Source organism: Cupressus sempervirens, chromosome 9 (assembly GCF_028749045.1).
Source record: "Cupressus sempervirens isolate cs-2001-9-10 chromosome 9, ASM2874904v1, whole genome shotgun sequence".
Classification (NCBI taxonomy): Eukaryota; Viridiplantae; Streptophyta; class Pinopsida; order Cupressales; family Cupressaceae; genus Cupressus; species Cupressus sempervirens.
Window position 1 is genome coordinate 813,680,633 of NC_143126.1, and position 72,089 is coordinate 813,752,721.

The window sequence follows — 72,089 nt, forward strand, 5'->3', positions numbered from 1 at the left end:
ACCTTGAAATCTTGATAACAACTATCTACACAAGGTAAAGCCTGAGAATGCTTGGTAGACACTGTAAACCTTCTTTGCTAACCTTCTAAGCTTGGTGGACTCTGTCTTTTTCCTTGCTGACCAACTGAGCTTAGTAGACTCTATCTGATGATTGATATGACATTTGTGTAACATCAAAGACAACACACAATTGAACAATTTTATCCAATAATCTCCCTCTTTGGCATTGATGGCAACACAACATGTCATAGCAGAATGAAATTTGAGAACTAGTTTTTTCTGACAAAATGCTTCTTACATTTCAGTACAGTAATCTCCCTCTTTCATATTAATCTCTCCCTCTTACATAAACTCTTTTTTCCTTCCAAATTTCAAAAAGATATGAAAATAAACTCTCCCTCTTTGACAACACATGCCAAAGACAACACAACTTCAAACTTAAATGAAATTCAATGTACCTTAAGTACTGATTCATATGCAATGTCTTCATTACTTTTCAACATCAACTGATAGATCTTCAATTCTCTTCCTATTGATGCATCGCTAAAATTATATTTTAGTGAGCTTCAGATAGGGGAATGAACCCTAACTTACCTCTTAGATATAAGAATGAATCCTTAGGTAAAGGCTTTGTGAATATGTTAGCAATTTGTTCCTTTGTATGGACATATTCCAATTTCATTTCCTTATCCTGCACCAATTCTCTGACAAAGTGATAATTTATAGCAGTATGCTTGGTTTTTGAATGCATCATTAGATTCTTGGATATCTTGATTGCACTTGTATTGTCACAAAACATAACAACAGATTTTTTGATCGCTTGCTTCATACCTTCCAATAATTATTTGAACCACAGAATGTTTGAACAGTTTACTGCTACTACAACATATTCAGCCTCTGTTGTGGATTAGGGTGTACAGTTCTACTTTTTACTTGTTCAAGAAACAAACCTCTTTCCAAGAAAGAAAACTCCTCCACTTGTACTCTTTCTATCATCAACATTCCCTGCCCAATCTACATCAATGAATACTTTTAAATCTAACTTTCCTCCAAATTTATACCATAATCCATAATATTCAATTCCTTTCAAATATCTCACGATCCTTTTGATTTCCATCATGTGATTTTCTTTTGGTTTTGTTGAGAATCTTGCTACAATTCCTACTATAAGGGAAGTGTCTGGTCTTGTGTGCACTAGATACTGCAACTTTCCAATCATAGATCTATACAATATCTAATCCACTTCCTTTGATTGATCATCCTTAGTAAGTTTCAATCCAATATACATAGGAGTCCCAACTAGTTTGTAGTCTTCCATGCCAAACTTCTTTAGTATCTCCTTGATGTATTTAGATTGAGTGATCTAGCTACCATTCTTACTCTGATGAATTTGAAGACCAACAAAGATTTTGATCTCACTAAACATTCACATTTCAAATTACTTGTTCATTTGTTCTAAAAATTCTTTGCAAAGATCATCATTTCCAGTGAACAAAGTATCATATACAAATATTTCTGCCAAAACAATCTTATTATCTAGTCCTTCCTTGATGTACAAGCTATTATTATCATTAGTTCTTTGAAAACCAATATGAATAAGATAGTTATGCAATCTTTCATACCATGCTCTAGGGGCTTGTTTCAGACCACACAATGCTTTATGTAATTTGTAGACCATGTCCTTCTTGTTTGGATCAACAAAACCTTCAGGTTGTTTAATGTAAACCTCTTCATCCAGTATACCATTGAGAAATGTTGGCTTGACATTCATTTGATAAACTTTGAATCCTTTGTATGCAGCATATGCAAGTAAGGTTTTGACACCTTCCAATCCTACAATAGGAGCAAAAGTCTCTCCATAGCCTACACCTTCTTCTTGAGAGTATCCTTTTCATACCAGTCTAGCTTTGTTCCTTGACACCTTACCATCTTCATTTCAGTTTTTTCTAAATACCCACTTAGTTCCAATCACATTTTTGTCTTTAGGCCTAGGTACAAGAGTCCATGTTTTATTTTTCTCTATCTATTCTTTCTCTTCATTTATAACTTCAATCCAAATTTCATTTTCTAATGTATCTTTGAGATTTATAGATTCAAAATCAGAAAGTAAACAAGTATCTTTCAACTTACTTCTTGTCATTGTTCCTTCAAATTTATCTCCAATAATTTGATCTAGTACATGATGCTTTCTAACATACTTGGCTAGCATAGGCTCCTTGTCTTTTGAATGACTTGCATTGTTATCCTTTTATGCTTCAACTTCTGGTCTTGGTTCTAGTTGCTCAAGCTCAGTAGATATTGATTCGATAGCTTCTATTTGCAGCTCAGGTCCTTGCAACTTGCTAGGCATTAGCTTGGTTTGAACTTCCTGCAACTCAGTTACAGAAGATTCTAGAGTAGAAGATTTTTGATTGACAAGTGTGCCTGGCACTATATCAGGTTCAATGAAAAAAAATCTTCTATAGTCTTCAGGTTAGCTTTTTCTTTTTTCTTTAGTTCTTTCTGCAAACTCATCAACTTTTACATATGCACTTTCTATGACTTTGTGAGTAGACAAATTCAAACATCTATATGCTTTAGTTTTGTAAGAATATCCCAAAAATATTCTTTCATCACCCTTCACATCAAATTTACCTTTTTTAGATTCTTTCAAAATGTAACATTTTCTTCCAAATACTTTTAGGTAACATACATTGGGTTTGTAGCCATACCATAATGCATAGGGGGTTTTGAATGAGTCCTTCTTCACTTGTACTTAGTTCAAGGTATGAATTGCAATGCTGATAGCTTCCTTCTAGTATTTGATAGCAATGCTCTTTTCAATCATTAAGGTTCTTGCATAGTCCATGATGGATCTGTTCCTTATTTCAGCTATTCCATTTTTTTTTAAGAGTTCTATGTCTTGAAACCTATCTTTTGATTCCCCTTTCAATGCAAAAGTTATTGAACTCATGTGAAATGAATTCACCACCTCTGTCTGACCTCAAACATTTTAGTCTTTTGCTTGTTTCCTTTTCTACTCTAGCTAAATACCATTTGAACTTTTCAAATGCTTTTGATTTCTCTCTTAGGTGCATGACAATCATCATTCTTGAGTAACCATCAACAAAAAGAATGAAAAACTTTTCACCAATATAACTTTCAATTCCAATAGGTCCACATAAATTAGTATGTAGAATTTCTAAAATTTCTTCAAACTGGTAGTTTTTGCTTTTAAAACTAGTCTTTCCCATCTTACAAATTTGACAATTCTTGCATAGACCAACCTCAGGTTTCTTTATGTTAGGAATGCCTCTTACTTTCCTAAATTTACTTATTTTTACCAATTTATCAAAGTTCACATGACATAACCTCCTATTCCATAATCAACTTTCTTCAACTTGAGTAATAAAATATGAACATTCACCAAGTTCAAGATAAAATAAGTTACCTTTTGTTTGAGTGCACGATCCAATCAACTTTCCTTTGCCATCCAAAAATTTTTCTTTTCCATGCATGAATTCCACTTTGAATCCATTATTGAGTAGTTGTGCCACACTCAACAGATTGTATTTTAGTCCTTCTACCCAATATGCATTATCACATACAAGTTCTTTGGTTAGTGAGATTCTTCCTTTTCCTTTTATGCAACAAGGTTCATTATTACCAAATCTCACACTGCCACCATCATAGTCTTCAAAATGTTCAAACTTAGTTTTATCACCAGTCATGTGATGAGAACAACCATTATCTATAATCCATGTATCATTTTTGCTTACATGAGAAATGAGTTTCATTTCCTCATCATTATCAGATTCATCCTTTACAACAATCTAAACAATTTCTTCTTCTTCTTCACCATTAGAATCATTAGAATCTTTAGCCATGAAACATGTTTTCTTACCTTTATCCTTGAATGATTTGAAGTCTTTCTTTCCATTGCACTTGTGACCTTTCTTCTCATCCTTGTTCTTCTTATTTGGGCACCTAGTAGCAATATGTCCAATTTCTTCACAAGAAAAACATATTAGAGGAACCTTACTTTTGTATTTCCCTTTGCCTCTTGAATATTTTCTTGCTAGTAGAGCTTCAACCACCTCAAGATCACTACCAGAACTATGTTCTGATTCTTCATTACTATCTAAATGAGGATCCTTTATCTTCTTACCTTTTTCCTTGAGTGAAAGCTTGGCCTCAAATGTTGATGCAATGTTCTTGGTAGCTAGAACATAATTATCATAGTTCTCTAGCTCGAATGTAGTCAATCTTCCATCTATGGCCTCTAAATTTATCTTATGATTTGCTTCACATCTTCTTTCTTGAATTTTAGAAACTCTGATTGCATAAATAGGAAGTAGAGTTCTGAAAACTTAATTTATAACTATCTCCTCCTTGATATCTCCTCCAGATGCTTTGATTATACTAACACTTGCTTTAACTCTTTCAACATATTTTTCAATGTTTTCATCCTCTCAAACTTTCTGCCTTGGTTCTTCTCACATTATCATCACCTCCATAGATCTCTTTCAGTTTGTTCCATATTTCAAAAGCAAGTTTGCAATCCTTGATTATATCAAATTTATTATAACTTAGAGCAGATGCAATATCTATCATCATGTTGTTGTGAGTCTTCTTTTCATCAATATCATTGATAGATAATGTACTAGAAAGTTTTGCATATTTTTCATTAAGGTACTTCAGCCCTAAATCACCAGTAAAAGCCAGATGAAGTCTCATCAATCCCTGCTAAGAAGTTGTCCCTATTAAGTCTTGAAATTTCCCTCTTGTAAGAAATCTTGATCTTTAGCTTAGATCCTTGAAATCTTTTCCTACAAGCACCAAGAGCTCTGATACCAATTGTTGGAATTATAGATGAAGTAACTGAGAGTAGAGGTGAATCAGTTACCACAAAAAAAAATCCTGATCCCTTAGATGTCTTAAATAAGTAGTTACTGTTATCACTTAGTAAATACATCACAAAAATGCTATAACTCAGTAGATTAACTTATTACTAAACTTTAAGCATTCATAATTATTAGCATGCATGCAAAAGTAAATAACATGAACACAAGAGACACTAGATTTAACATGGAAACCCAATATGGGAAAAACCACCAAGTAACTAGCTACCAATTTTCACTTGTTTGAAGTGAGCCTTGTTAGGAGCCAACCATGTTAAAATTTATAGTACACACTATTAGGTGTGACCCTGTTAGAGGATTTAATCATCCTATTAGAAGTGGCCTTGCTAGAGGTCTTTAGAACAATTCAACTAAATTTTCACCTTGTTAGAGGATTTACAAAATGGTTGTTAAACCAACTCAATTAAAAAAAATTTAAATCATGACTACAATGGTTAGAAAGTAACAATGAATTGACCTGAATATGATGCAACTAAATTTGCTGATTACAGATCTCTATTCTGCACCATTAGATCCTCAATGATCTCTGATCATCCTTCAAAATTCATTTTCACAACAATTAGTCCTCCTTCTAATTCATATCACATAAAATCCATCACACACACTTAGAATTTGTAACTTGACCTCTTATATATACCATTCAGATTGTCAAGTTAACTCATTCACATGTTATATTTACCAATAAACCATACATCAGTCGGCTACAAATATTACATTAAGCGAATAAATTTATTCCACAAAAAAATGAAATATTTCATTGGTTGACCCTTCTCGGCAAGCACTACTTCCAAACACAATTTCTTGAGGTAACCATCTCAACTCGGTTAATACTACAAAATTTGCAAAATCTGCAAAATCCATTGGTTTTTGAGTTAACTCAGTAAGAACTGAATTTCCTTTGTTGTCCATGAGAGATTGGTAAGAACTATTTTCTGCCCTTTGATGACTGAGTGAGTTTAGTAACAACTAAATTTTCTTTGCTAACCTTGAAAGCTTGGTAACAACTATCTGCACAAGGTAAAGCCTAAGAACACTTGGTAGACACTATAAACATTCTTTGGTAACCTTCTAAGCTTAGTGGACTCTATTTTTTTCCTTGTTGACCAATTGAGCTTGATAAACTCTATCTGATGACTGATATGACATTTGTGTAACATCAAAGACAACACACAATTGAACAATTGTATCCAACAGAGAGCAACCACTATCTATGATCCATGTATCATTTTTTCTCACATGAGAAATAAGTTCCATCTTATCTTCCTCATCATTATCAAATTCATCCTTTACAACAATGTAAACAATCTCATCTTCACTATTGTTAGAATCTTTAGAGTCTTTAGCCATGAAAAATGTTTTCTTACATTTGTCCTTGAATTATTTGAATTCTTTCTTGCCATTGCACTTGTGACCTTTCTTCTCATCCTTTTTTTTCTTCTTTGGGCACTTAGCATCAATATGAACAATTTCTTCACATGAAAAATAGATCAAAAGAACTTTACCTTTGTATTTCCCTTTGCTTCTAGAATATTTCTTTGCTAGTAGAGCTTCAACCACCTCAAGATCACTGTCAGAACTTTGTTCTAATTCTTTCTCACTTTCTAATTGAGATTACTTTATCTTCTTTCCCTTTTCTCTGAGTGAAAGCTTAGCTTAAAACACTAATTCAATATTCTTGGAAGCTAGAACATAGTTTTCATAGTTATCTAGCTCAAATGTAGTCAATCTTCCTACTATGGCCTCTAAATTTATCTTATGATTTTCTTCACATATTCTTTCCTTAATTGTAGAAACTCTAATTGCATAAATGGGAAGCAATGTTGTAAGAACTTTACTTACAATTTTTTCCTCCTTGATATCTCCTCCAAAAGCTTTGATTGCACTAACGCTTGCTTTGACTCTTTCAACACACTTGGCAATGTTCTCATCCTCATCTGATCAAATTGTCCTCTTAGAATTTCTACTTTGGCTCTTCTCACATTATCATCACCTCCATAGATATCTTTCAGCTTTTTCCACATAGCAAAGGTAGTTTTGTAGTCCTTGATATCATCAAATTCTTCATAGCTTAGGGCAGATACAATGTCTGTCATCATGGTATTATGAGTCTTCTTCTCAGCAATGTCATTAATAGATAATGTACCAAAAGGAGTCACATATTTTTCATCAAGATATTTCAATCCTATATCTCTAATGGAAGCTAGATAAAGTCTCATGAGACCTTTCCATGTTGAAAAGTTATCCATGTTAAGCCTCAAAATTCCCCTCTTGTAAGACATCTTTATCTTTAGATTAGATCCTTGAAATTCTTCCTGCAAGCACCAAAAGCTCTGACACCAATTGTTGGAAATATAGATGGATTAACTGAGAAGGGGTGTGAATCAGTTAACACAAAAACAAATCCATAGATCCCTTAGATGTCTTAAAAACTAGTTACTATTGTCACATAGTAGCCACACAGAAAAATGATGTAACTTGGTAGATGTACTATATGTTATCTTTAATAGAACTTTAAGCATTCACAGAGATTTAACATGCATGCATAAAACAAATAACATGAAAACAAGAGACAACCAATTTAATGTGGAAACCCAATATGGGAAAAACCACCAAATAACTAGCTACCAATTTTCACTTTTCTAAAGTGAGCCCTGTTAGGAGCCAACCCTATTAAAGGTTACAAAACATACTATTAGGTGTGACCTTTCTAGAGTATTTAATCACCTTGCTAGGAGTGGCCTTGCTAGAGGAATTTAGAAAAATTCAATAGAACTGTCCACCTTGTTAGAGGATTTACAAAATGGCTGTGAGACCAACTCTATTAAGAGATTTAGAAATCACTGCTACAATTGTGAGAAAGTAATAATCAGTTCACCTAAATGAGATGCAACTGAACTTTGTTGATACAGATCTCTATTTTGTTTTACTAGATCCTCACTAATTGAATAAATCTTTACTTCTCTTCAAAGATATCTGATCCTTCCTCAAAATTCACTCACACCTTCCTCTTCACATAATCAACTCACTTTCATGCTCGCTCATTCAGCCATCCATTCATACTTTAGAATTCAAAACTTGACCTTTTATTTAAACCTTACAAATCATCTAGTCGACTCATTTACAAGTTACAATTACCAATAATCATTACATAAATCGGCTACATTCATTACATGAAACATTTAAACTTTATTTCCCAAAACAATGAAATTTTTCATTGGCTAACCCTACTCAGTAGACACTATTCTAGAAATGATTTCTAGTGTTAACCAACTAAAGCTCATAAACAATGCGAACTCTACAAAATCCTTTGGAGAACAAGTGAACTCAGTAAACACTAAATTTCCTTCATTGACCTTGTGAGCTTGATAGAAACCAACTTCTGCCATAGAAACCTCCATCACCTGAGTGAGCTCGCTAGAAACTGTTTCCACAGAGTAACTTTCGGGAAGACTTAGTAGACTTTGCAATTTGCTTTGCTGACCAACTAAGCTCGGTAGACTCTGTCTGATAATTTATATGACATTTGTGTAACATCAATGACAACACACAATTGTAAAATTGTATCCAATAGATTCTTCATCAAATTCTTGTTTGGAGTATGAATAGCATTCTCAACTCTTATCTCTTTTCTTGGTTTTGATCTCCATTCTTCTCTTTGCTCAAAAATTTAAGCATTATTCTACAACTCATTGTTAGTCTCAAAGAAAACTTAATATTCTCTCTAACATATTTAGGATTATCTTCTTCATCATCATAATTATAATCCATCATTCTCTCTTTAACTCCAAACTTTTCATCTATCTTTACATTTGCACTTTCAACAATTATCTTAGATCTTTGATTAAAACATTTGTAAGCTTTTTTTTTCAATGAATAACCAAGGAACATACCTTCATCTCTTCCAGGATCAAAATTACCAACATCATCATATCTCTTTATATAATACTTACTTCCAAGTACTCTGAAATACTTTATTGAAGGTGTATGACTAAACCATAATTCATAGGGAGTGTTGTTTGTACCTTTTCTGGTTTGCACTTTGTTCATGGTGTATACTATTCTATTGACTACTTCTATCCAAAATATCTTGGATACATCATTCTCAAACATCATACCTCTTATTTTCTTTGATATACCTCTATTTCTTCTTTCTATTTTCCCATTTTTCTTGGGAGTCTCAAGTGCTAATAATTGTCTCTTAATACCATTTTCTTCACAAAAGATGTTAAACTCTCCACCTCTATCTAATCTCAAACATTTAATATTTACATGGGATTCATTCTCAACTGTATTCTTAAACACCTTAAGATTTTTGAGTGCCTCGTACTTTTCTTTAAGAAATGCTACCCACATCATTCTAATGAAGTCATCAATAAAATTCATAAAGTACATCTCTCCATAGAATCTTCTTGTTCTGGTAGGACCACTCAAATCTATATGAATAATCTCCAACTTCTTTATGATAGTGAACTTCTTGCTGGGAAATGAAACCTTCTTCTTCTTATGTGTAATACATTCCTTCCCAAAGATATTAGTAGGGTTCATGATTTTAGGTAAATCTCTAACTACAAATGTACTACTAGCCTTCACAATGTTATCAAATTTTATACGAAAAAATCTTATATGCCATAGTTGTTAGTTTGTGGTGACTAGTCAGAGAAGTATTGTTAGTGGGATAGCAGTTAGTTGGGTTTCTAGATTAAAAAATGTTAATTATTTATCCACTATAGAGGGAAAGTACATTGTTGCTACAGAGGCAGCCAAGGAGATGATATGGCTTTAGTTCTTCCTGAAAGAATTGGGACACCCTCAAAAGGATAATTATTTGTTTACAGATAGTCAGAGTGACATTAATCTTGTGAATAATTATGCTCTACATTCAAAGAAAAAAAACATATAGTTGTGGTACCATTTCATTCAATTAGTTTTGGATGATGGATAGTTAAAGTTGGACAAGATACATATAGATGACAATCTAGTAGATATATTTACAAAGGTAGTGACAAGGGAGAACCTAAACTCCTCTTCAGCTTTGGTTGGTCTTCTATAATGAACATAATAAAATAATAGTAGAGTCTAAGGTGGTTTGATCCAGTGGGAGCCCCATGTGGTAGCAATATTGCTACAAGATTAGTCTCCAAGTGGGAGATTGTTGTTTAGTGTGGAGCCTGATCAATCTCAAAGTGGGAGACTTTTAGTTTGTGGTGACTGATAAAGGAAGTACTATAAATACTTTATAATTTTTGTGGCTAACATTGTAGCCGATGTATGGCCAACATGTTGTAACCCTAAAGTGACAAAACTACTTGTATGAAAGGGCTTAGAGTTAAGTATCTTTCATTACATGTGTGATGCAAAAATTGCTTCTTGTGGTAGTATTGAGCTATAAGGGATTATAGATTGTAATAATATTGGACTTATTTTTTGGTGCACGTAGCCTAGGGTTTGTGTGAACCACACTAAATCTTGATATTTTGTGTTCTCTTTTGTAAGATTTATTATTTTCTAATATTGTTTATATTGGCATGTAATTATTATTTCTGTCTATGGTTAATCCTAACAATAGCCAGCTTTTATCCACTTTTGAAACCAAACATGTTATCTTGGTATGGTTCAATTGAAGAAGATTACCTCTAGATATTGTACCTATTCTAATTAAAACTTACCATCCTTATCTTTGATAATGTGGGTCTTTTCTGTGAGATGCAACTAATAACCTTTATCAACCAACTATCCAACACTCAACAAATTTTTCTTTAAACCATCTACAAAATAAACATCATCAGTATTAGTCTTTCCATCAAGAGTAATAAATCCTATCCTTGTGATGTGACAAAATGCATTTTTACCAACTCTAGTAGTTCCCCCATCATGATTTTTAAACTTAAAAAATTTGTTCATGTCACCAGTCATATGATGTGAACATCCACTATCTATAATCCACTTAGATTTCTTTTCAACTTGTAAAACTAAGGCCTTTTCTTCTCTAATTTTTTTTTGGGATTTTCTTCCTTTATAGCCACAAATTCTAATTCATCATCACTTTCACTCTTAACTCTTTCCTCAGATTCATCATCTTCATTTGCATAGAAATAATCTTTAGGTCTTCTAGGCTTGAAATTTCTCTTATTCTTTTTCTCTCGTTTAGGAAAATTTGAAGCATAATGACTAAATTCATTGCAAGTCCAACATTAAAAAAATTTCTTACCATTTGGTTCTCTTCTCACAAGTAGGGCTATTCCTTCTTCAACTTTCCTATCTTCTTCAGATATGGATGTGTCACTGCTAGCATAGTCTCCATTGGTGCTTGCACTTATTGTAAAACAAGGACAAACACTCGATACACTAAAAGTTGTTTCCACTCTATTTAATTCTCTAGATTGCCTCAAACTTGATTTTGTTGCTTCCAATCTTCCAAGAAAAGTTTCTTTGGTGAACTTCTTAGTGCAAGGTATCAAAAGTCCAATCATCTATGCTACTTTCTTGAATGGTGGTGTTAAGGTTTTCAAAATTTTCCATACAATCTCATCTTCATCTTTAGATGCTTCACACAACTTAATTCCTACAAAAATCTTAGATATTCTACCAATATAACTTCTCACATATTCATCTTCCATCTTTTTAGCATCTTGAAACAAACATATATCTCATTAAGTAATCTTACTCTTTTTGCATGTTTATCTCCTTAAAAAGTAGATTCTAAAGATTTCCAAAATTTATGAAATGTCTCTAGTGATTTTACCTAACTATATTCATTTTTAAGAAGACATGACAATCTTTGGCTCACATATTGCACATAAATAGATCTCTTTCAGCTTTATTGCATTCCTCAATCTTGTTTTCTTCCATAATCACTTTGCTATTCTTGTTCAAAAGCCAATATCCTAGACCCATACATAGAAAATGAGTCTTCATATTTTTCTTCCATATTTCATAGTTAGGTCCATCAAATTTAGGGCTTTCTTTTCTAAAGTGACTCACCATTGATCTCTCAAAGTTATTAAGCTTTCTCTTCAAGGACTTGATGCTCTAATAGAAATATTTAGAAAGTAAAGTCCACCAATATAACTGAGAGTGGAGGAGGTGAATCAGTTATCAAAATATCAAAACACTTATCAACCTTATTAAAATTTAAGCATTTGAACAATATAATCAACAACCATAACAAGATACTCGTACAGAATAACACTAGATATGTAATTAACTAGGGAAATCCTTGATCAAAGGGAAAACCTTGGTGGGCATGGTACCCACAAAATGATGTACTAATATAGATGTTCCTTACTAGAGGATGGATTTTGTTAGGAGTCAATAAATACATTCAATACATATCAATAACTATTAGGAGACTTTGAATCCATGTCAGGAGATTCCAACCTTATTAAGAGTTGTAAAAGGTAGATGGATCTACTATACAAAAAAATTTAGGGGTAAGATCACTGAACTCATTATCCAACTAATCTCCATATTATTTCTTGTAGAATAATAGAAATGAATTGAACTTGTACTTCATCAGTCTTGTCAACGAAACTTCCTCTTCTAATCTCGATACTAGATTACCAAATTCACATCCAATAATCCCTTGGATCACTTACTCAAATTTACCAAATACTCTACTCTTATTCTCACAAAGGTATTTTTTTCTACACATGAATGCATAATTTTCTATGTGAGAGGAATCTTCTATTTTATAAATAACTTTATTTCTCCTCCACATATTCATTTCCCTCTCAAAATTCATTTGTTGACTGTGATTGGTGGAATTTCTTATGCACATGAATCACCCAAGATGCATTCTCCTCCCTTGATGATGCATCTTTTGTCTCTTAATCCCTACCATCCATTTATCTTTAAGGGTTCATTTGGTTGCTAGAATAGGAATAGGAAATTATGAGTATATTTTCTATTTTTTGTTTTGTGCACCAATTGGAATGGGGAATGGGAATACATATTCCCATTTTACCTCTAAAATGATTTTTGTAAGAATATTCCTAAGGAAAAAATCACTTAGAACTAAGAACTAAAACACAACCACAACTATATACCAAGAGAGAGAGTATGATCAGAATGATGATATATTCAATATGCCATGTTAAGAGTATACTAGGAGTGCCTGTATATAAAGGCCTCTAAGATACATCTAGAATGCCTCAAAATCAGCTACATGATATGTCAGCAACCAGGCACATGTCCACCAGATATGGGTTATCCTCCATTAAGCATGAAAGTAAGTGTGGTGATGAGAGGATAAGCCTACAAGGGTGTGACATGCAAATTAGTGTTGTAGACACCATGTGCTAAAATAGAGTTGCGTACTCCTATGTTGTCAACATGAAAACTCAAAAAGGTGTGCAAACTCCTAATAAGTGTCTAACAAATAAAAATAATAAAATAATGCATTAACTTAGGTAAACTTAAGTGATTGTAAATAGTGAATACTTATTTACACCAACAACCCCTCTTAAGTGCAACTTAGGGGAATGCCCTTAAGCTTATGAAAACTAGGATGAAGATGCATAATGGGTCCCAACTACTAGGCCATGTTAGGTACCCATGTACATAATGAAGTGCAAATCTCTCATAAAGACATAGGTACCCATGTACCTCATGGAAAAAACCCTCCCCCAAAAAGAGAGATAAAAAGGGATGCATGGATGAATGGAGTAACCAAGACCCCCCCATTATGACATACATCCAATATATACAAGAAAGAAATAGGAGAAAGAAAAAACCCCTTAAGAGGAAAAAGTCACCCCCAAAAAGGAGAAGAAGGAGATGAGGTAGTCCCCCCTCTAAAAGTAGTGTGTCGATCAGTGAGAAATGCTCCAATTTAGAAGTTGATCCATGACCTTTGAATGATGTTCCTCCCCTTTGGAAGAAACAATGGCAAGGGTGCCTATGAGATGCATCCCCTATATGGAGAAAGAATCTCTAAGATGAACGGTGGCTCTAAAACCTGTTCAAGTGTCCTTGTGTCGATGTTGATGATGACTTCCTCCAAAACTACTGAGAAGAAGTGAAGATCAAACAAGGAGTGATGTAGAACCTATTTTTAAAAACCAACAGTCTTCTCAAATGACAAAGAGACCTCCTACAGATGTTGTACATAAGTATCCACAATCACATCAACTCGTAAAGACTAATCATGTAGAGAATGGACATGAGGGTCAGAGTGGGCCCTCATAACAATTGTAAAAGGATTGTCCTCAGCAAAGAGAAATAGTAGATCATCAAAGAAGTCTTCCAAATTGACTATGTGTGACTCCAAGAACAAAGATGAAATGTCAGTCAAGAAGTCATCACCTGGAAGACAATGTGTACCCTACAGTGTTGAAGTACATGAATCTGTCACTACAAAAAAGGATGAAGTATTTGCCTCAAAAAGAAGATGAATGTCATCAATAATGTCTCCCACATCTTCAATGTGAGACTCCACAAATAGGCCTATAAGGATGGAAAGGAACTCATCACATGAAGGTGGAGTAGGAAGACATAAAGGGTCCTACTATACTGAATCTGAAGCATATGTGGTTGTAATAGGATCAATAAAAGAAATAGGAGCTAGAGGTGTGATCTCATCTAGAGTTGAAGAAACCATAGCTGAAGTAACTAGATGTAGAATGTCCTATGGAGATGGAGGAACACATGGATCTCCATGTGCTTCCCAAATAGACATCCAAATATCATAAGGAAAATGCGCCAATCTAAGAGGAGTAAAATATTTCTTACTCATGCTTTTAGATAGAAAGTGACGAAGGTTGACAACATATGTCCAATTAAAATGTGGTGGCAATGTATAGAGATAAGGAAGCAATTTTGGATGTTCTCTTAGATGATCAACTATCAAAGTACTCCATTTGTGATAGTTCCTTGTTGTCAACTGTGGTCTAATACTAGACTGACAAATCTAATATGAATCCATGAGATCAATCAATAAACCTCCATAGAATCAAAGAACCTTCCCCCCCCCCCCCCCCCCCAAATGAATGATTTAGGCACTTGATAGCCACTTACCAATTTAGGACCTATTTTTGAAAGTAGTATTTCCTTCCACAAAACCTATAATCTAATTGTAGATCTCGAAAATAGACCAAAAAAATGCACTTTCAAAAAAAACAAAACTTTATTTGCAATCTAGATGAGCTCATACTAATCATTTTAAGTGGCAAAAATTGGGATTTGTGAGTTGTAGAAAAATTTAGGAATAGAGATCTCAAACCACCTACACCAATGTGTAGATCATGAAATCCTACCCCAAAACAAAAAAATATTGCTTGCAAAAAGGAGTACGTCTGAGGGAGATATTGTTGTTTGAAAATTGTTTCTACTGTTATTTTTTCTAAATCACCGCGGCACCTCAAAAAATCAAATGGCTCTAGATTTTTCCTCAAATGTTCGATTTGGATGAAATAAAATCTGATCTGGGGGCTTTTGGACCTTCTAAATATGATGCAAATATCTAATTTGCACTAGCAAGCACCAATCTTCACCTACAAAAAATCTCTTCTATGGCCCTATTGACAAAAAAATTCTAGAAAATAATGCAGATCCAAAAAAAAAGTAGAGATGCAGATAAAAAAATGCCGATTTGAAAATTAAATGTATAGATCTGAAATGATCATACCAATGTTGCAAATCGGTCCTTCGGGTGCTAGTTTGCAAAAAAAAATTCTACCTCACAATTGACTTTGGCCAAGGTAGCTGAATTTATAGTTGATCTTCATCAATTCAGCATTCTGGAGGTAATAGTGAGGTCAGATCTAGCTCTAGATGCTCCCAATTTCTACAATACTCTAAATTCAAGTTGAGGTGCTGAAGTAAGCGTTGTCTTCAATGGCTATGTGATGAGAAAATCTCCAAGCTCTAATACCATGTAAGAATTTGCCTAAGGGAAAAATTCACCCAGGAATTAAGAACTCAAACACAAGCACAAATGTAGACCAAGAGAGAGAGTATGATCAAAATGACGATATATTCAATATGCCATGTTAAGAGTACACTAGAAGTGCATGTATATAAAGGCCTCTAAGATATATCTAGAATGCCTTGCAATTAGCTACATGATATGTCAAAAACTAGGCACATGTCCACCAGATATGGATTATCCTCCATTAAGCATGAAAGTAAGTGTGGTGATGAGAGGATAATCCTACAAGGGTGTGACATGCAAATCAGTGTTGTAGACACCATGTGCTAAAATAGAATTGCATACTCCTGTGTTGTCAACATGACAACTCAAAAAGGTTTTCAAACTCCTAAGTGTCTCACAAATAAAAATAATAAAATAATGAAAAATAAAAAAATAATGCATCAACCTAAGTAAACTTAAGTAAGAGTAAATAGTGAATACTTATTTACACCAACAATCTTATTCCCATTCCAAAAAATATCTTCTTTTGCAATAGCCATTCCTATTCTCAATATGCATTCCTATTTTTAATTCCTATGCCTACAACCAAATGGACCCTAAAAGGAGAGCTCTCTCCTTATTCTCTCAATCTTAGTTCTCTCATGCTAATGTTATGCTACATGATTTCTAGGTGCTTTTGGAGCTTCTAGAGACTTGGAGCATTCTTGCATTTTGTCATTTTAGCTTAGCTCTCATTCTACTTGCATTATGGCATACTATTTTGATTAGTTTCCTTTATGCTTTGACTTAGTCTTTATGCTTTAGCTTAGTTATATTTGTAAGCTCTTGCATTTTGTTTATTTTAGATCTTGCATTTGCATGACATTCATTGTGATTCTTGGATGCTAGCACTCTTGCTCTCATCTTTGAATCTCTCATTCTATGGTGCACCTTACAAGGGTTGTGTATTTGGTTCATTTGAGAGCTACCATCTCATAGCCTTTACATGTCATGGATGGAGAGTTATAAGACACCTCTTGAGATTCTCTCTTCCATGGGTACTCTCAAGTATAATAGTTTAAAGAAGTGTGGTACATTTTATGCACACATTGATGACTTGGGAGAATGCATTGAGCCTATGGAATTTATATCCCTATTTTCTTGGAGGCTTCCAAGAGCAAGCTTAATTCTAGTTTTTATTTTATTTCATGATACCACTGTGTGTGTGTGTGTGTGTGTGTGTGTGTGTGTGTGTGTGTGTGTGTGTGTGTGTGTGTGTGTGTGTGTGTGTGTGTGTGTGTGTGTGTGTGTGTGTGTGTGTGTGTGTGTGTAAATGTTATTTGAAAAGAAAAATTATTAACAAATATAATAAAAAAATATGTTAAATATAATTTTAACAAAAATATAAAAAATCAAAAAATAAGTTCAAGGGTGGGGGGGATATGCCCATCCCAACCTACAAGACTCGTGGTCTATAGAGCTTTTTGTTGGAAGTGTTAGACTTATGAGAGGGGGGGGGGAGGGGTGGGGGGGTGTGAATTAGAACTATATAAATTTAATTCAAAAAAATGATTTCAATCCTTTAAAAATTCATTACTGAATATAAAGCTATGTTGGAAATTAAAAACCTTCACCATGAACAAAAAGATATGCCAACTCACAAAGTATAGAGACACGTATTTTGCCAAGTAGGAAACCCTCAAAATTCCTCAAATGGGATTTTTCATAGGGAGAAAAACCACTCCATGAAGTTGTAATCTTTATTGAGCTTCAACTCCTTTACAATCAACAACAATAACTACTCAAGGTGTTCAACCCTTTATATCTCTTGCTATTCTTCCAATCTCATATACACATACAAATGTATATGTTGCATCTATGCATGTATACAAGCTTATAATATAGCTTCTAAATACAAATCTTTTCAAGTTTTCCTCAAATGTATATGTGTCTCTCTTTAATGCCTTTTTCACAAAAAATCATTTCAAATTTTACAATGTTCTCTATATATAGAGATGAATTTAGAAATGAATCAGTTATAGAACCAACTAAACTAGTTAGGGTCATTTTCAAAATCCCTTTGAAATGTTATTATTAAAAGAAAGTAATAAGCCTCAGATTTGATCATGTTTAGCAATATAAACTTCAAGCTATGCAAGTAGTATTCCAGATTTGAAAACCTCAAAGGGTTCCAAAACAACAAATCTTCAAAAATGCCATTAGGGTACGAAACAATGACCCCATTATATTTGTAAAATTGAAACTGTATCAATAAAAAATATTCTGTCTTTGAAAAAACTAGTGACAGCCATATTTTCAATATTTTTCTTTCAAACAAATATCATTTGAAATGAACGAAACCCTTTAGTCTTTTAAAATTAAAAAAAATTGTCGTCTAGGGTTTAAAAATGCCTCTAAAAAAAAACTTTATTTCAAAATCTAGATCTGATATAATCCTTTGAAAAGAAATGACATATATTTCACTGCATAAAAATTCCTTGAAAACCCTTATTTGATTGTGTTCATTTCTTTTCGAAGTTGAAAAGGAAGGAGAAAAAATTATCTTCTTTCAAGGAAACTAAAGCCCATACTTCTCACCTGAGCATGCATACCTATGATATATTTTATTTTACCTTCACTTTTTTTTCTTTTTGAAAACCTTTATCTCATGATGCCTTTAAATAAGATTTTTATCACAATCTTGAAGACCACTTTATGCCTTATTCTCATCCATGCAATCACAGATGAGATTAAAAAAAAAAAAGTATCTGAACAATCAAAATGAAAAACAAGAACAAATACAATGCCATGACTGTTTCTCAAACCTTTTCCTTCAAGGCTCCATCATATTTACAAATCAAGAGTGAATTCATGTATACACTATCAAAGAATCACCAAAAAAATGTTCTTTCATGGAAGATGATCAATATTTTGGACTTGCAGAAACAGTACAGAGAAACCCTTCAAATTTACCTCCGCAAACTTAAAAGATGAAAAAAAAATGCCCACAAAGAAAATCAAAACAAATAAACCTTTGAAGTCCACCATACAAAAATGACATTTGGCAAGCTTCCTACTACATGCAGGCTCTTTTTTTTAATGCCTACATATAGCCAGTGTTGTGCTGATGGTAAATTGCCATGTTATAACTTTATTTTATGCCAGGTTTTTTTTTTTCCCTTTTCCAATTTCCATCTTTCCAAAAAGTATTTTTGTTTATTTATATGTGCCATGCAATATAATTTTCCATAACCTCATAATATGAATGCCACATAAAATTCCATGTATACTCACCATATCGATCAAACAAATTTTGCCACCTTTTCAATGCATTTTGCCAACCTGAGAAATGGTCAACAATCTCCCCCATTTTTTGAGGAAAAAATTTTCATCATCTGATATATACAAGAGGAAATATAAAAGTTTGAAAAAAAAATTCATCTCATATATACAAGGTAATGAACAATCATGTAGGGAGATCATTGTCATGCATAAAGAATGTTGATTATACAAATACTGATCACATAATGTGTTGAAACACAACATACTGAACCACAAATATGCTAAACCACAAAGAATACAACACTAAATGCTGATCAAAATTATGCCAATTGAAACTAGAATGATATGACACTAATATGCCAAATGATGTGCCAACTAAAATAAAAATGCCAACTGTGGAAAACAATGTGAAAAATATCCATCTAAATCCAAAAAATGACTAATAAAAATATGCAATGTCACTGATGAATTACTGAACTAATGAAAACTAATGAATCACTAATGTATATCTAAATCAACTAAATAGATATAATCACTAAACTGATGAATCACTGATGTATATCTGAATCAACTGAATTAGATATCTCCCCCAAAAATTTTGCATCAAAAAATTTGACCATCTTCTTTTCATAAAAAAATTACTATGATTAGGAGTAGAAACCTAACATAGAATGGTTATTAGCAAGAAAATTATATCTGCATTAATTGAGAGAAAACTCCCAATCGAGTTCTTAGCTATTCAAACAGTTCCCTAGGTAGAGCTTTGGTAAAAATGTCTACTACCTATCCTTGAGTAGGCACATAGATTAGTTTGAATTCATTATTGAGAACTTTTTCACGCAAAAAGTGAAGTTTGATGGCCACATGTTTTTTGCATGAGTGCATTACTAGATTTTTGCTTAATTGAATAACATTCATATTGTCACACATGATAGAAATAGGTTTTGAAACCTAAATACCCAAATCAAATAACTGATAGTCCATCTAAATCAACTGAGTACAACATGTTGTAGCAGCAACATATTCAGATTCACAAGTAGAAAAAGTGACACAATCATGTTTCTTACTATGCCAGGCAACTAGGCAATCACCAAGGAAGAAAGTTGCACCACTGGTGCTCTTTTTATCATCAGATCCACCCCAATCTGCATCAATCTAACTAGAAAGTGTAAAATCATTGTTGTGAGGATACCATAAACCATAATCAAGTGTGCTTTGAATGTACTTTAGTATTCTATTCACTGCATTTAGATGAGATTGATTTGGATCAAATTGAAATCTTGACACCATACATATTGCTTGCATTATGTCAAGTCTAGATGCTATAAGATATAACAAACTCCCAATCATGGATCTATAGAGAGTTTGATTTAATGAAGGTGATTCATCATTTTTTGTTAGTTTGCAGCCTTGTACTTACTGGTTTACAATCAGCCATATTGAACTTTCACAACATTTCTCTTGCATATTTTGTTTGTGAAAGAAATAGTCCATGTTCTAGCTATGAGACTTGCAAACCAAGGAAAAATGTGAGCACACCCAATAATGACATTTCAAACTCAAACTCCATAATTTTTGAAAAATGTTTTTCTAATTCATCATTAGTAGACCCAAAAATAATATCATCCACATAGATTTCAATTTCCAAAATGTCATCATTTATGACTTTGATATACAAAGTACTGTTTGCCTTTCCACAAGAAAATCCATTTGTAGTTAAATGTTTATCCAACCTAGAATACCAAGCTCTAGGAGCTTGTTTTAAACCATATAAAGCCTTTTTGAGTCGGTAAACATAATCAAGTTTGTTAGAAGATTCAAACCCTTTTGGTTGTTCCATATAGACTTCCTCTTCAAGATACCCATTCAAGAATGCAGTTTTGACATCCATTTGGTAAATAGTGAATTTTCTATAATTGGCATATGCAAGAAAGATTCTAATTGATTCCATCCTTGCAACTGGTGCAAAGGTTTCACCAAAATCAATTCCTTCTTGTTGAGCATAACCTTTGCATAGAAATATGGCTTTATTTCTGATCACTTTTCCATGTTCATTCAATTTGTTACGAAATATCCATTTTCCACCTATTACATTTTTTTCATTAGGTCTAGGAACAATTTCCCAAGTCTTGTTTTTCTCTATTTGGTTTATTTCTTCCTGCATAGAATTTTTCCAATAGGAGTCTGATAAGGCTTCAACAACACTTTTTGGTTCAAAAATTGATATCAAGCAAAAATGTTCAGCAATGTTTGCTTGTTCATCTGTTTTCGCTTTTCTTCTAGTTAAGATCCCTTTTTCTATATCCCCAATAGCTTGAGACTTAGGATGTCTCTTAGCTATTATTCTAGAAGAATTTTTTATTTTTAAACCAATGCTTGTTGTTTTGGGACTGGAGCAATTCTCTAGTTCAGTTTCATCAGCAAGTTCAATTTCACTATTCTCAGGATGTTCATCTTGTAAAGTTTCCAGTTTTTGAAAAGATGTATCTTCATGATTTTCTTTTTTATTACAGCACACCAAATTTTCATCAAATACTACATTTATAGCTTCTATAACTTTGTTTAGCCTTTTATTATAGCATTTATAAGCTTTTCTATGCATGGAGTACCTAAGGAAAATCCCTTCATCAAATCTTAAATTGAAATTTTCTAAAGAATCATCATTCTTTTTGATAAAACATTTACATCCAAAAATCTTGAAATTTTTGACATTTTTTGTTTTTCCATTTCATAGTTCATATGGAGTATAAGCTATTCTAACTCTAATTTGTGCACTATTTAGAATGTAGATATTTGTATGAACAACTTCTTTCCAAAATTTATCAGGAAGTTTTTCTTCATTAAGCATGGTCCTGGCTATTTCTTTTATAGTTTTGTTTTTTTCTTTGTACAACACCATTTTGATGTGGTGTCCTAGTATAGAGTATTGTCTTTTTATGCCACATTTTTTACAATACTCAATGAATTTCTAAGAGGTGAATTCTTCTCCCCTATCTGATCTTAAACATTTTAGTTTTATGTCAGTCTCTCTTTCTACCATTTTTCTAAAAAAATAAAAATGGTCAAAGGCTTCTAATTTATGTTTTAGAAATGTTACCCAAACCATTCTTGCATAATCATCTATGAATCTAGGATGAAATATTTTTCACCATTTAAAGAGGTGGCTTTAGTTGGACCACACATATTAGTATGTACTAGCTCAAGTGGTCTATTTGAGGAATATTCTTTTGTTTTAAAATATACTCCCATTTGTTTTCCTTTAACACATTCTTCACAAATATTTGTTGGTTTGGTTATTTGTGATAGTCCTTTGACCTTTTTGTTCTTACTAATTCGAGCAACATTATCAAAATTTAGATGTCCCAATCTCTTACACCACAACCAATTCTCTTCTACGTGACTCATAAGACAAGTATTAACCAATGAAGTTTCTTGAACAATAGAATTAATTAGGTTATAAATATTTCCACATATTCTTAACCCACTTGCAATGACTCTATCCCTTCCATTTTTGATATAGCATCCTTTTGCTTTAAAAGAAATAGAGTACCCACTGTCACAAATCTGATTAACACTCAAAAGGTTATGTTTTAAACCTTCAACAAAGTATACATCATGAATTGGTGTATCCTTGTTTAAAATTATTGAGCCTCTTCATGTTATATAAGCTCTTGAATTATCACCAAATCGTACAAACCCTCCATCAAAATCTTCTAGGGTTTTGAATTTGCTTTTACACCTAGTCATATGGTGTGAGCAACCACTATCCAAAACCCACATTGCAAGTTTTTGAGAAAATAGGGTTGTTTCAACAATTAAAGACTTTTCAATTATCTTTACTTGCTTCTAGATCTATTTAGGTCTCAAGTTCAATTTGCATTGATTTGCATAATGGCCATAGTGAAAACATCTAAAGCACCTAATAATTTTTCTTTTGTCTTGATTTGTGATGTTTTCACAAAAAATAGCCTTGTGCCAAAAACATTACAGTTGAAACAATAACCATTGAAGAAGAATTTGGTTTTCTAATTTGAAGACTCTTTGGATGAGCTTTGCAAAGCAATCAATTTCTTATCCTTTTCTTCAAATAAGAATTTTTGATTTTCTATAATCATATTTGCTTCTTTTACTTCTTGAAGTTTTTGATTTTCAGTCTCATGATTTGAAATTAACTTCTTTAATCTTTTAATTTCCTACAAAGACTTTAGAAGTTATTCTTCAAAATCTATTTCTTTATTTGAATGAGATGAAGATTCAAATTCACTAATTTTAGGTTTAGGGTTGTGGACTATTTTAGCCAAGAACATTCTTTCCCCTTCTTCATCAATATCACTAGATTCTTCATTTGAATCTTCTTTAGATAGAAGACTTTTCTTTTTGAAATCCTTAAATCTTTTGTCTTGATTCCAACGCTTCTTTTTTGAAAACTTTTCAGTTTTCTCATCATAATCTTCTAGTTCAACATTTGGACATTTTGTAGCAAAATGTCCTAACTGATCATAGCTGAAACATTTAGGTTTTCCTTTGTACTTCTTTCTCATTCTTCTAACAAGCAATGCTTTTAAAGCATCCGTTAGGTCTAAATCACTCTCATCATGTTTTTTAGCCTTAAAAGTTATTTCTTTTGATGAGGAACTAGCTTGATTGCTATCCCCATTTCATATGCAGTTAGAGTTCCTTGTAATTGATGCAGGGTCATTTTTGAAAAGCTTTTCTTTTCTTCTAGTGTAGATATTTTAGTTTCAAATTTAGGTAATACTGACCTAATGACTTTTGAAACTATATCACATTCTTCTATCTATTCACCTAGACCCTTTCTAACATTTACTACTTCATCAATTCTTAAGAAGTATGTTGCAATGGTTTCATCTTCATTCATTTTTAGATTATCAAACTGTGTTTTGAGAGTTAGTAGTTTAGATTCTTTTACTTTTTCATCTCCTTGATAGATTGTTTCAAGTTTTACCCAAATGTCATTTGTTAACTTGCAATAGATAACTTTAGCAAAAACATCTTTTGTGAGACCACAAAGAAGGGCATATCTTTCCTTTTTATCCAACTCAAATCTTAGTCTATCATTTGCATCAATAGGGACTATTGGTGGGACAATATACTGTGTAATAACAACATCCAACATTCTTACATCTAAAGAGTGTATAAAGGCCTCCATCATTACTTTCCAGAAAACATAGTCATTTCCATCAAACAGTGGAGCCCTACTAAGGGAAGCTCCTTCTGCTTGTGCTATAACTTCCAAATAATATCCTTGGAACAATTCCTAAAAGGAATCCTATGCTCTGAAACCACTTGTTGGAAGTGTTAGAGTTTTGAGAGGTAGGCTGAATCAGAACTATATAAATTTAATTCAAAAAATTGATTTCAATCCTTTAACAATTCATAATTGAATATAAAGTTGTGCTGGAAATTAAAAACATTCACCATGAATAGAAAGAAATGCCAACTCACAAAGTATAGAGACATGTATTTTGCTGAGTAGGAAACCCTCAAAATTCCTCAAAAGAGATTCATCATAGGGAGAAAAACCACTCCATGAAGCTGTAATCTTTATTGAGCTTCAACTCCTTTACAATTAACAGCAATAACTACTCAAGGTGTTCAACCCTTTATATCTCTTGTTATTCTTACAATCTCATATACACATACAAATGTATATGTTGCATCTATACATGTATACAAGCTTATAATATAGCTTTTAAACACAACTCTTTTAATTTTTTCCTTAGATGTATATGTATCGCTCTTTAATGCCTTTTTCACGCATATTCATTTCAGATTTTACAATGTTCTCTATATATAGAGATGAATTTCGAAATGAATCAGTTACAGAACCAACTGAACTAGTTAGGGTTGTTTTCAAAACCACTTTGAAATGTTGTTATTGAAACCAACTGATAAGGCTCAGATTTGATCATGTTCAACAATATAAACTTCAAGTTGTACAAGTAGTATTCCAGGTTTGAAAACCTCAAAGGGTTCCAAAACAAAAAAAAACTTCAAAAATGCCATTAGGGTACGAAACAGTGACCCCATTATATTTGTAAAACTAAAACTGTATCAATCAAAAATATTTTGTCTTTGAAAAAACCAATGATAGCCATATTTTCAATCTTTTTCTTTCAAACAAATATCATTTGAAACAAATGAAACCCCTTACTCCTTTTTTTTTTTCAAATGTCATCTAGGGTTTTAAAATGACTCTGAAAAAAAAAATCCTTTATTTCAAAAACCAAATTTGATATAATCCTTTGAAAAGAAATGACATATATTTCATTGCATAAAAATTCCTTGAAAACCCTTATTTGACTGTGTTAATTTCTTTTCGAAGTTGAAAAGAAAGGAGAAAAAATAATCTTCTTTCAAGGAAACTAAAACCCATACTTCTTACCTGAGCATGCATACCTATGATATATTTTCTTTTACCTTCACTATTTTTTCTTTTTGAAAACCTTTATCTCATGATGCCTTTACACAAGATTTTTATCACAATCTTGAAGACCACTTTATGCCTTATTCTAGTCCATGCAATCACATATGAGATAAAAAAAAATGAGTATCTAAACAATCAAAATGAGAAAAAGAACAAATACACTGCCATGACTATTTCTCAAACTTTTTCCTTCAAGGCTCCATCATATTTATGAATCAAGAGTGAATTCATGTATACGTTGTCAAAGAATCACCAAAAAAATGTTCTTTCATGGAAGATGATCAATATTTTGGACTTGCAGAAACGGCACAGAGAAACCCTTCACATTTATCTCCGCAAACTTAAAAGATGAATAAAAAATGCTTACAAAGAAAATCAAAACAAATAAACCTTTGAAGTCCACCATACGAAAATGATATTTGGCAAGCTTCTTGTTGCATGCAAGCTTTTCTTTTAATGCCTGCATATAGCACGTGTTGTGCTGATGGTAAATTGCCATGTTATAACTTTATTTTATGCCAAGTTTTATTTTTTGCCTTTTCTGATTTCCAACTTTCCAAAAAGTTTTTTTTTTTAATATGTGTCACACAATATAATTTTTCATAACCTCATAATATGAATGCCACATAAAATATCGTGTATACTCACCATATCAGTCAAACAAATTTTGCCACCTTTTCAATGCATTTTTCCAACACGGGAAATGGTCAACAATTTTGTAACCCATAGGGGTCCATAGGGCCCATGACCTGGTAAGCCTATGGGGAGCTTGCAAGACATAGGGGATTGTTCAGCAATGACTTTGCAAGGGTTCCTATATATTTTTCAGTTATTTATTAAATTTAAAATTAATTATTATTGAAAATAGTAATTAATTAGAATTTAAATTAATATGTGTCAATAATTGTTAATAATATTTATTTATTTATTTTATTATTTAGATTAATATGTATGTTTATATATAGGTATATATTTAGAGTTGAATATATTTTATTGATGTTTTCTTTATATATACTAAAAGTTTGGTCAAATTGGTTATGTTTCTAACTGAATTTAAATTATAATTTAACTTCAATTCAAGTTGTATATATTTAAATTAATATATTTATGATTAGTCGGATTATTTCTTAACTATTTGATGAAAGTATTTTTTTAGGTATATTTAGGGGTTTAAGTTGGGTTTAGGGATTTGATACTGAAAGCCCAACATCTGTTTTCTATTGTAGTGTATGTATTTCTATTATAGTGTTATGTTGTTATCATTACAATTTTTTTATCCAACTTCTCTCAGTCTAATGATTCAACTACATAATTTGTGAGGCAATGACTCATGTTACATAATTAGGGTTTCATACTAATATATCCTATCATCTTTATTTTCTTAAATCTATCTTCAATAATTTCAATTCATTAAATGACTAACGTGTTATGCAACCTTATGGATAGAAATCAAATTTTAAATCTCAATAGTGAATGGAGGCTTGAGAGTTCTTATAAGTCTTTTCCAAAACTTTTTAAAAATTTGAAGAAAAATTAAAGTATGATGGCTCAATGAGTAGTTCTCACAACTTTTTTGGCATCCAAAATGATTTTTTCAAAAACTATGCCAAAACTTGATAAGATTCTCATAACCTCTACATTCCCTATAAAAAACAATATATAAATGGTTATCATATTGTCCTAGAGAATCTTATATTATTTGAGTAAGTTAAGAATGTGTTAATTTTTTTTTTCTTATTCAAGAAGTTGTGTGAACCCTATCAAGATCTTATAATACTATTATAGCTATATAAATCCTTAATGGACTTGAATTATTTGATATATATTCTACATTGTTGGAAACAAAGGAAATATATAAAGTATGCTAGCACCTGATTAGGTTATTGGATAAGTTTTATCTATGGAAATTGCCCTATATGAGAACATAACTCTGGTGTTTTGATCATCACACTAAGATATTTCTAAACATTTTTTAATACTTAAAAATGAACAAGACACAAAAAAAATGGGCAATTAAAAGAGATAAAGTATTCACTACCTAATATTAGATCCATGGACCATTACTAAAATTCACACCTGTGAACATAACATGAAGCTATAGATTCAATCCATATTAGAGTTAACATACTATTTTGGTTTCCATGTAAATTATAAATAGGGAGAACACTTCATCATATCTATGTGCACTCTTGTTTGGAATAAGTAATTTCATGATTTAACAATGAATATTTCAATAATCACCCCTATACTTTTTTGTGCAAATTTATCCATTTGTACAAACTAGCAATCGTGTCTCTTTGAAGCATACAATTACATTGAACATTATGTTGTAAACTATCTAGCATGTGACAATATTACTCCTTAAATATGTCTATTTAATACTCTAACTCTAGATATCATGTTCACTAATAATTATATATTTCATATTGATCACATTTACCAAGTCTTTTCAAAATGAGGAATTGAATTATTATATTTCATAGACAACACACAAATGTGAACTTTGAACGTTTCATTTGTGTGATTTGATGCTCTACCATTAAACTATTAATAATTATTTTTAATTATATTGTCAAAGACTTTTTACTCTGTTTAAAATGTATCTTATTTTTTGTAAAACCCTCTTTTAAACCATAGTTTAATACTCAACATTCCAATCATTCACTTTAAGAATCATGTGTTCCCTCTCCAACCAATTTTGCATACTTACTTGATTCTACCAAACTAGCATTATTTGTTACTGTTTTAGCTCTATGGTATCATTGTGAATCTTTCAAACTCCGAACTTGCCTTACCTTGGTCTTACATATTAGCAAGTTGGGTTCAAAAAGGGGTGAGTTGAGGCAAGACTAGTCCTCTAAGAGTGCACACAATAGCTCACAAACCACATGCATTGGTTAAGCCTACATCTCAATGTTGAACCTAGAAGCAATAAAGAAAAAACTTATGACCGAAACTAATTACATTACCTGACTTGCAAACCTCTTACTCTTCCAATCCACATATGCCCAGATCTTTCCAACATCCTGACTCTTGTAACTCAAATGAAAGTGGAAAACTTTCAAGACTCTTCCAACGAGTTTGTTGACAACCCAAATTTTCTTATCTTAATCTTACATATTACCAAATTAAATTAAAAAGATGTGAAGTGAGGCCAAACTAATTATTAAAATTCACACAATAACTTTCAATCTACATACATTAGGTAAGCCTAGATCAACCTAGCATCAATAGAAAGAAAGCCCATAACTACCTAAATTGCAACCTTATTACTATTTGAGTCTAGTATGCCCAAGCTTTTCCAACATGCATACTCTTGGAGCGCAAATAAAGGGGAAAACAGCCTGTTTCACATTATTTGTACAGAAAAACCTAGCTAGAACACATGAACTAGACAGAGAACACGTGGGAGTAGAGACTTGATAGACAAGGATTAATCCACAAGTTAAACTTTCTTTGTAGTTCAAGGTGGGGATGCATTGAGAAATGGGGTGCAGGGTCAAATCCATCCTTAACACGATGGGGGCCTGCACAGATCTCAAATTCCTCTTCACATCCACATCTACCAAACTGTACTGATTTCAGTATATTCCGGTGCCTGTGAGTCGGCAACCATGCCAAGAAACATCACTTTAAAACAATGTGTTAGTATGTGGAGCATTAGCAGGCATGTTGTGTGCTGTGTGTGTGAATTAATAAGGAATTTTGTAGAGGGTTGTTGTGGTGATTAGGGATGACTGGTTGCAGATCATGTTGCCGACATAAGAAGCACAAAAAGGGACTCTGGTCTCCCGAGGAGGACAAGAAACTCATGGCTCACATTTCCACATTTGGCCATGGCTGCTGGAGCACTGTCCCCATGCTGGCTGGTCCTCCTCTTCATCATCTCTTCTTCTTTTATTATCATTGCATATTATTCCTTATTTACCACCATGATTACAGCTGCTTCTTCCTCACTTTGCAGGCCTTGAGAGATGTGGGAAGAGTTGTAGGCTCAGATGGATTAACTACTTGAGGCCCGGTCTCAAAAGAGGCGCCTTCTCCATGTTGGAAGAGAAGCTCATCATTGAAGCACATTCCGCCCTAGGAAATAGGTAATTTCTCATTCTTATTTCAACATTCTCATCTGTTCTACATTAGGGTTTTGTTGGACCAATCTACCCTAGAAAGATAAACTATAGAGAGTGTACGATCAGATCATGATCATGACTAGAGAATTACTTGGTAATGATCTTTGATAAAAAAGATATCATAAAGTTCTTTGGAATATAAAATTTTAGATTTTAGGGTTTATAATTGTATGTACCTGATGTTCGTTAGAAACATGAAGAATACCAGGAAGTTCATTGAAATATAAACTTTTGAATTAAATTTTGTATGCTTTTCATTTGATTTTTCAGATGATACACAATGTCTATCATTAGAAATGGTTTGTAGAAACTAGATATTATCAATTTACAAAAAAAACTTGTTAATGATAGTAAATAGAAATATGAAGAATGTCATAAAATTCATTGAGATAGGATATTTGAAATTAATTGATTGGTGAGTTTCTTATATCAAAATATGTGAGGTTGTTAAATATCACAAGCATTCACATGTACAGAAGTTTGAGAACTTTTAGATTAACTTGTATATATTTTTCATTTAATGCTTTTGATTTTAATTAACAATCTATCATTAATTTTGTTTAAAACAATCTGCCCATCTTGTTTTTGGCTTGATGACTAACAATTTTTTTTTTTTTTTAAATAATACAAATATTATAATCTAACAGATGGTCCATGATTGTCAAACTATCTTGTGAGTAATGCTGAAAATGTGTTTGAAGGTCTACAGAATATTGCAAGTTCTTTCTAAGAACACTTTGACTGTCTTTCTCTCATTGTAGCTTAGTGATTAGTTTATGTTGTATATTATAATCAAATAGATAATCTAAGATTGCCAAACAACTTTCTGAATAACAGAAGTTGAGAATTCGTGAATATTGTTTGACAAAGGTTGGAAGAGCATCATAAAACTCAAATTCTTTTTAAGAATAGAATATTTTATCCATTTTTGTTTATTTTGTAGCTTATGATAAATATAAGTTATATATTATGATCAAATAAATCAAACAACCTTCAAAAGAATCACAATCACATAAGTTATATATTGGACAAAACCCCTAGGAATATCATAAAACTCAAAATTCTTTCAAGAAGAGAAGAGTTTGCCCATTTTTTATCTATTCGTATCTTAGTGGTGACTAAATTCTATATTTGAGAATTTAATGCACTATATTATAATGAAACAGGTGGGCCATGATTGCTAAGCTACTTCCAGGACGAACAGACAACGAGATCAAGAATTTCTGGAATTCCTGCATAAAGAAGAAGCTCATTCATATGGGCATTGATCCCAACACTCACATGCCCAATGATTCCTCAAATTCTTTTGACATGAGCAATCTTTATTCATCCTACACGAAGCATTTGAACACCGACAATGCCATTCATGAGAACTACACTTGTTTTCTCCCACAATCAGATACACCAGTGGAAACTGTTAATAACTCAAAGCAGCTCATTACCAGCTGCGTTGAATCTTCTGATAGCAAGTCGACTTTTGATGTAGCTGCAGCAGTTGATGAACTCCTGCAAAGAGAGGATTCCAATGAGCCGATTTCCTTGGAAAACATTGCTATGGCAGAGAATAATGGAGTTTTCTCAGAGTTTGGAGCACAATCTCAATCTCAAGCTGAAGTAGGTGATATGGGTCAAATGCTGTTTTGGGAAGGACTTCCTGCCGTGACAGTCCAAGAATTGCAATATGTTGTAACACCACATATGGAGATGGATAACACGGGATTCAACATTCCTTCTGATCAACTCTCTTTCTATGATTTCAGTCATGGCCAATCTTTGAGTAATACTAGTGGGGCATCACAATTATTCTAGCACAATGTGGGCATGCAATATTCATATATATTACTTCAATACAACTGCTATCCTTATGATCGCCAATAGTTAAGATCGGCTACTTAATAGATGTTTCTATTATAACAAAAAATTTATGTATAGTCCCTTCTCTGTTAATACAATATTAAAGTATCTCTATTAAAGTAGCTCTACTCGTTATATAAATGATGGGTTGTAAATCTAGCTGGCCTGAATTATTCTGAAAGAGTTTATAATACTTTGGCTTGGAATTTCTTGTATTTGCTCAGAAGAGGAATGAGGCAATTCAAATTTCTGAAGTAGGTATATATTGTAATGAAAAATGTCAACAAGCCCATATTGTGTTTCATGTTGTGAGCGGCTTCATACAGCCCTCATTGTGAGAATGCAATTATTTCACTCTCTTCTGCTTCTGTTTAACTCTTTTCATTGTTTGATTGGTTTATGCTTACTGTTGGCCCGCCTCCACTAGTGCCCTAGCAATCTAGGCACGTACAATAGAATAGAGTTCAAGTTCATTGTTGTTTCTTTGCCTTTTACATATATTTTATATTTCCCTTACTTGGCCATGGACAATAATCCTCTTTAATCAAGGATTTCATTTATAATAAATAGGTAGGACATCAAGTAATTGTTTATTATTATTCCATATTTGTATATATTACAATCTAAAATTTTCTAGCAATATTTCAATAGTTAAACTCAATTTTATAATTTAAATTATTCTAAACATGTAATTTATTTGTATTTCTACTAATCTACTATTTCTTTCAATTAAATATCAATTGTATTAGTGGCTTGAATGACATGACCTCTATTGTATTAAGAGCTTGAATGACATGGTCACTATATATATTATATCTTGACCTTATAATATATATATACTAGTTATATAAGCTAAACTAAAATAAATGTAAACATAAATTTAAAAAACTGTGTACTCCAATACCCCCTCTTAAGTCCATCTTAGGAAGTAAAACCATGCAATAGGAAATATAAAACATGAGATGCCTAATGGGTCTTGGAAAAATTGTCATGTTTCATACCTATGTACAACTGCAATGTAATGAAATCAAAGTAATCCCACAAAAGTGGAGAAAAGGAGAAAAATTCTATAGGAGAAAAATATCTCTAAAAAATACAAAATAGAGGACTAAGAAGCCTCTAAACAAACATTCTATATTGGGAAAATGAAGAGCATTATTGAAGCATGAAGAAGCTATAATTTTAGCTATTGCAATATCTTTTTCTTCACCCCTAATTGAAATTAAAACTTTAACTTAAATGTGAAATACTCTTTAGTCTTCATGATCTCATCTCCTACATATATGTCATTCTCTTTCGATTCTTCATCGAATATTGGGCCATCATAAGCCTCTTCCTTTCCAAATCTTTAAAGCTTCTACAATCTTAACCAACAAGGAAATTTTCTACTCCATTTCATTATGTATTTTGATCTATCAATTCACTATCCATTATAACCATCTCATGTCCTCTTTTCTCTTCATCTCTCACCTTATTTTTTCCTTGTTTTCACTTGTGTGGGTTTGAACAAAATTTTCACCTTCCCACAAAAATTGTTTGTCTTCAAGGGGTTGATCTACATCACATAAATTTCTTTCTAGTATCAATAAAGAACAAAACATCACATGCCTCCTCATGTCCTACTTCACTTCCCCCTTCTTCAAATGCATTCTCTCAACTAATAAAATCTCCCACTTGGATTCACTTCTTTTAGCAACTTCAAGATCTCAACTACTCAATCCTTCACACACCTGCAACAATCCACTTGATCCTTCCATGACTAGTTATCATTTTCACATGAAGACTACCTTGACATTGATGATCTTTTTATACAAAATTCTACTCTTCAAATCAGGTCTAGGTTAGACTACCTTACATTTGACTATATATTTTTATACACTTAATACCACTATATTTGATACTATTTGGTGCAAAAAGGTACTCCCCTCCAGTCTACAAGCATCCTTTTATCAGACATCTATGCAATGTTTATATCATTTCACATTTTTCATATGATAACATAATATAATTTTCCCTTGTTTAATTCAAAATATGGTAGAATCACAAATGATCAAATATATTTACAATACCCACAATCCCTATTGTGCATTCATCTACATATATGAAGATGTATCAAACTTTCAAATCATCCATTTATCTTGCCCATGGAAAAATTTTATTCATAGTTAGCCATTTTATAGATAATTGTTGTTAGTTTCTATAAACCAAGAGATTTATCAAGAATACAAATTCAATGTTCAACTTCCTCCTATCAACTTCCACTTTAAAACTATGAAACAAATTAAAATTGTAATAAAATAATGAAACAAATCAAAATTGTAATAAAATAATTTATATTTTTTTGGGTGTTGTTAACTTTTTTTTTCAATAAGGATGTTTCTACATGACAGTCACATAAAATATTCTTAATAGAATTATAAACTATACAAATATTATACAAGTCAACATCATTATTTAACTTCTTGTTGTCTTCGAAGACAAAGTGACCATGAAAAAGAGTTCTTCAAGCATGTTCTAAAAAGTTCTTCCTATATCTACACAAAATAATTTTCTAAGCTTAGGTAGATCGATTAATAAGTCAATAATTATTTACTACATAAATAGAGAATTAATAATAGAAAAGGATTTTCATGAGATTTTAGGATTGATATCAACCATACTAGTACTATATTTCAAAGAAACACTCTTAAACCAATCAACAATGGTAATAAGGCATTTGGGTATATTATTTGAGAGGAAAAGGAGTCTCTAAGAATTGCATGAGTTATAAGTTTAAATTTCTCATTATCAATAATTTCCTTAAAAAATTTAACCCCTTTATTTCTCCAAAATTTATTGTATAACAACTAGGGAGTACAACTTATTCTTTGTACCTAAGATTCTTCTTAATGGACCTCTCCATAATAATTTAATTACTAAAGATAGAACCCATTGCTACTGAAAATTCTCCTAACAAGTTCCTATTCCTTCTACATAGTCTCAAAAATATTAGAACCCTCAAAATAAATAGGAAATTATCATACCCTTCTTGGCCTTTTCTATTTTGGTCATAGATTTGTTAATATTGTATCGTATTTGAGTTTTTAAGGTTATTATTCCTTTATTTCTTTAAATATCCATTTAATCAATGGTGTCATAGCATTATTTTTTAGATCCTTTCTTAGCCCAATCATCCTACTTCTTATAAATGGTTTACTAACACCATTTTACTATGTGTTATTTTCTTTTGCATTTCCATTAGACCACAAGAATTTCCTAAAGGATTATTGGATTTTTTTACTTTGGTAACCATTAAATAATTAAATAGAAGAGTAAGAAAGGATACAAGAAGAAATAATTTTCTTACAAACTTGAATTAATCTTCTTTGAGAAACAAATTGCTTAATCCATTTGCATATCTTTCTTTCAATTTTATTTTTGAACCAAAACTAATATCCTTTAGAAATGGGTTGATAGAGAAATAAATTCTTCAGTAGCTAAGCTATTTGGATGCCCCAAAGGGAAATCATACTTAGAGAACTAAAGAGGTGGTTGTTGTGTCATATCAACAAGAAAGATGTGAAATAATAAAGCTTATCATGCAATGCAAACCAAAATGATGTAGGAGCATCCTAGGGAAGTTGACAATCCTGTATGCAAGGGCTTTAGGTTTGGATTTATGGAGTTATGGTTTGTGTAGCTGGGGTTGTGTTCAAGACATATTGGGCAACCTTGTCCTAAGTGCGCATAATGATTAAAATTATTGTCTTGGGGTTAGAGCCATTTTTGTGACTACAGGTAATGTGTTCCTAATTTACTGGTAGACTTTAGAGGTAGTATTGATGAGCTTTGATCTAAGGGAGTTTGTGTGTGCACTCTTGGATTTGGATCATTGGATGGCATGTGGACGTATTTCTAAGTGTATTAACTCTTATGTGGTCTCTTGATTTAGTTATGCATTGTAAACTTGGGGCATGCCTTAAGTATGTAATTATTTCATGTGTTTAATGTTTGTTTCTAAGCTAACTTGTGGCTTGAAGGTGTATTTAGTGTGAGTGTTTACTTGATGTGTATTTGGTTTAGTATAAGCAAAGGGTCTTGTGGAGTCTAGAGGGATCATTATTTAGTTCAGCATGGAGTGGCTGAAAGAAGTAAACTTGGAGTAGAGCTAGTAACTAAGTGTGGGCTTGGAAAACAAAGAGGCTACTTAGTGGCTTGTGACCACAATTTTAGATTCTTCTTGGGGTTCTCTACCAGATTGTGGATTTGCGCTAGCTAGATATTGGATCTTGCAAGGTCTTGTAAAATTACTACTGTAATTGCTTATGTATTTGGCCATAACTTGGAAGGCCTTACAATCGGGCTTGTTGAATAAAAATCTTATGATTCTATTATGAGATTTGGCATTATTGTGGATTTAAATCTCTATGTTATTATTTATATTATGCTATATGTGATTGTTTGTCGAGGGCTAGGGAATCTCTTTTGGGGATTCTCCTACCTTGCACTATGTCAAGAGAATCCATGTCTAATGTAGGATCTTTTAGTGGATTTTTTATAATGCAGGAGCTTTTAGTGGCTCCCTAAAGGTTTTAATGGATTTCCTAATTTTTTAGAAATTTTCTTTTTTAATAACTTTAAAATATTATTTCCAATTTGAAGTGTTAGTTGGCAATTTATTTTATCTTAGTTTTAGGAAGCTTTGTAGAAAAAATGAATTTTTTCAATTTATTTTTAAAATTATAAAAATTGGCAAAAAAGGTTTTATCACAAAAAGAGTTCTATGATAATTTAAAAATTGTCATTTTTGGTATTTTTTAAAATAACTACAATAAAGGTAAATTTGTTTTCGTGAAGCTTCCTAAAACTAAGATAAGATGAACTAACAACTAACATTTGAATTTGGAAATGATATTTGATAGCTATTAGTAAAGAATCTTTCTAAAAACTAAGAAATTCATTAAAAGCTTTAAAAAACCACTATATGCTCATGCATCAATATCTCATTTATCCATATTAAACTTTAGTATTCAATATCATCAATAAATTTTAGATCAATCAACATATATTCTTTATAAGGAGATCAATGCTAGAGTATATTAAAAAATAAAATCTCTTAGAAGATAAAATAATGTAATCTTTAAGCAATGACAAACAAGCAGAGGGTTTTGTTAGAAAGGCTAGGGTTGCCGTTACAAAAATAGATTAGCCTTTCAATGCCTGACACAACCAATAGTCTTATAGAACCACAAGAGCTAGTTAAGTCATGTCATGTTGCGAGGGAGGATGGCCCATTGCCAATAATCTCTCTCCCATCATGACTCGTTGTGGCTGACAAGATTTGAACCTATGACCAAGCTCTAATAACAATTGTTAGAAAGGCCAAGGTTTCCATTGCACCAAAAGATCAACCTGTCAATGCCCGATACAACCAATAGTCTTATAGAACCAAAGGAGGAAATTAAGCCATCTCTTGTATCCTATGAGGGATCTTGGCTCACTGCCAATAGGTTTTAGAAAACAACCTTACCTAATGAACCTCTCTACCTTAAACTCTTTTTTAATTAATTATTAATATAAACCCTAACTTAAAAATCATTTAATAATACCTAAACCCAATGAGGAATATAATTGGGGAAACCAATTCTCTAGAGAGTCATGAAAAAGAAATGTCATTCCATCCTATTATGCACTTTCTCAAAGTTGAGTATAAGCTTACTAACATCTTTCTCTTCATCTCTGGCCCAGATCATAGCAACTTAACTTACGATCAAGCTCTCAAGAATGTATTCACCTAAATAATACAAAATGAGTGTTGCCAATGAAGTTGGGAAGAACATCAAGTATCCTAATGACCAATATTTTACCTAAAAACTTGACAAAGACATTAATAAAAGTATTTGGTATTCACTTTTTTTTTTTTATAAAGGCTCTATACCATCATCCTTGGAAAATAGTTTAATTATTTCATTGTTAATATTATTACTCATGCACGCTTTTAATTCAACTTCCCTATATCCATTTTACAAATCAATATAGGTTGGCTTTGTGAAATTAAATAGTGATCTCACCATCCCTTAGAGACTTATAATTATAAAGCACTTGGATAACATTATGAATTTTTATTAGAGATATATCTTTCTAATGTCCCTCAATCAATGATTGAGATCTTCTCAAGGATAATTTATTTTCACAAAAATATCTGACATCCTAACACAAAGGGTCTTTTTCTCCAACTTGAACAAATTCATATATAATGTCAAAAAAACTATTTTTCTCAAATTAATCTTGCAACCTATTTTTATGATAAGACATTTCACTGCTTGTCTCTCTCTAGCATGTTAAAAACTAAATTTAATCCCTTATCAATGTTACTTATCCCATGTAGTTATAAATGTTTCTCAACCCTCTAATTATTCGGTTTTTGAATTATTCTAAGATATTTATTTTGCACTAATTAATTTCTCTCTAAGATCTTGGTTGGATTTCTCTTGCATCCTTTTCTCCACCTCAGACAAATTATCATTTAATTAAGATTTGTGCCTTCTACTATTCATAATTTTTTTTTTACCAATAGTTTGAAATATCATCTTCAAACTATTTACATAAGAATTACATTTTTCAATAAAAAGACTTATCTATTAACATTCATGGATAAAAGTACAAATATGTGTCATGGTAGAGGATATTTGAACCTATTTTGGCCACAATGCATTTCTCCATAAAAACTCAACTCTCTTAAAAAAACTAGAAATGCCATTTTATAGATTTCATAGCCAAGATTATTATCATGCACTTTTCATAGTTTTTTAAAATTAGTTATAACATGTTTTAATTTTAAAATATTGCAAGTATATATTTTAACATTCAAGAATATGCTGCCCCAACTAAAATTAGCAAATCATAACCAAAAAAAAGATACAATTTATATTTAGCACTACAGGAGAGAGTCATGTTCAACTTTTAGTACTTATAATAGAGAAAATATACATCAAAAGATAATATTTATTTATTCTTTACACTATCTATACATGTCATCTATAATACATTATGAAATTAGAGCAAAAAAATATTTATTTTCATATTTATTTTTTATGGGAACTACATCCCATAATTTTAGTAATAAAAAAATGAACTTCAATTTTATTTTTTAAATGCATAAATTTGTGCTCATTTAAAAATAAAATTATAGGCATAAACTTCATCCAATTTTACACATTTCATATGTTTACATCATCTTCAAATTTGAAACAAAAATTCCACTTTTACGTTACTAAAGTTGAATAGTTTGTGTTTGTCAAACTTTTCCTTTATAAAAGTGTAACATTTTTTTTAATATAGTGATTGTATTGTGGTAATTTGCATCCTTACGAAGATCTACATTAAGAAAGAAAAATTTAGATATTCTCTAATTTTATTAGTATCATCTTTCATTAATTGAACATTTCAAATGATAGGGGTGGTGGTCAAAGAGAGTAGGGGGTGAGCCTTAACATCACACCCACCATTGTCAAGTTGGAAGCTAAAATAATGTTTGTTCTCATAAAATCTATCTATCTATCTATAAATTCTTTTGCCCTCTTGATGAGTGTTGCTGTATATATACCAAATGTTATGATGATGTTCTTTTCTTTCTTCAAAGGATCAAAACTATGTCTAAACTTCATTTTTGTCCAATAATAGAATTAACACCATTTAATTCTAATCTATTTCCTCCTCATTGGGCCTCTCTAATTTTAGTAAAAAATATTTCTGAAATCTAGGGAATATTGCTTAGATTATATAGATACTTCCCTAGTCTAGTTCCTTCCTTGTAGTCCCTAGAATCATAAATGTAACAAAGACCAAAGGTTTACTTTTCTTCTTCAATTATCATCTAGACATTTCATAACATGGATAAAATCTAGTTCTTTAGAAATTTTAGACCATTTATTGGCAAGTAGAATAGAAATTCCTCTTTTTCTTTTCTTGTGATTAATAATATAATAGGAACCATCCATCCAAAATGGATAAAAAAATCAAATCTAACATAAACTAAGTATATTTAACTTCTTATATAAAGAAAAAATCTTTATTCCTAACACCATTTATAAAACTTTTGAGATTAGAATTGTTGTTAGGGCGTTCAAGTCCCTTGACATTCCATTATACGCATTACAAACCCATAATAGAAACATCCCTTCCATTGCTAAAGTTTTCAAAGCATCTAGGGAGGTTTTTATCAATTTTTAGAAATTTCACTTTTATATTAGTAAAGTTGAATAGCTTGTATTTGTCAAACGTTTCCTTTATAAAAGTGTGACATGTGTTTTAATATAGTGATTGTATTGCGACAATTTGCATCCTTAAGAAGATCTACATTAAGAAGAATTTTTTTAGATATTCTCTAATTTTATTAGTATCATCTTTCATTAATTGAAAATTTCAAATGACGGGGGTGGTGGTCAAAGAGAGTAGGGGGTGAGCCTTTACATCACACCCACCACTCTCAAGTTTGAAGCTAAAATGATGTTTGTTCTCATCATATCTATCTATCTTTCTATAAATTCTTTTGTCTTCTTGATGAGTGTTACTCTATATATACTGAATTTTATGACGATGCTCTTTTCTTTTTTCAAAGGATCAAAACTATGTATGGACTTCATTTTAGTCCAATAATAGAATTATCGCCATTTAATTCTAATCTATTTCCTCCTAATTGGGCCTCCCAAATTTTAGTAAAAAATAATTCTAAAATCTAGGAAATATCACTTATATTATATAGATACTTCCATAGTTTGGTTCCTTCCTTGTAGTCCCTAGAATCATAAATGTAATAAAGACAAAAGGTTTACTTTTCTTCTTCAATTATCATCTAGAGATTTCATAACATGGAGAAAATCTAGATTCTTTGGAAAATTTAGACCATATATTGGCAAGTAAAATGGAAATTCCTCTTTTTCTTTTCTCGTAATTAATAACATAATAGGAACCATCCATCCAAAATGGATAAAAAATTCAAATCTACCATAAACTAAGTATATTTCACTTCTTATATAAAGAAAACATCGTTATTCCTAAAACCATTTATAAACCTTTTGAGATGATAATTTTTGTTAGGGCATTCAAGTCCCTTGACATTCCATTATACACATTGCAAACCCATAATAGAAACATCCATTCCATTGCTAAAGTTTTCAAATCATCTAGGGAGGTTTTTATCAATTTCTTTTATCTTATTTCTTTCATCTTGGAGATTGAACTAGGGGTATCCATGATCCCTATTTTCTTTTATCTTAGGCACTATAAGACCAATGATATATTTTTTCCTCTTTAACTCAAAGAGAAGGGGGCTATACCTTGAAGGGGATCCTTAGTTGTCTCCTCTAGAGAAGAGGCATTCTAGATAGTAACTAAGGGAACCAAATCTAATGAGTTCTCTATAGTGGTAAAAGGGGCCTAATTCTCTTAAGAAAAAATAACATATCTAATGGAATCATGTTGTTTATCACATTCTCAATGTCTTTAAATTGGAACCTTGATATATTTTATCTTATTTCATTTGAAATTAGATTTTATTTAATTACAATCTAGTTGTTTGTACTTTTCAACTCCTAGAATGCATCTAATGTAAACAAATATTTGAGTAGAGCTAGTAACTAAGTGTGAGCTTGGAAAACAAAGAGGCTACTTAGTGGCTTGTGACCACAATTTTAGATTCTTCTTGGGGTTCTCTACCAGATTGTGGATTTGCACTAGCTAGATATTGGATCTTGCAAGGTCTTGCAGAATTACTATTGTAATTGCTTGTGTATTTGGCTGTAACTTGGAAGTGTAGACACCTAAAAATCCTTTAGAAAATAATATTTTTATTTTCTGAAAAAAAGTTCTTGATGACATCATCATTTATTAATTAATTAATTATTTAATTTATTTATTTATGTTTATGCCATTAAATCCCTTTATCTTAATTAAAAAGATTTAATTAAGGAATCCCTACCAAAAATGTTTAAATCTTATTTAAACATTATTTTCTTATTTATTAATTATTTAATTAATAAATTGACCAAAAAACCCAAAATAAATAAATAAATAATTTTTTGCCCAAAACTTGGCCAATTTCCTTAAGACCACTAACCTCTTCCAAAATCTTCTAATCCTTCTTTAATTTTGATTAAAGGCTAATCCCATCATTTCCTACCCCTAATCCCAACTCAAAATATTTAATTAAGATTAAATATTAATCCTCATGTTTATTAAAAAGGTTTTAATAAATATCTCCTCAACCCAAACCCTTGAAATAAATAAAACTTTATTTATTTCCTAAAAATCTAATTTATCCTCATCCTAAGAAGTTCTAGACTCTTCTAGAAAGTCTTCATCCTCATCCTAGGAAATTCTAGACTATTTTAGAAAGTCTTTATCCTCATCCAAAGTCTAAACTCTTCTAGAAGATGTCTTTAACCCTAATCCTAATCCCCTCCTAACCTTGTCACATTCCCTAAAAATGGGTTAAGACTTACTAACCCAAGCCAAAGTTAACAAATATCTCCTCCTTCACCCACCCTCATTAAATGCCATCCACTTGCCTATGCCTAAGCTAATCCTAAACCATCCTAATCCATCCTCTAATCATTTGCACAATCCTAAGCAAGCTTAAAACCCTCCTAATCAAGCCCAAGTCGAAATTGCTCTCATCTCCCTCAAAATATCTCAACCATGAAACTTTATGAAGTCCACTAGGCCATAAATGACTCTTCCAAGCCCTTTTATTGCTCTTACAAGCCATTATGAGGGTCTTTATGAATATTTTATCCCTTGAGCCTCCTTTGTTGACTCATCCTTCCCCTTTCCTCCATCCTCCCACCTTGTGACATGTGTCACTCCCTGATTGGTTGTAAGGAAGCACAATCCATGTGCTCTCCTCTCATGCAATCTGATCCCTCCATGAGCTTTTTCCCATCCTTGCATCTTAGCCCTTAATCCCTCAAGCCTCTTGCCTATAAATTGGATCCTTCTCTTTTGCAAAATAACACAATCCATGAAGTAAAGTCATAATGCCATTTTAAGAAGCCATTTTACATCAAAACCATACACTCACACCCAAATTCCAACTCCATTTGAGACCCTTTTTGAAGCATAAGCTTGAGCATACATCCTATCTATTTAGACAAAGCCACTCAACAAGAGAGCTTCTCATTGAGAGAGCCCATTAATGGCTCATATTATCAATTGAGAGCTCATCTTAGTCTATCTTGAATTTTATGAATTTTGTTTAGTTTGTAGAAGCTTTATTTAAATTTGGTTTTTATTAGCATACTAACATTGCTCATATACATTTTGGCACGCCTGGCGGCACCCCGCATGGGTCATCTTCATTAGCTTTTTTAGTCAAGTTTTGTATGTCATTTGCTAATTTTGGCTAATTTTGCTTGTTTTTGTGATTGGTAGGATTGTATAAATTGGTTTTGTAGGTCCACATGAGCATGAAGAAGACAAAGGAACTCATAGTCTATCTCATAGTATTTGCAGATTTTTCAAGCTTATAGGTGGACAAAGCACTTGGAATTCTTCTTCCTCTTCTTGTCTACATTCTTCTTATTCCATGTACTTCTTCTTCTTCTTCTTGTGGGAGATCTTGGCCATTTTTTTTTAAGGAAGAAAAATCATACACACTTCTTTTTAGTGCTTAAAATGAACCCCCAAATCATACTTAAATCCATTAAAAACTAAAAATTTGCAAAAAAAAAAAAAATCTTTTAACAAGTGAAAGTAAACCAATCCAATCATTTTCATCCTTGCAACATCAAGGTTTTAGATGCATTCATGCAAAGTTAGAAACACTTCATTTTTGGGAATTTAAAAAGAACTTCAAGTTTTCATTTCAAAAGGTTCAAAATCAACATTAAGTGCATACCAAAATCTAAATCAAACTCAAAGCATCAATCAAGGATAAAATGAACCTCATTTGCAAATATTTTAAAGTTCTTTTAAAAATCTCATGAAAACTAAGAGTCTTAAATGGTTGCCAAAAATTGTCCTAAAAGCTTTGTTATTTGTTCCAAACAAATATCTTGTTGCAAAATCTTGAATGTTTCTTAGATTTTTCATGCATCAAAACAATCTAGGAATATCATTTTTGGGCTTAAAATATGCAAACTAGAACACAAAATTTTGAATGAAAACCAAAGTCCAAAGAGTCATTTTCACTTTTGAGTCCAAAACAATCTTGAATGATCTAAGGTTAAAACAAAGCACTTCAAAATTCTTAAAATAACACACAAAATCTCAATCTTGAATGCTCAAAAGAAAAAACTTGAATGTTTAATCACTTGTCTTTGAATGCATGTTGCTAAAATCACTCTTGAGTGCCATGGATTAGAATCAAGTTTTCTTTTTTTTATGAATGCATGATTAAAACAACAAATCCAATCTTGAATGCCATAGATCAAATAATCATCTTTTGGGGCATAAAAGGAATCCACATTTTTGAAATCTTCTAAGTTATAAAAACTAATAAAGACACTTTGAGTAAGTTTGTAGTTGGACTCGCCCTCTTTAATCACCCATCAATTTAACCATTAGTTGCAATCTCAGCGCCATCTATGGGGATGGGTCTACCTAAGAGGGTGTTAAGTGCTCCACAAAGATCAAACTCCACTCACTTGGATCTTTAGTGGTTTTTCTAAGTTAGAAAATTCTTTGAATTTGCATTAATCTCGCTCACACTTCATTTGGGCATAAAAATTGGACAAATCTTGATGTGGAGGGCCTCCGAACGTGCGCTTGGAAATCGAGTTTCACACATCTTTGTTTTGGGCTTAAAACAAACTCACACTCAATCTTGAATGCCTAACAATCAATGAATATTGCATGGTTTGGACGCATTTTCAATGGCACTCACATTTCTTATGTTGACGATCTCTCAACTTTCATTATGCTGACGATGCTGTCAAATTGGAATGAACATTGTATGTCATAATCACAAGTGTCTTCAATCATAGCTTACAAAATCTAAATCATCAATTTGAATAAATGCGTGTCTTTTAAAGCCCAAGATCATGTATGTGATCTTTTTTTACACTTTTTAGGAGGCCTACTTGGGGATTTCATCACCCCTTGGGACGACCTCAACTCCAGCGTTCCGGCGGAGTATAAAAATCGGGAGGTGAATCCACAGACACCTCTCTTGGAATCAAGATTTTGTCACTCAAGCTAAGCCTCAAGGAACTTTATACCCTTGAGAAGTGAAAGAGGAGAAGTGGGTTACCGCTCCTCTCGGCTGTGTGACATCTTTTTGGTTTCATCTACAAATTTGGGCCTCACATAGCTTGCGTATATCGAGGACTCCCTAGCTATAAAAAATTTCATCCTTGTAGAAAGCTTCCTAGGATGTTGGTGTGTTTGACATGCTTGCTCCAAAATTTTGTCTACTTGTTTGTTCATAGCTTTTGAATGAATGTTTGCCAACTTTGGTCAAAATCCCAAAAAAGAAAAAATCTCCTAGCTCAAGGCATACTTAGTGTAGTCACTGCCTCATCAGAAAATCATCCAAGCTCCCCCGCTGCAACCAAATCTATCTAGTTCCTTGCTTTAGAATAATCCCAAATCCAAAGTCTCTCCAAATCATCCCCCCCAGCCAGCTAGCAACCCAATCCAAAATCACACCCAAGCCTTTAGAGAGTTGTTGTCATTCTGCTAAAATTTTCTATCTAATCAATCCGACTAATCCACCAGCCTCACCAAGGTTATCCCTTTGACAGAGCTTTGTCTAGGGTAATCTAGCTTTGTCACTTGTTATCCCTCATCACCTTGAGCTAAAGGTTGGGATCCACAAGTGGTCCATCTCGTGTCATGCCCATAGGATCATTAGTCTATCCTCAAGTTGACACGGCCACCACCAAATCCAGTGGACAGGAACGCAAAACTCTCACTTTTTGACAACATGCCCTTGAAGTCTTCCATCCACAGGAAAGCCAAAAATCTCTAGCCAATCCTCCTTAGGTCTGTCATACAGCTTTGAATCTCCCTAGGAAATCCTTCATCAGCCAATCCAAAATTTGCACTTAATCCAAATCCAACCATGAGCTTCCGTGTTCATCCATATGCAAGACCCCATCCCCATCCAACTCATCATCAAAACATGAAATCTCAAACCTATCATGATGTGTTCGGTCATATTGTCCTTGCTCCTACTACCTCCTATTCCAATGATGATGAAAATCTTGTTGACTATGATGGGTATATTGAAAGCTTTAGAAACATTCCCCCAAGCATCCCACAAAATCCAAGAGTTATTCCAAACTATCTAGTCATGCCATCTGATATCCCAGCTTCTCCTCCATCACCCAATCAACCAAGCTTCCAATCTTCCACCCTCATCACACCAGCTATTCCTATCAATCCACCACCTCCACCTCCAACACATGAGTCTCCAAGGAATCTCCTAGAGGAAATACAAGAAAATCTGCCTCCAACAGTCGATAAGCCATGTCATCTAATCCAACCATGTGAAATAGTTAGTGATGAAGCTTCCCCATCTATAATATCACCCCCATCTCCCATAGCTATCATCCCCATACCATCCATCAAGTTTCTTAAAATCCTTCCACTTCCCGCAAGCATCAAATTCTCACCACCCATCAAATCGCTCCAAATCCCATCCACATCTCCTCCTCCAAGCATTATCCAAATCCCATATAATGAACCTCATGCATCCACTCCCATCCATTCCTGTCAAGATCTTGTCCAAAATCATGTTGCAATATCCTCTGATAGAATAGAAGATCTCGCCATCCCACTTATTCCCCTACATGATCCACTTTTACCATCCCCTCCATATCTAAATCCTACCATCTTACTTACTCCATCTCAAGGTCCCTTTCCCTCAGCCTACCCAACTCAAGATCCTATCCTCCCATCTCCTCTGCTTCATGATCATACATCTCCCATAATCCATGATGATAGATCCATCGAAAAAGAACTAATTATCATATCCGAAGCTCCAACTCCTTCAGCTAGTAATGGACTCACATCTTGTGTTCCAAATAATGAACATCATATTGAAAAAAGAAATGAAAATGTATTTCTAGATGTTGGTATCCCCACTATTCCTGCATGGTCCCAAGTCCTTCAATCTCCACCCCAAATTTCCCATCTATCTTATTCCGCATCTATTTTGGGCCCTCATCCTGCTCCTTATCTCCAACCCTCCATTTTGGGTCCATATATCCCTTATCTAAATCCCACACCCTTTCCATCCATTTTGGGTCCTTACATACCTAATATGAATCCTTTATCCCCTCCATCTATTTTGGGACCTCCACCTTCCCCGTTTCCATCTATTTTGGGCCCATATCCTTCCTTCCCTCAATCCATTTTGGGCAATTATATCCATCCATATCCTATGTTCCAATCTATCCTTCCATCCCCTCAAATCCACCAGCTAGATCATCAAAGGCACTCACCCTTGAATCCCTTCCAACCTTTAAACCCTATCACTCCATCAATTATCCCTCCATCTCCTCCATGCTCTTGTTCCCATCCCATGGCTAATAGAAGCATATTGGATGCCAAAATACAAAAGCATAAATCCAAAAATCCACAAAAATCCAAGTCTCAACATGTCCCTTCTAAAATACATGTTCAAAACAAGAAAAATTTAATCCCAATCAAAGAAAAAGTCAAGAGGCCACAAAAGCCCAAGCTCAAAAAGTCAAAAATCATGTGGATACCCAAGATGCTCATAAAAGAAATGCATCTCAAAGAAAAATCTCAATTGGCATCCATTCATGCTACTCAAAAAGCCTCATCCATCCATCCTTCATCCAAATCCCCATATAAGCATCCTTCATCCCCCCAATCCACTTTCAGTCCATATGCTTCTTATCCTAAATTTCCCATCCTCCATCTTCCAACTCTACTTTTAGTCCTTATCTTTCTCTTCCTCCATTTTCTCCTCAACCTCGCTCAAAACCATCTTTCCCACTACTTTATCACCTCTCAAGGTGTGTGCCAATGATGATCTTTCCATTTTCCTCATCCATTTACCCACAAGCCTTATGCCTTTGCATCCATTATCTGTCAAACTCCCACCCACCATTCCGCTTGTTCAATCCAATCCTTTTCATCCATCCTACCAACATCTATGAGCCAAAAATAGCTGAAGAAAGCCAAAATCATTCCAACTAAGTCGAAAGTCAAAAAGTCAAAAAATAATAAAGAAAAATAAAGCATCCACTGGTGAAAACTATTCAAGCACCTTGGACAAGTACCATGATGAAAACTTGGCAAACAAGCATCATGCATAATCCCGCCATCCCCAGCTTAGCCTATCAACCTCATGCTTTTGGTCATCTCTTGACATCCAACTCCATCTTCCAATCTATCCACCTATCCTCCACCCTCCATCTTCCATCTCACACCATCCACTTATCTCCTGAAGCTTCATCCAACCATCCCAGCTATCATCCATCTCCCTAGCCCCTTCAACTTTTTCCATCCTAGCTTCAATCCTATCACATCCATCATAAGACCTCCTTTTGTATGTTATCTTCTGATTGGGGGCACTATATTCCTTGGAGATCTTGTCTTGTCCATCCTCCCTTGTCATTAGTATCCTACTCTAGGCTATCCTCATGCAAATCCAATGTCATCCTCTCATTAGCCACTCACTCTAGCGCCATCTATTTGTTCAGCTACCACCAACCTTAGCATTGTCCCCATCATCATCATTGGATGCATCTTGTCAAATCCATATCTTTCGTTATCACCTCATCCTTACTTTTTGCCTCTTGCACCAAATTGAGCCATCCCACTATCCTCTCATCCTAAGCTTTTTATCCATCTGTATCATACCTATCATCGTTATCACCTCATCCTTAGCTTCTGCCTCTTGCACCAAATTGAGCCATCCCACTATCCTCTCATCCTGAGCTTTTTATCCATCTGTATCATACCTATCATTGGTCTATTAGCTTGTACCATATCTTGATTAGCCCGCTTGTAAATATCTTGGTTCGTCAGCTTGTACACCCTCTTTAGCTTAGTACCATTGTATCTATCCAGCTTTCATGTCAATTCCTCCTTGATCAGCATCTTGCACCCATCACACATCTTGGTTAGCTATTCCAATGCATCCTTTAGCTAGACTTCCTGTCACCAAAGTGTTATCTTTCTTAGTTCAGCTTTCTAGACGCATCACTCATCCAAATCCACCAGCTTAGGTGCTCTCTGATAGGTCCTTGCAGGATATAGCTTTCCTCATGTCTGATCTTGGTCTGTTAGTACCTTGTCCTACCCATCTCGTTGGCAAACGGTTCTCTTTTGTATTTTCACTTTATTTTGATTTGGACTCTTCCCTATTGGGTCTTGAAATATCTTTTCCAAGAAATCTCCTTGTTCCCTCCTCAAGGTTGCCACGATCTTCCATATCATGGTATACTGCGAATGGGGCAATCAAAGCATAAGGTCTTGATCATGTCTTTTGCTTGTTTTCTTTTCTGCTTGTGGGTTACCCAATGTCGTTTCCACACTGCTTCCTCTGAGAATCATGTATGATGCTAGGGCAATCCTTGTGTGTTTGTTTCAAGTCAGTCTACCAGTCCTCTGGATGGTTGGTGACATGACCTTGATGTTCTTGGTAACCTTGGCAATTAACCAATAGTCCTATAGCAAATCTAGTGCTCAACTACATGGTGGTACTTCTCTTTGAAGTATCCCCCTGCTCAAAAAAGCTTCAATGGTTTTCCTTCATCTCTATTATCCCCCATCCATATCCAGCATCCGTCTCTCCTACCCCAGCTTATGCATCAATATCTCTTTGAATCACTCCTCACCTTTAGCTTTAGGGATCCACAATTCTAGTCTTAGGGATCCACCAATCCAAATCAATCCACCAAGCCTCATCTTTCGAGATCCACAATCCTAGTCCTAGGGATCTTCGAAACCCATCTTCCACCAATCTGACTCTTTGAAATCTTGTTGCATCAGCTTTATAGTCCCCTCATCCATCTCCCCATCTTGGATTCTTTTTATAGCACTCTGCTCCTTCATCCTCTGCAAACCCTGAGAACTTAAGCTTGCTTCCTCTTGTGCCTCTAATTCTCCCTTTATCATTCTCCCGCAGTGAGAGTTTGAGCTAACTAAACCTCTTCTCTTAAGCCAATCTGAGTCTTCTTGCTCATCTTGGATTCTTGTACTTTTCAAGAAGTCATCGAGCCTCGCTTTCACTCCCCGCCACCTTCTTGAGGGGGCATCTTGAAGTCCATTCTCTCCTCTTCTGCTCTAGCCTTGGGCATCTTATTTTCTTATCTTTGATGCCATGCCACTTGCGGCATCACATCAAAGAGGGGCAAAATGTAGACACCTAAAAATCCTTTAGAAAATAATATTTTTATTTTCTTAAAAAAAGTTCTTGATGACATCATCATTTATTAATTAATTAATTATTTAATTTATTTATTTATTTTTATGCCATTAAATCCCTTTATCTTAATTAAAAATATTTAATTAAGGAATCCCTCCCAAAAATGTTTAAATCTTATTTAAACATTATTTCCTTATTTATTAATTATTTAATTAATAAATTGACCAAAAAACCCAAAATAAATAAAAAATTTATTTTTTGCCCAAAATTTGGCCAATTTCCTTAAGACCACTAACCTCTTCCAAAATCTTCTAATCCTTCTTTAATTTTGATTAAAGGCTAATCCCATCATTTCCTACCCCTAATCCCAACTCAAAATATTTAATTAAGATTAAATATTAATCCTCATGTTTATTAAAAAGGTTTTAATAAATATCTCCTCAACCCAAACCCTTGAAATAAATAAAACTTTATTTATTTCCTAAAAATCTAATTTATCCTCATCTTAAGAAGTTCTAGACTCTTCTAGAAAGTCTTCATCCTCATCCTAGGAAATTCTAGACTATTCTAGAAAGTCTTTATCCTGATCCAAAGTCTAAACTCTTCTAGAAGATGTCTTTAAACCTAATCCTAATCCCCTCCTAACCTTGTCACATTCCCTAAAAATGGGTTAAGACTTACTAACCCAAGCCAAAGTTAACAAATATCTCCTCCTTCACCCACCCTCATTAAATGCCATCCACTTGCCTATCCCTAAGCTAATCCTAAACCATCCTAAACCATCCTCTAATCATTTGCACAATCCTAAGCAAGCTTAAAACCCTCCTAATCAAGCCCAAGTCGAAATTGCTCTCATCTCCCTCAAAATATCTCAACCCTAAAACTTTATGAAGTCCACTAGGCCATAAATGACTCTTCCAAGCCCTTTTATTGCTCTTACAAGCCATTATGAGGGTCTTTAAGAAGATTTTATCCCTTGAGCCTCCTTTTTTGACTCATCCTTCCCCTTTCCTCCATCCTCTCACCCTATGACATGTGTCACTCCTTGATTGGTTGTAAGGAAGCACAATCCATGTGCTCTCCTCTCATGCAATCTTAGCCCTCCATGAGCTTTTTCCCATCCTTGGATCTTAGCCCTCAATCCCTCAAGCCTCTTGCCTATAAATTGGATCCTTCCCCTTTGCAAAATAACACAATCCATGAAGTAAAGTCATAATGCCATTTTAAGAAGCCATTTTACATCAAAACCATACACTCACACCCAAATTCCAACTCCATTTGAAGCCCTTTTTGAAGCAGAAGCTTGAGCATACATCCTATCTATTTAGACAAAGCCACTCAACAAGAGAGCTTCTCATTGAGAGAGCCCATTAATGGCTCATATTCTCAATTGAGAGCTCATCTTAGTCTATCTTGAAGTTTATGATTTTTTTTTACTTTGTAGAAGCTTTATTTAAATTTGGTTTTTATTAGCATACTAACATTGCTCATATACAGGAAGGCCTTACAATCAGGCTTGTTGAATACAAATCTTATGATTCTATTATGAGATTTGGCATTATTGTGGATTTAAATCTCTATGTTATTATTTATATTATGCTATATGTGATTGTTTGTCGGGGACTAGGGAATCTCTTTTGGGGATTCTCCTACCTTGCACTATGTCAAGAAAGTCCATGTCTAATGTAGGATCTTTCAGTGGATTTTTTATAATGTAGTAGCTCTTACTAGCTCCCTAAAGGTTTTAATGCATTTCCTAATTTTTTATAAATTTTATTTTATAATAACTTTAAAATATTATTTCCAATTTGAAGTGTTAGTTGGCAATTCATCTTATCTTAGTTTTAGGAAGCTTTGTGGAAAAAATGAATTTTTCAATTTATTTTAAAAATTATAAAAATTGGTAAAAAAGATTTTATCACAAAAAGAGTTCTATGATAATTTTAAAATTGTCATTTTTGGTATTTTTAAAAATAACTCCAATAAAGGTAAATTTGTTTTCCTGAAGCTTCCTAAAACTAAGATAAGATGAACTAACAACTAACATTTGAATTTGGAAATGATATTTGATAGTTATTAGTAAAGAATCTTTCTAAAAACTAAGAAACTCATTAAAAGCTTTAAAAAGCCACTATATGCTCATGCATCAATATCTCATTTATCCATATAAAAATATAGTATTCAATATCATCAATAAATTTTAGATCAATCAACATATATTCTTTATAGGGAGATCAATGTTAGAGTATGTTAAAAAATAAAATCTCTTAAAAGATAAAATAATGTAATCTTTAAGCAATGACAAACAAGTAGAGGGTTTCGTTAGAAAGGCTAGGTTTGTCATCACAAAAATAGATCAACCTTTCAATGCCCAATATAACCAATAGTCTTATAGAACCACAAGAGCTAGTTAAGTCATGTTATGTTGCAAGGGACGATGACCCATTGCCAATAATCTCTCTCCCATCATGACTCACTGTGGCCGACAAGATTTGAACCTATGACCAAGCTCTAATACCAATTGTTAGAAAGGTCAAGGTTGCCATTGCACCAAAAGATCAAGTTGTCAATGCCCGATACAACCAATAGTCTTATAGAACCAAAGGAGGCAATTAAGCCATCTCTTGTATCCTATGAGGGATCTTGGCTCACTGCCAACAAGTTTTAGAAAATAACCTTATCTAATGAAACTCTCTACCTTAAACTTTTTTTTTATTAATTATTAATATAAACCCTAACTTAAACATCATTTAATAATACCTAAACCCAATGAGGAATATAATTGGGGAAACCAATTCTCTAGAGAGTCATGAAAAGGAAATGTCATTCCACCCTATTATGTACTTTCTCAAAGTTGACTATAAGCTTACTAACATCTTTCTTGTCATCTCTAGCCCAGATCATAGCAACTTAACTTACAATCAAGCTCTCAAGAATGTATTTACCTAAATAATACAAAATGAGTGTTGCCAATGATTTGGGAAGAACATCAAGTATCCTAATGACTAATATTTTACCTAAAATCTTGACAAAGACATTAATAAAAGTATTTGGTATTCACTTTTTTTTTTTATAAAGGCTCTATACCATCATCCTTGGAAAATAGTTTAATTATTTCATTGTTAATATTATTACTCATGCACCCTTTCAATTCAACTTTCCTATATCCATTTTACAAATCAATATAGGTTGGCTTTGTGAAATTAAATAGTGATCTCACCATCCCTTAGAGAATTATAATTATAAAGCACTTGGATAACATTATGAATTTTTATTAGAGATATATCTTTCTAATGTCCCACAATCAATGTTTGAGATCTTCTCAAGGATAATTTATTTTCACAAAACTATTTGACATCCTAACACAAAGGGTCTTTTTCTCCAACTTGAACAAATTCATATATAATGTCAAAAAAACTATTTTTCTCAAATTAATCTTGTAACCTATTTTTATGATAAGACATTTCACTACTTGTCTCTCTCTAGCATGTTAAAAACTAAATTTAATCCCTTATCAATGTTACTTATCTCATGTAGTTTAGAAATGTTTCTCAACCCTCTAATTATTTGGTTTTTGAATTATTCTAAGATATTTATTTTGCACTAATTAATTTCTCTCTAAGATCTTGGTTGGATTTCTCTCTCATCCTCTTCTCCACCTCAGACAAATTATCATTTAATTAAGATTTGTGCCTTCTACTATTCATATTTTTTTTTTTACCAATAGTTTGAAATATGATCTTCAAACTATTTACATAAGAATTACATTTTTCAATAAAAAAACTTATCTATTAAAATTCATGGATAAAAGTACAAATATGTGTCATGATAGAGGATATTTGAACCTATTTTGGCCACAACGCATTTCTCCTTTAAAAAATTAGAAATGGCATTTTATAGATTTCATAGCCGAGATCATAAATGTAATAAAGACCAAAGGTTTACTTTTCTTCTTTAATTATCATCTAGAGATTTCATAACATGGAGAAAATCTAGATTCTTTGGAAAATTTAGACCATTTATTGGCAAGTAAAATGGAAATTCCTCTTTTTCTTTTCTCATAATTAATAACATAATAGGAACCATCCATCCAAAATGGATAAAAAATTCAAATCTACCATAAACTAAGTATATTTCACTTCTTATATAAAGAAAACATCGTTATTCCTAAAACCATTTATAAACCTTTTGAGATTATAATTTTATTTAGGGCATTCAAGTCCCTTGACATTCCATTATACACATTACAAACCCATAATAGAAACATCCATTCCATTGCTAAAGTTTTCAAATCATCTAGGGAGGTTTTTATCAATTTCTTTCATCTTGGAGATTGAACTAGGGGTATCCATGATCCCTATTTTTTTTTATCTTAGGCACTATAAGACCAATGATATATTTTTTCTTCTTTAACTCAAAGATAAGGGGGCTATACCTCGAAGGGGATCCTTATTTGTCCCTCTAGAGAAGTGTCATTCTAGATAGTAACTAAGGGAACCAAATCTAATGAGTTCTCTTTAGTGGTAGAAGGGGCCTAATTCTCTTAAGAAAAAATAACATATCTAATGGAATCATATTGTTCATCACATTCTCAATGTCTTTAAATTGGAACCTTGATATATTTTATCTTATTTCATTTGAAATTAGATTTTATTTAATTACAATCTAGTTGTTTGTACCTTTCAACTCATAGAATGCATCTAATGCAAACAAATATTTGAGTAGAGCTATTAACTAAATGTGGGCTTGGAAAACAAAGAGGCTACTTAGTGGCTTGTGACCACAAGTTTAGATTCTTCTTGGGGTTCTCTACCAGATTGTGGATTTGCGCTAGCTAGATATTGGATCTTGCAAGGTCTTACAGAATTACTATTGTAATTGTTTATCCATTAATTCATGGATAAAAGTAAAAATATGTGTCATGGTAGAGGATATTTGAACCTATTTTGGCCACAACACATTTCTCCATAAAAACTCAACTCTCTTAAAAAAAACTAGAAATGCCATTTTATAGATCTCATAGCTGAGATCATTATCATGTACTTTTCATAGTTTTTTTAAAAATTAGTTATAATATGTTTTAATTTTAAAATATTGCAAGTATATATTTTAACATTCAAGAATATGCTACCTTAAATAAAAGTAGCAAATCATAACAAAAAAAAACACACAATTTATATTTAGCACTAGAGGAGAGAGCCATCTTCAAGAATATACTTTTTTAAAATGTTGTATATTTGATAGGGAAATTTTGGGAGGAGAAAAAAATTGTTGATTTCTGAAATGCTCAACTTTTAGTACTTATAGCAGAGAAAATATACATCAAAAACTAATATTTATTTATTCTTTACACTATCTATACATGTCATCTATAATACATTATGAAATCAGAGCAAAAAAAAATTAATTTTCATATATATGTTTGATGGTAACTATGTCCCATATTTTTAGCAATAAGAAAATGAACTTAATTTTATTTTTTAAATGCATAAATTCTTGCTCATTTAAAAATAAAATTATAGGCATAAACTTCATCCAATTTTACACATTTCATATGTTTACATCATCTTCAAATTTGAAATAGAAATTCCACTTTTACATTACTAAAGTTGAATAATTTGTGTTTGTCAAACTTTTCCTTTATAAAAGTGTGACATGTGTTTTAATATAGTGATTGTATTGTAGCAATTTGCATCCTTAAGAAGATCTAAATCAAGAACTAATTTTTCATATATTCTCTAATTTTATTAGTATCATCTTTCATTAATTGAACATTTCAAATGATGGGGGTGGTGGTCAAAGGGAGTAGGGCGTGAGCCTTGACATCACACCCACCACTATCAAGTTGGAAGCTAAAATAATGTTTGTTCTCATAAAATCTATCTATCTTTCTATAAATTATTTTGTCTTCTTGATGAATGTTATGATGATGCTCTTTTCTTTTCTCAGAGGATCAAAACTATGTCTGGACTTCATTTTTTTCCAACAATAGAATTATCACCATTTAATTCTAATCTATTTCCTCGTAGTTGGGCCTTCCCAATTTTAGTAAAAAATAATTCTAAAATCTAGGGAATATCACTTAGATTATATAGATACTTCCATAGTTTAGTTCCTTCCTTGTAGTCCCTAGAATCATAAATGTAACAAAGACCAAAGGTTTACTTTTCTTCTTCAATTATTATCTAGACATTTCATAACATGGAGAAAATCTAGTTCTTTAGAAAATTTAGACCATTTATTGGCAAGTAAAATGGAAATTCCTCTTTTTATTTTCTTGCAATTAATAATATAATAGGAACCACCCATCCAAAATAGATAAAAAAATCAAATCTAACATAGACTAAGTATATTTCATTTCTTATATAAAGAAAACATCTTTATTCCTAAAACCATTTATAAACCTTTTGACATTATACTTTTTTTTTAGGACATTCAAGTCCCTTGACATTCCATTATACGCATTGCAAATCCATAATAGAAACATCTCTTCCATTGCTAAAGTTTTCAAAGCATCTAGGGAGGTTTTTATCATTTTTTAGAAATTTCACTTTTACATTACACATTTCATAAGTTTACATCATCTTCATATTTGAAACAGAAATTCCACTTTTACGTTACTAATTTTGAATAGTTTGTATTTGTCAAACTTTTCCTTTATAAAAGTGTGACATGTGTTTTAATATAGTGATTGTATTGTGACAATTTGCATCCTTAAGAAGATCTACATTAAGAAGATTTTTTTTAGATATTCTCTAAGTTTATTTGTATCATCTTTCATTAATTAAACATTTCAAATGATGGCTGTGGTGGTCAAAGAGAGTAGGGGGTGAGCCTTGACATCACACCCACCACTCTCAAGTTGGAAGCTAAAATAATGTTTGTTCTCATAAAATCTATCTATCTTTCTATAAATTCTTTTGTCTTCTTGATGAGTGTTACTCTATAGATACCAAATGTTATGATGATGCTCTTTTCTTTTTCCAAAGGATCAAAACTATGTCTAGACTTTATTTTAGTCCAATAATAGAATTATCGCCATTTAATTCTAATCTATTTCCTCCTAATTGGGCCTCCCCAATTTTAGTAAAAAATCATTCTAAAATCTAGGGAATATTACTTAGATTACATAGATACTTCCATAATTTGGTTCCTTCATTGTAGCCCCTAGAATCATAAATGTAATAAAGACCAAAGGTTTACTTTTCTTCTTCAATTATCATCTAGAGATTTCATAACATGGAGAAAATCTAGATTCTTTAGAAAATTTAGACTATTTATTGGCAAGTAAAATGGAAATTCCTCTTTTTCTTTTCTCGCAATTAATAACATAATAGGAACCATCCATCCAAAATAGATAAAAAATCTAAATCTAACATAAACTAAGTACACTTCACTTCTTATATAAAGAAAACATCTTTATTCCTAAAACCATTTATAAACCTTTTGAGATTTTTTTTTTTTTAAGGCATTCAAGTCCCTTGACATTCCATTATATGCATTGCAAGCCCATAATAGAAACATCCATTCCATTGCTAAAGTTTTCAAAGCATCTAGGGAATTTTTTATCAATTTCTTTCATCTTGGAGATTGAACTAGGGGTATCCATGATCCCTTTCTTTTTTTATCTTAGGCACTATAAGACCAATGATATATTCTTCCCTCTTTAACTCAAAGAGAAAGGGGCTATACCCTAAAGGGGATCCTTATTTTACCCCTCTAGAGAAGAGTCATTTGAGATAGTAACTAAGGGAACCAATTCTAATTATTTCTCTTTAGTGGTAAAAGGGGCCCCAATTTTCTTAAGAAAAAATAACATATCTAATAGAATCATGTTGTTCATCATATTCTCAATGTCTTTAAATTGGAACCTTGATATATTTTATCTTATTTCATTTGAAATTAAATTTTATTCAATTGCAGTCTAGTTGTTTGTACCTTTCAACTCCTAGAATGTATCTAATGCAAACAAATATTTGAGTATTTTCTTTTGACTTATATCTCACCATGATTTGTGTGCAATAAGAAATGATGAAGATGTTGTACTTGGTCTAGAACTTAATAACCATGGTGTTACCTTCAACTTTATAGTTGGATCACTTGCCCATATACTCTTTCTTGTCAAGAATTTATAGCTTATTGAATTTCATTTAGCATCTTACTTTTTTCTCTATCTAAATTACAAAATTAAGGTGTTAAATTCACCCTTTACCACAAATGAGATAATTTTAAAAGTGTTATTTTAATTTGATTATACTATTTACTAGAATTATTAATTTAATTAACCTTTGTAATACTTATAAATGAATAATAGATTTAATTTTACTAAATGAATAGTGTATCTATAATATTTTGTAAACTTAAATATGCTTTAAAAATATCTAATTTTGAGTTGTATCAGACAATTGCATGAATATAATACTTGAGGAGCTAACTTCTCACTTTAATTATTTATTTTATTTAAGAATACTCTAACATAATAATTATATATTTAATAATAAAGAGTTAAACAAATGCACATAAAAAAGTACACTTACATTGCATTTGATTATTTTTTATATTATGTATAAAGAGATCAAAAAGAAGGAGATACAGAGATATCAATTGAAAATTTAGAAAAGGAGGTCCAACCTCATCAAAATATTACATCAAAATAGTTCATATAAAAATATCATCAAAGAGATAATAGGTGAAGCTAATGAGGAACATCCTCGAAAGTGTCAACCCAAGTGGTCTAGCCTAAAGGCCCTTCCATCCAAATGATGTTATTTCTATCCTAGATTTGTGATACCATGAGGATCTCATCCATGTCAGACTTGGTCTTCTTCTTGATTTCCTAGTTGAGGCACTTGTGTTGGTCTTAGATGTGTTTTGACAACTAAGTCTCAACACACTTAACCAATTTTCATATAGAATCTGAGTACACTATATATGCCAAGCTACAGTATGTGTCAAGGTAGAATTCAAATAGGTGCCAAGTGATCTTAATGTGTTAAGTGATCTTCAGGTACCGAGTGAATATCAAGTGTCAAGTGACTTGAAGTGCCAAGTGAACCATATGAGCCAAGTGATATATAGGTGCTGAGTCATAGTTGATATCGAGCAAGTCAGAGTGCTCTAGGTGCTAAGAAAAGTAGAATAATACATGTGCCAAGCACAGTAATCCAGTATGTGCCAAGTAACATAGAATCAACATATGAGTTTGTGCCTTCACAAACTCAGATGTAAATAATTTTTTGAGCCGACATAGAAGGATCTCGAAGGATAATAAGGATAAGAATGAATATTTTCTATTTCCTATGCAATTAGCATGTATCCAATAAGAAAAATGGAGAAGGCATGCAACCAATGAGAAAAGTGCAAGGAATGAGTGAGAAATAAAGATTCAATATGGATCATAGATCCATACCTAACCCTAAGTCTTCATAATCTTTAAAAGGAGAATGAAAACCACATTGTATGTGTGGATGAGAATAGTACATGGGTAGACTATAGCAAAATTTAGTGGGAAGTGTGAAAGACTTAGAGGAATAGAATAACAATTGCATATATAGTTTATTAGAACAAAGCAAGGGATATGAATAGATATTAGATCTCATAGGATCAAGATCAGAATGAGCAGAACCAGTGCCTGAAATCAGCAATTTGAGATTGTAAGCAATAAAGTTTATGAATCTAATATTCTCTAGCAAATGTATTAGAAGGAAAATACTATGTCGATAGGTTAGCTTAATAGCTAGGTTGTAGATCATTTGAAGAGGTGATAAAATCTTTTAACAGGATGACACTTCATGTAAAGTGTTTTAAATCATTTAACCAGGTCACTATTGACATAGTGTAAAGCCTTTAACAAGGTAGGACTTTCATAGGATAGACCATCAGAAGTGGTCAAACATTATTTCTATAGTGATTTTGTGGGTATCATTCCCACCCTAGTTTTACCCTCTCATTTTGGAGGGTTTCTGGGTTACCAAATTCTAGTGTCATGTGTTTACTTGCATGTGTTCATTTTATGGTTTTTTGATATATTTACATGCATGCAGTTTATTTTTAGCTAAGTGTTTTAAAGGATTTAAAAAGGATAAAAGTTAGTTGCTTCTAATTCAACACCCCCCCCCCCCTCTCAAAAGTATTCTTCCCATTTGATTATTTCAACAATTGGTATCAGAGCAAGGTTCTCACAAGGAGAAGCCTAACAACTTAGAGAAAAGATCTAAAGTTGGAAGTCTTCAAACTTGGGAAGATCATAGAGAATTAGGTGATTGATGTACAACTTGCCCTACACAACTTGGAAGAATTCAAAGAAGAATTGAGAAAAAATTTTAAAAGAAGGAAGGATATAGCCATAGCTGAAAATGACATACACTACAAGGAGATTGATACCACAAAAGTGTTTACCAATGTAGATTCCAAAGAGTTTGATGCAACAATAGTAGAGCTTATGGAGAAAAATAGAGCTCAAGTAGAAGAAATTAGAATACTCAATCTTGAACAAGAATCACAAGCCATAATGCTTTGTGAAGTAACTAAACAGAAGAAGAAAGCCATTGAAGACAAGGCTATGATAGAAGATGACAAGAGAAATCTTACCAATATACTGGAGAAGAAGACAATTAAGTTTGAAAAAATCACAAACATGCAGCTTGAAACCTTAAGCTAGATGATGAATGCACATCATGAGCTGGGTATGAAAGACATTGAGATTTCTACACTAAAGATATAGAATGGAGAACTGCAAAATGACTTGAAAAGAGAGAAGGAAGCTGTAGAAAGCTTCAACAAACCCAATGAGGCTATCAAGTACTTTGAGAAGCTACTAAAATCACCAAGGGTTGGTAATGATACTTTAGGACTTGGTTACGCCAACACTGAACAAGGAGAATCATCCAATATTGCAGAAGAAAGGAGTAACAAAGGTAAGGTCACTTAACCTACTTGTCATTTTTGTGGTAAAAAGGGACACACTACTAATGTATGTAGGAGTAAGAAGAAAAATTAGCATGATAAGCCTAAGAATGCAAGCTATTATCATAAGTGAAAAAGGAAAGGACATCAAGCAGAAGAATGCAGGACTAGGACTATCAGAACACCAAGATTTGAGGGTCACTACTACCACTACAAAAAATATGGACATAGAGCATTTGAGTGCAGATCAATGCCTATGTGGACATCAAATCAGTCAACAAAGAAGGTTACCATGGTCATCACTACAATTGGGACTCTAACACTAGGTATAGCTATCACTACTGTTAAGAATATGGACACATTCCTGAAAACTACATAAGGACACATTTTAGAGGGAACTATAGCAGGTGGTTAAGCCAAATCGCATATTTTAGTTGCTTGAAGACTAGCCATATTAGCAAGGATTGCCCAACAAGGTCCAAGGCACCCAAGTCAAAAGTCAACAAAGGAAAAGAGAAAGTAGATGTTGAATAAATTAGAGGAGAAATGATTAAGACATGGAAGAGAAGGGATGGAGCCAGCACATCAAATGAAAGGATCACTTCACCCAAGAGGTCAAGTGATCAAACCTCATCCAACTAAGCATGAATAGGTGTATGGGACTGATATACATAGGTATATCATGCATCAGTCCCAAGACAAACAAGCACTACAAAGAAGAAAACAGCATGAGAAAAGATGCAAAGTCAAAACTTCAAATTTCAGCAAGAGTTGTCGAGTTGTCCCCAGATGCTGAGTAAATGTTAGGTTAGTATATGTCGAGTTACCAGTAGCGACTAAGTTGATAGTTAGTGCCAAGTAGAGAAATTTCAATGGAAGCTGAGTGAAGTGGAAATCTAATGGAAGCCAAGTCAAGTTGAAACCTTCAAGAGTTGAGTTTATAGTTGTATACATTATGCATTTAATGCTAGGTTTTAAAGGGTATAAGGTCGATTTATGATCATTTTCATGCCATTCAAATGTAGAGCAAAGACAAGAAGAGCATAGAAGAGATCAAAGAGAAACCTTGAAGACATTTGTGTTGGCATTATGTTATATTTGTCATTAGTGACAACACTTATTTCATTCTGAATGGCTACCAAGCTCATCACTCAGTCTACAATTTATACTGAACATTTAGTGGTTACCTTGTAAGTTCAATAGTTAAGAAATTCACATTGAATATTCCTAAAGCTAATGAGTGAATGTGCAATTCAATAGTGTTTACCGAGCTTACAGTGTTCACCGAATAGATAATAGTCACTAAGCTTCACATTATCTACCGAATCATCAGTTTATGTGATATGAAGCCAATTTCTACCGAGTGATGGATGTGTAGTGTTTACCAAGTGACAACAAGGTAAATGAAGGATTTAGTATTTACCAAGTGACTCTATATCTACCGAGTCTCCAATGGTTACTGAGTTCCAAGCTACATTGTGTGATTAGTATGGATTGAGCTTCTATTCTAATGAGTGCATGATGATGTTGAGTAATGTAGTGGATGCTGAGTATCAAAAGGTCACCAACTCAGCTTGAAGAGCCCAAGTTTTCTATTGTTTGGCCAGCTTAGTAATGTTTTGTTTACTTGTGTTTTAGCTGACCTTGCAATTTTAATTATTGGAATAGTATATATGTAATGTATTGTATCATTTGTAATGCATTATTATCATGAGTATGTTAAGGAATGGACATGTAATGTTTTGAGAAGAGTGAATGTGAATCAACAACAGAGCAGAGTTATTAGCAAGGTCATTAAGGAGCAACAAAGACATATCAGCCACAAGAGGTGATCTATACTTCAAGATCTATTCAGCAATCAAGTCATAAGTTTGATCTAATATTTCATCCTAACAGGTAAATCAGTTTTCCAAATCCATTAATAGGGTAGACTTAACAATCTTTTGTATAAATCTGCTAACAAAGAGCATACTTCATTGTATGTTTGTAAAACCTCTAACAAGGTGGATCTACCAGTCCAAATTGTTCTTAACAGGGAAAATCAGTAGAAGTGGTTAATGTAAGCCCTAATAGGCCAACTTTATACTGTAGTAGTGAAGTTTTGTGGGAATCATCCCCACCCCAATTTTACTTTCTATTTGGAAGGTTTCTAGGTCACCAAAATACTGTGTTCATGTGTTATGAATGTTTATCTTTTCTCATGCATGTAGTAGATTAGATTAATGAATGGTGAATAATTTATATGGTTAAGCATTGAATTAATTTAAATTTTTTGATGTTATTGATTCACCCCTCCCCTCTCAGTAACCTAGCTAGTCTTGATTATTTCCAACAATTGGTGGGTATGTGCAGGATCATGGTCAACCAAACTATGCCCTTAAGTGGCAATAAAAAATTAAAAAATCAGGGTTATGTCAAATTGATGTGCAATTTTCTACTTGTAGTTAACTTTATATCAAAAAGTTGAGAGAAAAGAATCTCTAAAAAATTGAATCTAGTTTGTAAACTACTAGGACTTATCTCAAAAAAATAAAAAATTGATTGGTCAAAATTTTAAATTTTAATGCAATATTACAAAAATTTCAGAACAAAAATAAGAAGTAGACGTATGTCTGACCACCTTAATCAAAATCAAATGATAATATTTTTTAATAATATTCTAGATATAAGTAGTAGAGTCATGCCTAGATGTGACACATATTTTTAGGTATTTTTATTCTAAATAATTAATAATTAATTAATTTTTGACTTTAGTATTTTTGGAATAAAAAAACTCTCGTGTCTAACCACCTTAACTAATTCAAAACTCTGTAAAATTCAAATTTTCAATTTTTTTTCCTTATAGTAGAAGAAACATAGAATCTGATGCATCTTTTGGATTTAAAAAATGTTGTACCATTTGAAAGTTATAGTTGTTTTTCAAGTAGTGTGTTAGTCAACACTTTATACATAACTCCATTAGAAAATAAGTAATATTTACTTACTAAACTCACAATTTGACAAACCTTACATTTATGGAAAGATAAGAATAGTCTTAAGAAACCCTTTTCATTTCATCAAATTCTAGTGAAAAAAAAGTCCTCAGCTACATGTTTGAAGTAAAAATCACATAAAAACAAGTCAAAAACACATTTCTAGGATGTTTCTAAAGTTGACCATATAGGTTTGGTATCAAAAAATATAGTAGACCTTATAAAGATATTAATTGTTTTCATTTAGTATCAGGGTGGGTGGGAAAAAAGTTAGAATAGATTTTGAAATGGTTTGAGATATTTCAAAATTACAAATTTTTCAAATCACCACTTTTTGGCACACCATGATCCTACACATACCCTAGTATTAGAGCTTTGTGGTTCTCAGGATAAAGTTTGACAGCTTGAGCAAAGATCAGGAACAATGGAGATATTCAAACTTGACAAAGCTATTGAGAATGAAAAGCTAGATCTTAAAATGGCCATAGCTGAACTCAAGGAAGCAAAGGAGCATCTTTCCCAATCCCTGAAAAGAAGGAAGGAACTTGCAAGACAAATGAATGACATGTTGGAATTAAAGATAGAAAAACTAAGAGGGGAGGTGAATCGGTTACTCACAAAAATTAATCCACAGATCTCTTAGATGCCTTAAAAATCTAGTTACTGTTGATACTCGATAAACATAACAAAAATGTTGTCACTTGGTAAATTATACTATTACTTATCTTCAAGAAAACATGCATGCAATTGAAAACAAATTGAACACAAGAGACACCAAATTTAATGTGGAAACCCAATATGAGAAAAATCACCAAGTAACTAGCTACCAATTTATCACTCTTTTGAAGTGAGCCCTATTAGGAGGCAACCCTGTTAAAGGTTACAATACACACTATTAGGTGTGACCCTATTAGAGGATTTAATCACCCTATTAGGAGTGGCCTTGTTAGAGGTCTTTAGAAAAATTCAACTGAACTGTCACCTTGTTAGAGGATTTAGAAAATGATTGTTAAACCAACTCTATTAAGAGATTTGAAATCACTGCTACAATTGTTAGAAAGAAACAATGAATTGACCTAAAAAAGATACAACTAAATTTGTTGACTACAAGTCTCTATTCTGCATCATTAGATCCTCCTTAATCAAATATGGATTTTCTGCTCCTTAATGATCTCTGATCATCCTTTAAATTCGCTTCCACAATAATCAGTCCTCATATCACATCAATTCTACTTCCACACTTAGAATTCACAACTTGACCTCTTATTTATACCATTCAGATTATCAAGTCAGCTCATTCTCATGTTACATTTACCAATTATCCATACATCAGTCAGCTACAAATATTACTTTAAAGAAATAAATGTTATTTCATAAATCAATGAAATCCTTCATTGGCTAACCTTGCTTGGTAAATACTCCTTCCAAAAATAATTTCTTCAGTTAACCATCTTGACTTGGTTAACATTGCAACTTCTGCAAAATCCTTTGGCTACCAAGTTGACTTGGTAAGAACTAAATTCCTTCTCTATCCATGAGAGCTTGATAAGAATTGCTTCTGCCATAATTCTCTTTAATGACCGAGTGAGCTCAATAATAACTAGATTTCCTTGATTAACCTTGAAAGTTTAGTAACAACTGTCTACTTGGTAAACACTGTAAACCTTCTTTACTAACCTTCTGAGCTTGGTAGAGTCTATCCTTTGCCTTGCTGACCAATTGAGCTCGATAGACTCTATTATTTGCCTTGCTAAGCATCTGAGCTTGGTAGACTCTATTCTTTGCCTTGCTGACCATCTGAGCTCGGTAGACTCTATTCTTTTCTTTGTTGACCATCTGAGCTTGGTAGACTCTATCTAATGACTGACATGACATTTGTGTGACATCAAAGACAACACACAATTGAATAATTGTATCCAACAATCTCCCTCTTTAGCATTCATGGCAACACAACATGTCATAGCAGAATGAAATTTGAAAGCAAGTCTTTACTGACAGAATACTTCACTTTCTTCTTCAAACACAGCAAACTCCCTCTTTCATAATAATCTCTCCCTCTTACACAAACTCTTATTATTTTGCAAATTTTAGAAAGATATGATAGTATACTCTCCCTCTTTGATAGCACATGCCAAAGACAACACAAATCAACTGAATATCATTGTACCTAATGTACTAATTCATATGAAATGTCTTCAATGGTTTGTTGCATCAACTTGATATATCTTCAATTCTATTTTTGTTGATGCATCACTAAAATTGTATTTTAGTGAGCTTCAGATAGGGGAATGACCCCTAATTTACCTCTAAGATACAAGAATGCATCCTTAGGTAAAGCCTTTGTGAATATGTCAGCAATTTTTTCCTTTGTATGGAAATATTCCAATCTGATTTCCTTTTCTTGTACCAATTCTCTAACAAAGTGATACTTTATGGCAATATGCTTAGTCTTTGAATGCATCACTAGATTCTTGGAGATATTAATTGCACTTGTGTTATCACAAAACATAACAATAGGTTCTTTGATTTCTTGCTTCATACCTTCCAATAGTTTTTTGAACCACACAATGTTTGAGTAGTTTATTGCTGCTGCAACATATTCAACTTCTATTGTGGACTGGGATGTACAATTTTGCTTTTTACTTGTCCAAGAAACCAACTTTTTTCCGAGAAAGAAAGCTCCTCCACTTGTGCTCTTTCTGTCATCAACATTCCTTGCCCAATCTGCATCAGTGAACACTTTTAAGTCTAAATTTGCTCCAAGTTTATACCATAATCCATAATCTTCAGTTCCTTTTAAGTATCTCATGATTCTTTTGATTTTCATCATGTGATTTTCTTTTGGTTTTGCTGAGTATCTTGCTACAATTCCTATTGCAAGAGAAATGTTTGGTCTTGTTTGCACTACATATTGCAACTTTCCAATCATAGATCTATATGATGTCTAATTCACTTCCTTTGATTCATCATCCTTGGTAAGTTTCAATCCAGTACACATAGGAGTCTCAACTAGTTTGCAATCTTCCATACCAAACTTTTTTAGTATCTCCTTGATGTATTTAGATTGAGTGATGTAGATGGCATTCTTACTCTGTTGAATTTGAAGACCAACAAAGAATTTGATTTCACAAAACATTAAAATTTTAAATTCCTTGTTCATCTGTTCTAAAAATTCTTTGCAAAGATCATCATTTCCTCTGAATAAAGTATTATCTACAAATATCTCTGCTAAAACAATCTTATTATCTAGTCCTTCCTTTATGTACAAACTAATGTTATCATTAGTTCTTTGAAAACCAATCTAAATAATATAGTTATGCAATCTTTCATACCATCCTCTAGGGGCTTGTTTCAAACCATATAATGCTTTATGTAGTTTGCAGACCATGTCCTTCTTGTCTAGATCAAAAAGCCTTCAAGTTGTTCAATGTAAACTTCTTCATCCAATATGCCATTGAGAAATTTTGATTTGACATCCATCTGATAAACTTTGACTCCTTTGTATGCAACATATGGAAGTAAGGTTCTAAAACCTTCCAATCTTGCAACAGGAGCAAAAGTTTCTCCATAGTCTACACCTTCTTCTTGAGAGTATCCTTTTCATACTAGCCTAGCTTTGTTCCTTGATACCTTACCATCTTCATTTAGTTTTTTTCTAAATACCCACTTAGTTCCAATCACATTCGTTTCTTTGGGTCTAGGTACAAGAGTCCATGTTTTGTTTTTCTCTATTTGTTCTATCTCTCCATTCATAGCTTCAATCCAACTTTCATTTCCTAATGCATCTTTGACATTTCTAGGTTCAAAATCAGCAAGTAAATAAGTTCCTTTCAACTTCCTTCTTATCATTGTTCCTTCTGATTTATCTCCAATGATCTAATCTGGTGCATAATGCTTTCTGACATACTTGGCTAACACAGGCTCCTTGCCTTTTGAATGACTTGCATTGTTATCCTTCTATGTCTAAACTTCTAGTTTTGATTTAGGTTGCTCATGCTTGGTAGATGCTAAGTCAGTAGCTTCTATTTGCAACTCAGGTTCTTACAACTCAGTAGGTACTGACTCAGTTTGAACTTCCTATGACTCGATTAATGAAGACTCGGGAGTTGAAGATTCCTGATTGACAGATGTATTTTCTATTGTATCAGGTTCAATGTAAACAAATCTCATGTAGTCTTTAGGTTTCCTTTTTCTTTCTTCTTCTATTATTTCTACAAACTCATCAACTTTCAGATGTGCACTTTCTATGACTTTTTGAGTAGATAAGTTTAAACATCTATATGCTTTACTTTTGCAAGAGTATCCCAAAAATATTCCTTAATCACGTTTTACATCAAATTTACCTTTTCTAGATTCTTTGAAAATGTAACATTTTCTTCCAAATAATTTTAGACAACTTACATTGGGTTTATAGTCATACCACAACTCATATGGTGTTTTGAATGATTACTTTTTCAGTTGTACTTGGTTCAAGGTATGAACTACAGTGCTCATAGCTTCCTTCCAGTATTTGATAGCAATGTTTTTCTCAATCATTAAGGTTCTTACACAGTCCATGATAGATCTATTCCTTTTTTCTTCTATTCCATTTTGTTCAGGAGTTCTAGGTGCTAAAACTTGTCTTTTGATTCCCCTTTCAATGCAAAAGTTATTGAATTCATGTGAAATAAACTCACCACCTCTGTTAGACCTTAAACATTTCAGTCTTTTGCCTATTTCCTTTTCTACTCTAGCCAAATACCATTTGAACTTTTCAAATGCTTCTAATTTCTCTCTTAGGTACATGACAGTCATCATTCTTGAATAATCATCAACAAAAAGAATGAAGAATTTTTCACCAATATAACTTTCAATGCCAATTGGTCCACACAAATCAATATGCACAATTTCTAAAATTTCTTTAGAATGATAGTTCCTACTTTTAAAGCTAGTCTTTCCTGTTTTACCAATTTGACAATTCTTAAATAGACAACCTCAAGTTTCTTTATGTTAGGAATGCCTCTTACTTTCCTGAACTTACTTATTTTTACCAAGTTGTCAAAGTTTACATGACACAACCTCCTATTCCATAACCAACTTTCTTCAACTTGAGCAATAAAACATGAACATTCACCAAGTTCAAGATAAAACAAGTTACCTTTTGTTTGAGTCTCTAATCTAATCATCTTTCCTTTGCTATCCAGCAATCTTGCTTTTCCATGCATAACTTCCACTTTGAATTCATTGTTGAGTATCTATGCCACACTTAGCACATTATGCTTTAGTCCTTCTACCCAATATGCATTATCACATACAAGTTCCTTGGTCAGAGAGATTCTTCCTTTTCCTTTTATACAACAAGGTTCATTGTTATCACATCTTACACTTCCACCATCATAGTCTTCAAAGTGTTCAAACTTAGTTTTATCACCAGTCATGTGACGAGAACAACCACTATCTATAATCCATGTATCATTTTTGCTCATGTGAGAAATAAGTGTCATTTTTTTATCATTATCAGACTCATCTTTCACAGCAATGTAGATAATTTCATCTTCTTCTTCATCATTAGAATCATTAGAATCTTTAGCCATGAAACATGTTTTCTTACTTTTATCCTTGAAATATTTGAAGTCTTTCTTGCCATTGTACTTGTGACCTTTCTTCTCATCCTTGTTCTGCTTATTTGGGCACCTAGCAGTGATATGTTCAATTTCTTCACAAGAAAAATAGATTAGAGGAACCTTACCTTTGTATTTCCCTTTGCCTCTTGAATATTTCCTTGCTAGTAGAGCTTCAACCACCTCAAGATTGAACTGTTTAAACTTTGTTCTAATTCTTCATCACTGCCTGATTGTGGATGCTTTAACTTTTTCCCTTTTTCTATGAGTGAAAGCTTGGCTTCAAATGCTGATTCAATTTTCTTGGTAGTTGAAACATAATTATCATAGTTGTCTAGCTCAAATGCAGTCAATCTTCCAACTATGGCCTCTAAATTTATTTTATGATTTTCTTCACATCTTCTTTCTTGAATTGTAGAGACTCTGATTGCATAGAAAGGAAGTAGAGTTCTAAGAACTTTACTTATAATTGTCTGCTCCATGATATCTCCTCTGGATGCTTTGATTGCACCAACACATGCTTTAACTCTTTCAACATACTTTGCAATGTTTTCATCTTCTCTCATCCTCATTTGATCAAATTGTCCTCTCAAACTTTCTACTTTGGCCCTTCTCACATTATCATCTCCTCCATAGATCTCTTTTAGCTTGTTCCACATTTTAAAGAAAGTTTTACAATCCTTTATGTTATCAAATTCTTCATAACTCAAAGAAAATTCTATATCTATCATCATGTTGTTGTGAGTCTTCTTTTCAGCAATATCATTGACAGATAATGTACCAGAAGGTTCTTCATATTTTTCATCAAGGTACTTCAGCCTTGTATCACCAATAGAAGCTAGATGAAGCCTCATCAATCCTTGCCATGTAGAGAAGTTGTCCCTATTAAGTCTTAGAATTTCCCTTTTGTAAGACATCCTGATCTTTAGCTTAGATCCTTGAAATCTTTTCCTGACCAAAAGCTCTGATCCCAATTGTTGGAATTAAATATAGAGTAACTGAGAAGGGGGGTGAATCAGTTACTCACAAAAAATAATCCAAAAATCCCTTAAATGTCTTAAAAATTTAGTTACTGGTGATACTCAATAAACATTAAAAAAATGCTATAACTCAGTAAATTAAACTGTTACTTATCTTCAAGCAAACATGCATGGAATTAAAAATAAATTGAACACAAGAGACACCAGATTTAACATGGAAACCCACTATGGAAAAAACTACCAAGTAACTAGCTACAAATTTTTCACTCTTCTGAAGTGAGCCCTGTTAGGAGCCAACCCTATTAAAGGTTACAATAAACATGGTTAGGTGTGACCCTATTAGAAGATTTAATCACCCTATTAGGAGTGGCCTTGTTAGAGGTCTTTAGAACAATTCAACTGAACTGTCACCTTGTTAGAGGATTTGCAAAATGGCTATTAAACCAACTCTGTTAAGAGATTTGAAATCACTGCTACAATTGTTAGAAAGCAACAATGAATTGACCTGAACAAGATGCAATTGAATTTGCTGACTACAGGTCTTTTTTCTACATCATTAGATCCTCCTTGATCAAATATGGCTTTGTTGCTCCTCAATGACCTCTAATCATCTTTCAAATTTACTTCCACAATAATCAGTCCTCATATCACATCAATTCTACTTTCACACTTAGAATTCGCAACTTAACCTCTTATTTATACCATTCAAATTATCAAGTCAACTCATTCTAATGTTACATTTACCAATTATCCATACATCAGTCGGCTACAAATATTACTTTAAAAAAAAAAAACATTATTTCATAAATCAATGAAATCCTTCATTGGCCAACCTTGCTCAGTAAATACCACTTCTAGAAATAATTTCTTGAATTAACCGTCTTGACTTGGTTAACATTGCAACTTCTACAAAATCCTTTGGCTACCAAGTTGACTCGATAAGAACTAAATTCCTTCTCTATCCATGAGATCTCAATAAGAACTACTTCTGCCATAATTCCCTTTGATGACTGAGTGAGCTCGATAATAACTAAATTTCCTTGATTAACGTTGAAAGCTCGGTAACAAATGTCTACTTGGTAGACACTATAAACCTTCTTTACTAACCTTTTGAGCTTGGTAGAGTCTTTTCTTTTCCTTGTTGACCAAATGAGCTTGGTAGACTTTGTTATTTGCCTAGCTGACCATCTTAGCTTAGTAGACTCTATTCTTTGCCTTTTTGACCATCTAAGCTTGGTAGACTTTGTTATTTTCCTTTCTGATCATCTGAGCTTGGTAGACTCTATCTAATGACTGATATGACATTTGTGTGACATCAAATATAACACACAATTAAACAATTGTATCCAACATGACCATTAGTATGTTGAAAAAAAGATTAAATATTTTTTCTCATCAAGCAGGTCAGATGAAGCAAATGAGGCAATCAAGGAACTCCTAGCAAAGAATGGCTCTCTACAAGAAGAGGTAAGAAAATTGAAAAGAGGACAAGAAGTTCAGTCAATAAGAATGTGTGAAATCTTGGAACAAAGGAATGAGGCAAGTGAAGACCTGGAGGCAAGTAACAATGCAAATTAAAACCAATCCCTTCAACAAGAAAGTCTTATTAATTAGCTCTCCAATGCAAATGAAGAAATCATGAATCTGAGATCTGAAAATGAAAGTTAAGGAATGATTTAATCACCGAAAGACAGATTAATGAAAGATTGAAAGTTGATCTAATTTTTGAAAAGAAACTCAATGAAAGGATGATGAAATCACAAGCAAATATGGATCAATTGAATCAACAAAGTGTGCAAAATCTCTATAGGCAAAAAGGTAAAGCAGGACTTGGTTACAAAGA

At 32.7% G+C, this 72,089-nt stretch overlaps 1 protein-coding gene across 1 annotated transcript; it reads left to right on the forward strand.

Annotated features, from left to right (window-relative positions):
• The first annotated feature begins 29,044 nt into the window (after positions 1-29,044).
• LOC149541185 (uncharacterized) lies at positions 29,045-31,839 on the forward strand. The gene is made up of 3 exons (XM_089799842.1): positions 29,045-29,349; positions 29,445-29,574; positions 30,777-31,839. Exons 1-3 carry the CDS (start codon positions 29,214-29,216, stop codon positions 31,417-31,419), a joined length of 909 nt encoding a protein of 302 aa, XP_089655968.1. The 5' UTR covers positions 29,045-29,213; the 3' UTR covers positions 31,420-31,839.
• Positions 31,840-72,089: the final 40,250 nt, after the last annotated feature.

Coding starts and splice junctions, on each gene's coding strand:
- LOC149541185 (XM_089799842.1), top strand. CDS start 29,214: ATGACTGGTTGCAGATCATGTTGCCGACATAAGAAGCACAAAAAGGGA. Junction 29,350..29,444: donor CACTGTCCCCATGCTGGCTG/GTCCTCCTCTTC, acceptor CTCACTTTGCAG/GCCTTGAGAGATGTGGGAAG. Junction 29,575..30,776: donor CATTCCGCCCTAGGAAATAG/GTAATTTCTCAT, acceptor ATAATGAAACAG/GTGGGCCATGATTGCTAAGC.